The 61,075-nt window shown below is 35.0% G+C and overlaps 4 protein-coding genes across 5 annotated transcripts; 3 read left to right on the top strand and 1 right to left on the bottom strand.

The window, feature by feature from the left end:
- Positions 1–992: 992 nt before the first annotated feature.
- On the bottom strand, positions 993–6,961 carry LOC134855393 (uncharacterized). The gene is made up of 7 exons (XM_063871899.1): positions 5,632–6,961; positions 4,906–5,105; positions 4,027–4,183; positions 3,279–3,406; positions 2,840–2,958; positions 1,556–2,412; positions 993–1,391 (listed from the first exon to the last, which is right to left on the bottom strand). The coding sequence occupies exons 1-7, from the start codon at positions 6,258–6,260 to the stop codon at positions 1,073–1,075; spliced, it is 2,409 nt and encodes an 802-aa protein (XP_063727969.1). The 5' UTR covers positions 6,261–6,961; the 3' UTR covers positions 993–1,072.
- A 69-nt stretch (positions 6,962–7,030) lies between these two features.
- LOC134855394 (protein PF3D7_1417600-like) lies at positions 7,031–11,869 on the top strand. The gene is made up of 2 exons (XM_063871900.1): positions 7,031–7,662; positions 10,743–11,869. Exons 1-2 carry the CDS (start codon positions 7,132–7,134, stop codon positions 11,811–11,813), a joined length of 1,602 nt encoding a protein of 533 aa, XP_063727970.1. The 5' UTR covers positions 7,031–7,131; the 3' UTR covers positions 11,814–11,869.
- A 4,082-nt stretch (positions 11,870–15,951) lies between these two features.
- LOC134855098 (dedicator of cytokinesis protein 7-like) lies at positions 15,952–32,707 on the top strand. 2 transcript variants are annotated; one of them, XM_063871484.1, is made up of 11 exons: positions 15,952–16,214; positions 16,621–16,773; positions 18,678–18,795; positions 19,613–19,690; positions 20,122–20,239; positions 20,992–21,172; positions 23,184–27,400; positions 27,694–28,490; positions 29,027–29,162; positions 29,714–29,845; positions 32,273–32,707. In XM_063871484.1, the coding sequence occupies exons 1-11, from the start codon at positions 15,955–15,957 to the stop codon at positions 32,590–32,592; spliced, it is 6,510 nt and encodes a 2,169-aa protein (XP_063727554.1). In that variant the 5' UTR covers positions 15,952–15,954; the 3' UTR covers positions 32,593–32,707. The 2 variants fall into 2 exon arrangements, with proteins under 2 accessions (XP_063727554.1, XP_063727553.1); XM_063871483.1 differs by having other exon boundaries at positions 16,621–16,779.
- A 14,798-nt stretch (positions 32,708–47,505) lies between these two features.
- LOC134855286 (dehydrogenase/reductase SDR family member 7-like) lies at positions 47,506–58,215 on the top strand. Its single transcript, XM_063871769.1, has 10 exons — positions 47,506–47,598; positions 48,062–48,213; positions 48,462–48,617; positions 49,602–49,699; positions 52,925–53,029; positions 53,421–53,508; positions 53,820–53,866; positions 54,250–54,369; positions 56,089–56,252; positions 57,838–58,215. The coding sequence occupies exons 1-10, from the start codon at positions 47,582–47,584 to the stop codon at positions 57,902–57,904; spliced, it is 1,014 nt and encodes a 337-aa protein (XP_063727839.1). The 5' UTR covers positions 47,506–47,581; the 3' UTR covers positions 57,905–58,215.
- The last annotated feature ends 2,860 nt before the right edge of the window (positions 58,216–61,075 follow it).

Here is a 61,075-nt window from a genome sequence, read left to right as displayed (position 1 = left end):
TTTCATCTACCGCGGGAACCTTTCCAATAATATGAAAGGATCTCTATGAAACTTTTGAAACCAAAATGTTCAAAATATCTCTTTTAAAGATTTTCTTATGGACACAAATTTATCAACCCATAAGATGAAATTCAAATGTAGTTTTGAATTGATAAAATTTCGGCAAAATAAGAGATTACAATCGATTATAATTAACTTTAAGGGTTTTTTGTAAGAACTATATGCAATTATAATCGATTATAGGAAGTCATAAACTCTTGGAAAATATCACGATTATAATTAATTATAAATCCTTTAAACACCTAATTTTGGTAATTTTTTTCAATTATAATCGTCAAAAAATCATCATACTAATCCGTTATAATCGATTACTTACGTCTAAATTTGGATGCGGGAGACTTTGTTTTTTTTCAGATAGGTTACTACAAGATCGTTCAGATAGGTTATGGTGTAAGTTCTAAGTTATTTTACGACAACTATTTCTTATGACTTTTTTGTTTTCAGCTCAATTGGCGACCACCCATTTATTGTCGGCTTTGTGTTCGCTAGGTTAAGTAATTAACGGTCTTTTAGTTCTGGTGGCTGCGTTTTTCTGTTTTGTTTTGAACACTTTCGGCTCGTAGTAATTTTCGTGTCATTTTCTGTTCGCTATTTTCTATTGTATAGCAATTGATGCTAAGCTTCACCTCGCCTGTGTGAAGTACTTGTTGATGCATTTATGTAGCGTTGGACGGACCTATTTTTTTCGACCTTTTTTGTAAGTAATTCGCACTTTGATTAAATTAACTTGATGTTTTGCGTGGGATCCCTTACCTTGAGTTAAATTGGACTTTGAGTATTTAAAACAAGCAAAATAGTTAGTCAAGGTTCATGTTTAAGTACATTATTTCTAATCCCAAGCTATTTTTTGTTCCAAGTCCCCCGTCAAGCGTGTTTGCTACTATTTATCCTGATTTTTCGGGAAAGTTACGCTGAAGTTTTTAATTAACAAATTTTACATTATTAATTCATTGTATATAACCGACATTTGTTTACGTAATATTTAATACTTTCGTTCGAGTATGTTACGATATTACTCCCATACTACAATTTGTTCTTTTATTTTCACCATCGGACCAAAAACCTCCATTTCGTGGAGTGTATCGACCGTATGTTCGACATGATGGCATGTTGACGAACAGTGAATTTTATTCGCGCGAACGATCTTTTCCTGTTTGTCCCAGTTTGCTTGGTTTACTTCTGTGAATACTATTGTTTTACTAGTGTTTGACCTTTCTTTGTCCATCAAAGGTTGCAGCTCGCTGACAATATGGATTAAGGGTAATATTTGCGGCAAGTTTTGTGAGCCCCATTCTTGTGGTTCCGACTCGTTTAGCCACGATGAAAAGAAACTAAAACAAAGTATAAGATTGAGTTAAATCTGATTACGAGCAACAGTGAAGCTTTTGAAATTACAGAATTGCACGTGAATAAAGATTTTGAATATCAGGCCCTATTCTTAATATATATTATTTTCAGTTTTACGAGGGTGGAAGTTGCAGAAATTTGTACTTACTATTCTTGATTACCGGGGCCAATTGTTAAATCTTCCTTTCCAAGACTACCCTCCTGAGTATGGTCTCTCGCCGTTGCAGCTTGAACATCAAAAGATTGCTGCATCGTGGAACACTGATCATCAAGTTGGGATGATGCTTGGAAACTGTCGAAACCTTCGGCTGTGTTGGCGTTGAAAGTTACTTGGTATAAATGAGCATGAGACCTGCTTCTTGAGTACTCGTTGCTAACGGATTCTTCTACCGTTAGAGTATTGAAGCCATGAATACTTGGAACTTCTGGCACGCCGTTTCCTTCCCTTTCTATCAGTTCAATTTCATTGTCACCGACTTGTGATTCGCTTTGCTCGGAGACCATCGATAGTTGATGTTCTTCGGTACGCGATGTTGAGCAACTTGGTGTACATTTTTTCACCACCCGGTTTGACTCAAGTTGTTGAGTTAATTTCTCAAGAGCATGTGTTTGTTGCCTGATACAATATGTCTCTTGTTGAATGAAAAAGTTCTCCTTTTCGACGGCGCTCACCGTTAAACCTCCGCTCATATAAGCGCGATCTTCCTCAGCTGAAGCATTAGTTCCTCCGGTTTTCAAGGTCAGAAACTTTTCACACTTTTGATGAACAATTTCTTTGCACATTTCACATTCTTTTTCACCCTTTTTGCCTGTTATGAATACCATTTTGCGACATACGAGGCAGTTTCGAGGAGTCAGAAGTTTCTCGACATTTGCGTTGACGAATTTCAAATTGTGTCTTTTGGCAATTCGGTCTTCTGTCTGACAAAACATGTATGATTTTTTGACGGGTTCTGGTTGTGTGCTCAGTGTGTTGGATTTCATCAGTTGATGGAAGAAGAATTCCTAAAAATATCAAGTAGATTCTCAACTGATATGCTCAACTGTGTTAATAGGCTATTTTTGCTACGGCGAAATGGATGACATGCCCCCTCCCCTAACGGTTGGTCCTGCATTGAGTAGGACCGGGGGCTAATAAAAAAAGGCTATTTAGTTACCATTATTTACGAAACAGCGGAATTTATAAATTAGAAGGAGCTTAAATCAGTAGATTTTTTGTTTTTTTTTGTGTAAAGTTCGGAATTTGAGATAATATCGAATAGTCAGATTTATTTTTTTTGGATTTCGCTTAAGTTAAAAATTGATTGATAGCCATAGCTGTAAAGTTATAAGTTGGTTGGTAGTTTTCTTGTTCATTACATGAAGTAAGTCTGTAGTAATTATGTAGTAATTCTTTTTCTTATATGAAGAAAAAGAATTAAGTTCAACTAACTTGTGGGTAGTCTCTTCTCAGCTTGTCCAGTCTGAAGTTCTCGCAGTAGGCATGCATCACAATCCCACACTCTAGGCACTGTAGTCCATTGCGTCGAATTAGTCGGAAGCAGAACTCACCTGGAATTTCATAATCACTTTTTCAAAAACAAAATCAAGTGCAAGTGGCAACAATTTCAAACAATTTTACAAGATATAGTTCTAAGTTAATTAGGAAAATAAAAGTTTAATTATCAATGATGTCGAGATTTCGATCCCTCGAGAAAATCCTAGATCCGCCCTTGCCTATCACGTTTGTTATTTGTAACTTGTAACAGGAGGTAACTTGTTCCGAAAAGCATTAATTTTTTATTACCTTTCATTATTTTTTTAACCAAATTGCTGAAAAAGTGCTGAAAATTTTTTTATTTCAATCAAAATATTAAGTTAAAAAGACTCACAGTTTTTGCCATGTGCGTGCTCTGTTTCCTCCATCTGTGTGTGAACTACACTCTCGTTGTCTCCGCACGAGCAGCGGAAGGAAATGTGTTTATTGGGAGAACAACACAAAGCGGTAGGCAGCCACGAACTAAACATGAAATTAGACTTCGAATTATGAAGGTAGTAAGAAAGACAGTATTCGATAGAAATTGTAATTTAGTCATGGAAATTGTATCTTAGTCTTAGTCAAGTAGCATAGGGGCATAAAAATATCAAAAAAAAAATGTTTCTTTTTTCAACATCTCAATGATAGGCTCGCAGATTTTCGCGGCAATCGTAAAGGTGGCAGGTTGTGTGGGGTGCCAGAAAAAATCGAGTCGGGCAGAGTGGTAAAAAATATTTTGTCTAAATGGGAGAAATAAAAGTTTGTTAAAAACAGGGTTCTCTTCAAATATCCCCCCATAGTACCTAGTAGTGAATTGCCACTCCCTATGAAGAACTATTTCAAGAGTTCAGCGTGTATGAATTTTGCGTGGTATATAAACCAGCCGAAGTATAAACCAGCTGATAATATCTTAAGTGTTATATTAACTTTCATTCGTATGATGTATCTTTTCGGCTGGCTGATATACTGTGCGCGTTTTCGGTTGGTTTATACTTCGGTTGGTTTGTTCACTCTTGAGTTTTGTACCTAATAACGAATATTCCCCCTATCCATATGCCAATGAATGGGGGGGGGGTAGTTAAAGACATGCAAAAGTATCTCACCAATCCTTCGTGCATGGGTTCTCCTCGTGTTCCCTCGCCTCTCTCTCCGCCCTCTCTATGGCCACGTCTGGTGCCACATGTAATAACTGCAGCTTCTCAGTGTCAGAGGACACTATGGATCCCACAATGCCACAGCCAGGCACTGCTCCGAAAGCACCTGGAAAAATAATAGATAGATGTTTGATTTCATACCTTAGTTATAATTTCGTGTTTGGCAAATATTAGCAAAAAAAAGGTTTAGGTGACTGCTCCAAACGCTCCTGGAAAAATAATGGGTTGATGTTTGATTTCATACCTTAGTTATAATTTCGTGTTTGGCAAATATTAGCAAAAATATAGGTTTAGGTGACTGCTCCAAACGCTCCTGGAAAAATAATGGGTTGATGTTTGATTTCATACCTTAGTTATAATTTCGTGTTTGGCAAATTTTAGCAAAAATAAAGGTTTAGGTGACTGCTCCAAATTCATTCGTAAGATGATGACCTGGACAAATCATGGGTTGATATGTTTGATTTCATACCTTAATTAGAGTTTAGTATTTGGTAAATCGAAAGTTTTTAGTTGACTTTAGCAAATCATTGCAAAAAAATTCTCTCCCCCCACCTTTTAAATGTTCTATTTTTATAGTTGCTTTTCATGCGATTATTGCTAAACGCGTGATATTACGTTGTGAGGTATGAATAATAAATATGTTCACAATTGTTAATTTGTTCACCATGCCAAGTTTCATTGTCTTATAACAATAATGAAATGGTTTCTCGAAACTAAAATGGGGGGGGGGGGTGTGGAAAAAAGCCAAAAAAACATCTGTGCTGTAAGCTCAAGTTTGTGCAGAATTCGAACTTCATAATTTCGCAATTTTTGTTTTTTTTTGCTTACCTGATAGTCCGATGAAGTCTTTGAGACAAGTGACTCCCCCAAACGGGTAGAGTATCTGCAAGTAGCTGTCCATGTTATGTTTGGGGGTGTTGTTGTTGTGGTTGATGTTCGATTGAGAGTGAGTGTTAGTGTTGTTGTTGTCCTTCACATCTCCGTGGGGCATTCCAGGCCAAATGGAAGCTTGGGGGGAACAGTCTTTCCTAAAAAAAAACATATATAAAAAGTAACATAATGCTTCGAAGAAAAGCATAATATGTCAAAAAATTACATTGAATATTGCTGTCTAATGTTCATTTTTATGCTACAAAAAACATTGAGTATTGTTGCCTAATGTTCATTTTCATATTACGAAAAACATTGAATATTGTTGACTGATGTCAAATTTTATTGTGTACGTGTTAATTGTTTTGTTGATTAAGGTTGACCTGTCTTTAAAAGGTTTGACCTCTTTCAATATCAGTATAACAGGCCAACCTGTAATATTTTTGTAGAGATGAAAAGGTTCCTTACACTTTTTCAGATATTTTTTTTTCTGTCGAATTTCAAATATTCCCTGCAGTACTGATATATTTCCCGTAGCTGCCATTAAGTGCAAAGTGTTAAAAGTGTAAATTTGTGACAACTTAAGTTGCAAATTTTTAAACCAAAGTAGCAGGCAGGGTCCTGTGTTTAAACTTAAGCCATTCAAGTTTAAAAATACCGAAAAGAAATGAGAAAGCGACTTACAAAAGTTCCTCTGAAATGTTGACCAGCTCCGATCTAGCAGCCAAGTACGCATCCACAGTTCTGATGAAATGATGTTTTAACTCCAGGTTACTTGTATTTATTTCCTGCACCGAAAAGACACTTCCTCTGCTCAGAATCTGAGGTATTTTTTGAACTTCTGTGGTCAGTTTTTGGATACAAAATCCCCCATGAACGCTCAAATCGCAATTGGTGCATGTTAAATAAGGTTTGGGCTGATTGCATACGATACATAAATGGTCTTGCTTGATCCAAACTTTGCTCCACTGATGGTTTAAAGTGTCGCCTTTACAAGTAAGGTTCTGCAATACAAAGTATTGTTTTGCTGAAGGGTTAATTTTGGCTAAAAAGTCAGTGTCTTTGTGGTAAACTGCGGTGATGCTTTGACGGTATAACTCGCAGTATCGATGTAATTTCACGCCACACTGCTTGCATTGGAAGTTCAAGTTCAAGGGGTGAATTTTCTGTGAACAACAGATGCAATGACCCTGCAAAGCCCGTTTTGGGCTCCCGAAATCGTGGTAAAAATTTCCGCCTACGCAAACTAAAGAAATAACATCAAGTTTGGAAACGGGAGAATTTTCTGCGACGCTTTTCAAAAGCAGTGACATTTTGAAGACTTAAAAATGTCAAACTCGAAATTAAAGGGATCTTTTGAAAAATGAAATATTGGAACTAAGCCGTTAAAATGACAAGGCTTGTCCAAGTTTGATCGTGAAATAACGTACTCTAGAGAGTAAGAGTCTAAAATATTTATTTTGCTCGTGGTTTAAACTCGAATTATGATAATTCTACGAAGATTGTAATATTACGTAATTTGAGCACCACGACGTTTCAACTATTACGTAACTATGGAGAAGTCAAGCGAAGCACGAGTGACTTTAGCAGAAGAAATTTGACGGAGATTTCTGTTGATCGTAAGTTCAAGTTAGCTTCGATTTATCTTGGCATAAATCAAACAATCAATATCTTTTCCAAATTTAACTCAAAAGCTTTGATAGAACTGTTTAATTAATCGGATTTTGTGGATAATCCGTTAATTCTATAAGGTGAAATGCCTAAACGTCAGAAGAGAGTAAATCTATTTTTTTCCTGAACCAAAAAGCTTCTTGAGTAAAGTTCAATTTTTTAAGTAACTCTATTTTTTTTCAAACGATCGAATTGAGGTAGGTACCGTTTTGTAAAGTCTTAAGAATTCAAATGAACTTGCACTCAAATTGACGAAAATAGTAAGTAGTTCCACTTGATGGTTCTTACTCTTGCGAATCAGTCTTCCAATTATGGGATTTGGTTGTTGTTGTCTTCATTCCGTCAATAAAGATTTTTTAAGTGGTAAGCACGAGACAGCTTTGAACATGACGCAACAGACAAAATCAGAACGTCATTTGGTGAAGAAAAGACTTCTGATTTAAAAGCGTTAATTTAAATGATTAAAGAAGATGATATTGTCTTAAATATGACGCTTTGAATTTCAGGTCAAAAATGGTTGTTGAGGAAATTATACCCGTATGCATTGCAGGGCTACCACTGACAATCGGGGAAAAACAAATACGTAAAGAACTTATTGAACCTCTAGATCTAAATGTCACCGATATTTTTATTGACAAGCGTCGCGACGGGTTCGTAAGTACAACGGAATATAATTACGCTAAATGTTATCTGAATGTGAAGACGAAAACTGCGATTAAAAAGATTTGTGCCATTATCCACAAGAGTGATTTCAGCAGAAAAACGAATCTAAATTCAGTAAAACCAATTGCATTAATTCCTGTTTCTGTTGCCGAGATCTGTAAAAATACAGGTTCAAATGTTATTGAAGACGAAGAAAGCAAAGAAACTGTATCGAATTTGGATGAAAATAATGACCGCAAAAGGAAGTTGAAATCTAAAGATATCCGCGAATTTGACACTGATTTTGAAGAGCGAACGGTGAACAAAAAAGACAAATTGGATCAAAGTGAAGAAACGGAAACAAAAGCAGATGAGCTAATTGCTCCTAAAAAGGAAGAAGAAGTTGGTCTTTTTTAATTTGCTTTGAAATATAAGACATTTGAGATAAGTTCATTTCAGTTATAGAGAATGAGTTCTCTTGAAAGGTTTCCATATAGCTAAAAAATGGGTTTCAGCCCGAGGTGAATTTAGGGGGAGGGGGTTCGGAGGGGCAAGGACGCCCCCTCCCTCAGGGATTCACCCCCCTCACCAACCAAAGGTCCCCCCTTAAGTAATTTTTATAACATCCTCTTTAGGCCGACCAACCCTAAAAAAATTTTAAGGCGCCTTCGGAACCAATATATACTAATTTTGAAGGGGAGCGCACGCCGAAAAAAAAACTATTTTTTGGTCAAAATTTTCAAAATAGTGCCCAAAAACAACTCTTTCCACCTGTTTTCCACCTGTATCTCCGCCCTCGTTAGAATTTTCAAAACAAAAGGCGATCGTTGACTTCCTTTTGATATAATTACCCATGCGATAAGCAAGGGTATTGCAATCGGCTACTAGGTTTTTTTCCCATAAACAACTTTGTTCACAAGACTCATTTCATGGCTCCTGGACTCCTTTATCCTCCGACACTAATTTCTTGAAACTCCAAATAAAACTACTATAGATTAAGTAGTAATAAGGTGAAACCCGTTTCAGGTTCTAATTATTTTCTCAAAAAGTTGGCATTTTTCTGGTTCGTGTTTTTCGTCCTAGTTTGTCGGTTCATTTTCTGTTTTTTTTTAAACACCATTCTTTTTAACTGATAGGGTTTTTATTGGCTTAATTTCTATAGCATGTGTTTTGTCTCTATTCAAACAGTTTTTACTACAACTGAAAGTTCGGTAATTTATAAATTTACCAAGTCTGTTTTTGGCTTTTCTTCATTTCTTTAAATATTTAAACAGTTTTAGTTTATGTTGTGGCGGCTCAGTCAACTTCCAGGGCAAATATAGTCGCATGCCATTATGTGTTTCAAATTATATGTGTCGTAATTTTTTTTAAAACGTAAGAAAGTTTTTCTGATAACAGTTTTGTTTATGATAACAGGTTTCGACATAAAATTTGTTGACGCTTGGTAATTGATTTTCAATTTTTTATTGGCTGTTTTTGAATGTCTTTCTATACAACCACGAAGTTTTTTAGCTGTAGTTTTTTCAACTTTTCAAGTAAATTTTTCAACTTCATTTCAGATTTTTTTTTGCATTGGAAGTGTTGCGAAGCTAGTGTATAGTAGATTGGTAGTAATTTTACCAACTAATTTTTTCCTTTTTTTATTCGGTTTAATAAGTTTCGGCCTATAGTATATCGGCTTAGTTCCCTGAAATGGAGTCGTTTAAGGAGGGAAAAGTTTCAACGTGACTATGTGTATTGAAGGTGATGGGACTTGAAAAACTTTTTAATTAGTTTGTAAAATTTCACAAATTTGTTTTCTTTTTAAATTTCAATTTTTATCTTTTTTTCTAGGTTAAGTCAAATTTGGCCTAAATTATATCGGTTTATGGGCCTCATATTGCGTCGTTTGATGAGCGAAAAGTGTTTTTGTGTGGGTGTGTGTGTTGAAGGGGATGGGGCTTTATCAACTTTTTAATTAGTTTTAGTCTTTGTTAAAGTTTCATTTTTTGTTCTTTTTTTATCTCCGTTTAATAAGTTTGGGTCTATTTTATATCGGCTTATTGGCCTCATACTGCGTCATTTGATGAGCGAAAATACTTTTGTGTGCTGGTGTGTATTGAGGTGGAATCGGCTTTATCATCTTTCAATTAGTCTTTTAATTGAAATGTTTTTGGTTTAAAGAGTTTCTGTTCAGGTATTTTCGGCTTGTTTAAAGCTTGGTTAGTTTTCTTCTGATGCTAATTTCAACTTCTATTGTATTGGTGTTTTTTCTTAAACAGATTTTACTCATTTTGACCGATTTCAGCATTTTTCAATTTTTTTTTTCGATGTTTTTTTGAATTAGCGGCTGTTTTGTGTATCGCATGTGGTGCGAAGCTCGGCTTCGCCTGTGTTGAAAATTGTTTTCATGCTTTGAAAAACCAGTTAATCCTTATAACAGGAAAACCATTACAATTGAAAACTTCGTAAAATGCTTAATTGGTATAAAAAAATTAAAATTTATCCAAAAATATATTAAGAGGGCGAGTTTCTTTGAAAAGTAGGTCACAAAACGTGCTAATTGTTAAGTTTTTTTATCTCGTACTTAATTCAGTATTCATTGTTTTGACCATTGAAAGTGGGAGCAACCGCATATTCGGATGTGTTTTAGTTTTTTGTTTTCCCTATCAAAATCAGGTATCACACAAAAATCATCGGACTGAGTTAAGTGATATCCTATTAAAGCCCTTCAAGTCGTGATTCCAACAACACAAAAAAAATAGTTAAAAATTGGTTTTAGCTCAATTTCGATCAAGTAATGCGAGCGCGCATAAGCTTATTATAGAAAGATAAGCCGTGAAACTTTTATTCAAACCCTGAAAGTTTTGTTTTATTCCATTAAAAATTTTTTGATGGCTTTTTACCGTTTTCTTAGAAACAAAAACTTCAAAATTCCGATCTTATGATTTTTTTCATGTATTTTTTGACAAAAATTTGTCCATTTTACCATTTTTACTATGAAAGTCGAATATTTTAAAGTTTTATGCTTTAGTTCAGATCCGTTTTCAATTTTTTCTCCGCTCAAAGTCTTCTTTGCTACTTCTTCAGAATCATACTGTTTTAATCGTATTGTTGTATCGCTTACTTGTGCTTAGTTGTATCTGTTATAGTTGTATCTCTTAAAGTTGTACACAGATCAGCTTCGCCTCTGTGTGAAAGCAATATTTTGGCTCAACGAGTGTTTGCTGGAAGTTATCGGCTTTTTTTCATTCTGCTTCTATGCAAATGTAACTTTCAATATTTTTCTTTGGGTTTTTGTTTAAGTATGGAAGTTTATTCAAGTCAATGGCAAAAAAAATTGTTGGTAGATCTAGCTTTCCCAACTTAAAAAATTTTGTTTTAGACTTAGCGGTTTTCGTCTAATTTTTTGTCTGCTAGTTTGTCATCCGATGTTTTTGTTGTATCGCAAGTGGGCGAAGCTCTGCCTCGCCTTCGTGTTTAGTATCTCTGTTATATTTCAGGATCTCTCGAACTGTGTTTACTTGGCTTTGACGGGGTTAGAGGAAAAATCGACCCAAGAATCAGTCAAACAATTGTTCTCAGAAACTGGAAACGAAGCCAAAAAAGTTTATTTCGACAACTCGGGAGAAAAACTGAAAGCGTTCGTTCTTTCACCTGTATCTGCAGGTGCTGGTTTGAAACGATTCTGTGCCTTTTTGTGCAAGGAGTTAACAGCTAAAGCTGGCTCGAAAATAAACGTGAAACATGTTGAAACGATACCAAATTATTTGACTAGCAAAAATAGTTTCAGCGAGCATAAAAGTGAAGGTTCTTCCGATTATGATAGAAATAGAAATGATCAATCGAAGCACGAAAAACGTTGGGGTTGGGTTGAAAAATCTGAAAACGGAAATCGAGGGTTCAAATCTGAACACAATGATTTCAATTCTTATGAAAATTCAAACTATAACAATGATTCATACAAAAGAAGTTATGACGACAATTACGAAAACGAATCGAATAAATACTCGCAAGATTTCAGAGAAAAGAGAGGTTATAATAACGGACCTAAAGTATATTCAACGAAACCGTATAAACCGATTATCTATTACGATCCGACTAACCCAGAACATAAATGCTACGAGTTAGATTATGAATCAGATTCCGAGAAAAAAATTGACGATAAAGAAAAATTAGAAAATGGACAGGAAAAAATGAATGAAATTTCTGACATCGAAAGAACCGAAAAGTTGAAATCGGTTTTGACCGAAGCAAAAGCTTCTGGTTTTAGTTTTGGTTTTGACACATCAAACAATACTAGTGAAAATGGTAAAATTGATGATTCAAAAATAGGGGAAGACTTAGAAGCTAAAATTAAAGCGAAGATTCAACAGCCTAAGTTGATGTTTACATTGCCGTCTTTGGACGAGTTGAGAAACGTTAATTTTTACAATCCGAAGAAAAATGAAGAAATTGTTGCTTTGAGTAGAAGTTCCAAAAAGAAAACGGCAAAGAGTTCGGGCTTTAAAAACAGGCCGAAAAATCTGCCTCAAAAGAAAGTCAAAACTGAACCGAAAGATAAAATACCTTGATTTTATAATGTTCCTTGATTGTTTTCTGGCATTAATTAATTAACATTATTCTTGAAGCTTTTTTAAAATGTTTTAAATCTGATTGACTCAACTTTTGAGTCAATCTCTTCTGCTAAAATCATATTTGGCAATTTAATAGCACTTATTTTACCCGATTCCATAAAAGGCAGTCATTGCTCGTTGGTATACTGAAATCTGGCGGTGTATCGTTTAGCATAAAGCTCGACTAGCATAAAAATTTCAAAATTGAAAATAATATCGACTAGCATAATAAACGAAATACAAAATTGAAATCATTACACACAATATATGACCACCTCCCCCCCCCCCCTATTTCGATTTTCAGAAATTCAACTTTGGTTGCCACATTTTCAGTAGCTTAAAACAATTTCAGAAAATATATTTGAAATTTTTTATGTAGGTATTACATAAGTATTATATAAATAGTTAGTAATGCAAATAAGATCGTGCGAAAATGAAAACCCAATCAGTTTTTGACATTTTTGAAATGCATGTTTTTTTACAGCAATAATTGTCAAAAATAATACATACATATGGGAGGGAAGTTCCGGCACCCTATAAAAAATACAGCAGGTAAGCATACGCTAATTTTTGGATCTACTTAACAATCTCCTCCCCCTTCTTGAAAGGGGGGAGATTGTTAGATCCGGTAAAGTTTGTACTTTGTAACGAATTGGCCCCCTGTTGCAATAGGGGGGTGGGGGGGGGGTCAACAAGATCCAATCAATTTTTTCACACATTTCACAATTTGCGCGGCGATCAGTCTTCGGTTCAAGCCATTACTGGTCGTGTTGTAACTAATGATCACGACAATAGGAATTTAATTTGCTTTCTTAATTTCTCAAATGCTCGATTTTCATTTTTCCAGAAATGCATCTTACAATTTGAGCGCATTATTATTGTTTTGTATTTCTGAAAAATAATGCTTTTAAATTATGCTAGTCGAAACATTGTGTTTTCAAACTTTTATGCTAGTCAAGCTTCATGCTAGTCGAGCGGTCACCCAGAATTCTGCAGCAGGGCATTTTGGTGCAGTATTGAAGGCAATTGACTTGAATTCTAGAGCTGTCTATTTTGAATCCCATTGGAGCGTAGTTCTTTTAAAGCTTATTTTTTGTCCATCTTTGTTTTTTATTGCATTTTGAGTTCTTTTTTGACATTTTTTGCCCTTTCTTGCTCAGCGCATTTTCTACCCAGTGTCAATATTTTCTATATTTTTGTCCGTAATGCTGTTAGAGCATTTATCTAAACTGCCAAATTTTTAGTCGCATATTGATTTTGTAGAAACGAAACGGCGGTATTCACTGTAATGCGAATTGAGTTTTCATATGTGTTAAAATTGAACTAAGTTGTAAATAAACTAATTTTGACCGAATATTTTTACGCTTGCGACGGAATATTAGTTTTTTTCTTTCGGATTAACAACTTGCTTAACAGAATCCCCTGTTATCTTGATTCAAATTTCTTATCGTCTTCGGCGCTCTTAGTCTGGAGGTAACAAATACGCCCCTAGGTCGACAAAGGTCCTGATTTGGAATCTGACTAGGATTTTTTTCAAACGGGAAATATTTTCTTTTCGAAAAGAATTGTCGGCCTAGTACTTGTCTTTTCTTGTGTTTTGCCGGCTCAGTTTTTTAGAATTATTATTTATTGCTGTACACGATTTTAGTTAACCTGCTTTTAGTGTTTTGATTTACTTCTACGGTTTGTAATTTAACTTATCTTGACTTCGAATATTTTCCTTTGTTTTTTTTCGTTTTAAATATTTATTCGACCCAAATGATTTCGGTTTTTGTTTTATCGGCTTAGAGACTTGATTTTTGGTCATTTCAAGGGAAAGATAAGTTTTATGGTCTCCTCTGGATCGCACAGTAAAATGTTAAATTTCGATTGTATTTCGCCATCAATAGTTTTTCTTCGTCGAAAGTTGACGCCGTCGATTGTATTTCTGGTCGTATTTTCTGCAGAAGGACACCATTGCAGACAACAATTCAAATTTTTTAAGTTGAAATTTTTTCATCTTTTCGGAATTTTTTGGAGTAGCTCTCTTCTTTTTTCCTGCGTGACAGCTTGCAATGTTTGTTTTTTTGTTTTGCAAGTGGTGCAAATCCTCGCTTTGCCTCTGTGTAATTTTATAAAGAGGCGCGGAACATGAAAACATTTATTATTCTGTTTTTAGTGAAGGTGCAGAGGAACTTTGTCTTCGATTGTGTTTTTTTATAAGTTTTTTTTCCATCCAAAACGAAACCACAAATAGTCATCTGTCCTATTGATTGATATATCATGTCATTTGAACGACATCAAAAAAGTTCAGTGCCGACAAATTGGTTTGAAAATTTTGCTTTTTACTCTAATTTCGAGTGAGTAAAGTCATGAAGGTATAAACATGAAGTAAAGACATAACTTACTTTTACTCCAGGAAAACACGTTTTTTTAGTCAATAATTTTTTTAATGACACTTTTTTTAGGTCGTGCTGATTTTTGTTCTTTAATTGTTTTAGAAAAGTCTTGAAACTTTTTTACGTCAAATTTGATTATTTTTTTGTTTTTTTGAATTTTGTTTTTGATTATTTTGGGTTGTGACCTCAGTTTTTTTTAAGTTCTTCTCAAATTCATTTGCTAAGGCAAGTTGTAAGCTTTCGCCTTTCCCCTAATCACACCACTCGCAAAAAAAGCAGAACAATTTGAAAAACTTTTTTTTTCATGAGTGTGATTGTACTATTTTGTGCTATTCTATTATTGTTGCGACTACTTACTGATAATGAGGAGGAACTTGGTATTCGGGTGTCTTTTCATTTTTGTGTTTTTTGTTTTTCACGCACAATCGAGTCGAGTGATATATCATACTAAAGCGAGCTTTAGTAATAAGTCGAGTGATATATCATACTAAAGCGCCTTCAGTTGTAACTAGAACTACATCAAAAAAGTTGTCCCACTGTCGAGAAAAACTGGTTTAAAATTTTTCCGTTTTGTTCATGTTCGAGTGAGTAAAGTGAGCGAGTAGGCCTTACAAAGTTTTTATATTACTATAAAGACTATAAAAGTTTTCAACTGAGTAGTGAAAAACTCTAGAAAACAGGTTCAACTGAGTAGTCTGACTCCGGAACACAGGTGTTGGACTCCTCTTTTAGTGAGTCCTCGGCGATAAATTTTGTTAATCAAAATAATTGTTCTTTTTGAAAATTAGACTTTCATACTTTTGTGTTCATTTTTCGAAGACAAATGTTATAAATTATTTTTAAATCACCCACGTTCTAGGCTTTAGACCAGTTCTCACACCAAAGCACGCCCAAAAAACTAATAATTTTGCTTAAATCGAGCATATTTGTTTGCTGAATTAGAAATTTTTGACCGGCGTTTGCCCGATGTTCATTGCTGGACTGCACTTCAGGAAATGAGTTTTCAGGTTTTCTCTTCGATTAACTTATTGCCTTAAATCTGAAATTTTATCTGGAAATTTCATTTTTTGAGACGCACACGAAATTTAAGAGCCAAATGATTCAATTCTGGGTTTTTTGAAAAGCTATAATTTTCGATTACATTAGCTATGATTTTTATATCACGGGTATTTTTTCCAGCCAAACTTGTTCAGTTTTTTCTGTTTTTCTATTGAGTGTTTTCCAAGATTTCGTTTTCCAAGATTTATCAGCTGAGTGAAAGCGCTTTTACTGCTGCCGTTTTTTTCGAGTAGAGCTTGGCGGAGTGATTAACGAAGCGACTGGGGGGAAATTTCGTGATCTCCATGCGCTTTTTGAGTGATATGGTTGATCAGCGTTATTAAAAATTGCAATAATAAACGAATTTTTTCGTTGTTTCGAATGAATTTTTGGGCCTGGGCTAAATTTTTTCTATAACCTTTTTGAATCATTGGAGGTTTTTATAGAATAAAGAATGCTGCTTGATTTTGTTTTTTAGTTCAATTTCTGTTGTGGCTTGTCTCCATATCGAGTATGTAGATTGGAAAATCATTTTTTTTAGACGGGAGCAGCAACCCTTTTCACGAGCGGCGGTTTAGTTTGAGTCAATGAAATTGTCTGCCAGTATTAAGTCATGTTTCGGTCAAAATCAGAAAAGTTGACAAGTTTCATTCAAAATGTATGTTTCTTTTTGCAGATGTAATATGTCGGCAGGCAAGTCGCGGGCGTTTGCCCGCAAAATGATGGAATACCAACAACCCAGCAGTTCTTCATCTAACAACAGCAACCCACACCGACCTCTAAGTCAAAGGTCATCAGTCGATATGCCTCAAGGTCAAATGAGGTCAACATCCGTGGCTTCTGTGAATTCATCGAGTACATATAGTGATATGGATAATGTGTTTCAAGCTATAGCTGATCCATATGCGTCACAGAAGGGAAGTTTCAGAAGTTCGTCTTCAAGGTATGCATTCTTAACTAAATTAACTTTACATGGCAAACACCAAGTAGTTAGGCGCTGTGCAATGAGCGTAGTATGTTCCGACCACGCTCATCTTTTTAAATTTGTGAATTATTGAAAACTTCGTGAAGTGTTCGGAACAATTATTAGTCATTGATATCAATTTAACTTAATTGCAAAATAATATCCAATTTAAGATAGAGCATTTGCTATGCGTGTTTAAGGATTTAGTATGCTGATCTTTTGCATCGAAATGGAAAAAAGTTATCTATAATCGGATAAAATCGTATTAGTTTTTGGTATCGGTTTCTAAATATAAATACAAAAATAAAATATGAATTCCTGGATGATGGCACCAAGTAAATAAATTTTATAATATTATAACTTTTATCGAGGATGTGTTTTTTAGGGGAGCAGGAGGGAGTAATGCAGGAAGTGGCTCCTACAACAGTGGACATCTAAACAGACCTCAATTACTGTCACCCCTCACACCATCTGGATCAGGGGTGGGACTGGGAGGGGGGCAACAGATGTTCTTTCCCAAGCCAGTCGAACAACCGATGTCACAGTGATGATCATTTAAAAAAAAAACTTAGCGTTTCATCTTTGCTCATGTCAAAGTTTAATGTGGACTCGGTTTTTAGCTTAGTATAGATTTTTTGGACCAAGCTAACTTTCTCAAGCTAAAAGCAGATAGGGGGGTGGGGGCAGATTGTTAACTTAATTCTAAGAACAGCATTCAGCCAATCAGACTCCAGCTTTTGAGGCAATTACTGACAAAATTATATCAAAGTGAGCGTTTTACATTGCCTAACTAGGGTTAAGAAAAGTTAAATATCAAAAAAAATGCGCAAAACGTTAGAAAAATAGTTTTTAAATAAAAAAAGGTGTTTTATATAGTTTATACAATTTGTATACAATTTTTGCAGTTGGATTTTCTATACAATATGATTTCTATACAATTTTTAGTACCCCTGCAATTTTTTTCCGTAAATAACTTTGTTCATGGAATGGTCTGTATTGTAGTAATGGTAAATTTCAAGACATGATCATTTAGGTAGTAGATAGATTTAAAAAATAAAAAATAAAAAAAATTAAAAAATCATAATAAATTACTTGAAAAAGTGTTGATTTTCTTTCGGCTTCGCGGTTTTCGTCCTAGTTTTCGTCCGTACGTTTTTTTTCTAAAATGGCATTTATTTAACTGGTTTTATTTCTTATCGGCTCTTTTAAGGAAGCATGGATTTTATTTTGATTTTAGAATATTTTAAATTGAAAGTTTTGTAATTTGTCATTTTACCATGTCTGATTTTGAAAGGAATACACGACAAAATGTAAGAATGGGTTTTTGTTTTCATCTCTATTTCATTCGATTAGCTTGTCATTCTATGCTTGTGTTATATCGCAAGCAGTACACTGTTTCGATTTGCGTCTGATAGGTAATTCAGTTTAAAGATTCTGTTTTTTAGTTTTATTGTTTTTGAGAATTTTTTGTTCAGTTTTTGTATAGCAAGTGGAACGAAGCTCTGATTCGCCTCTGTGTGAAATTTATACAGTTTGTTCACTTTCTTCAAACTTTTTTGGTCTACGAAAGTTTCTTCAAACTTTGATATAGCTTCGCCAAAAATTGACTCGGTAGTCTTAGCGTAATTCTTGATGGACTAAAAAGAGTCTAAAATTGATGGACTAAGAAGGATAAAACTTCTCGAAAGCTAAAGGCATTTGGGTAAATAGACCACTGATTTGTTGCGTTGATTTTTCTTATATTTCCTTTGATTTTTTTGTTTGATAAAATATTTATTCGGCTAAAATGTATCGAATAATTTAATATCTGCTTAGTCGCATCGTAATGCGTCGTTTGAATAGCGATAAAACTGTGAAACAGCGATCTGGGCCATGTGATATTGATTCATGATTATTTTGCCAACTTATTGCTGGGAATCGTATTGTTTCGCATGTGTTTCCTCGAACCTAACTTGATTCGAAACACACCTATGAAAGAACTCAACAAATCCTTTGTAAACCTTTGTTTAAATATTTTTCGTTTTTTTTCTTCCAATTTGGCGACTGCTGTCTAATTTTTGACATGCTGCTTTTTTATGTATCACAAGTGGTGCAAATCTCCGCTTCGCTTCTCTTTTTAATTTCATGCTGAAACTGACAATTTTATTGGCACTCCATATTGTTTGAAAGATGCTTGAGCCAATAGCTTTGTAGGCGAAGACACGAAACAAATAGTATCAGTTCAAAGCGTGAAATCTTTCGCGTTTCGTGCTTATACTGGTATCCAAATAAGAAATGTACCTTAGGTGATTTCCTGATTATTAAAACCAATAGTTTTTTTTAACAGAATGACTGTAATGTGTTAATCTATATATTTAATATTTGATGAAAATGTTTTTCGTTTAATATTTCTTATCTATTTATGAAAAGACATTAATGATCATCACTGTGTATCTGCATTAGAGCCCAAATGCACCCTCAGTACCCTTTGACTGAAGGGGTCATTGACCCCTCTGACTTTGAGGTGCTAGTGGTTCAATGTCCGACTGAGATAGCAGATTATCCAGACAATGACCTTCAGGTTAGTTGAAGCTATTGAATAGAATTAATTAATTTTTTTCTCCAAATTCAAAAATTTGCGTATTAATTAACGGAATGGCTGGAGTGACATCATAAAAAAGCACTTTAAGTCGTGAAAGATCGACTTTAAAAAATTGTCAGTGTCGAGAAAAACTGGTTTAAAATTTTGTTTTTTTTTTGTTTTTCTTGCCATTTTTTGACCAGATCTATTGCCCAATTTGCCTACTTTTATGTGACCGTCGGTTTCGCCTAACTAATAGACTTTCTTCAGATCCTTTTATCACGCAACTCACAAAAAACGTCAATAATTTGAGGAAAAAAACGTGTGTATATTTTTAAGAATATGGTCGGAACATTCTGTTGCACAGCAACCGGATATCCTTGTTCTGATATGATAAAAGCACCCGTATTTGACAAAACAACTCAAATCATTGCCTCAACACCATTCCGTTGAAAAATTGGATAGTATATGTCGATTGGATGTAAATAAAAGAAAGTCGATTGAGAGAACATTCCAAGAGGAGCAGCTAAAAAAGTGATCATTATCATTTTGATATTCATTTTCGTTTAAATTAATTTGATTGATTAAGTTTCAGTTTATTTCGGCTAATTTTTTTGGTCGCATTTTCTGGACGATGAGTTTTATTTGATTTTTTCCTCCAAAATCAGTCCCCACATAATTTGTGGATTGATGTTAATACGGTTGAATAAACTTTTTGCATGACAAATTTTAATGTCACCCATAAAATTTGAACATCAAAACAAGAAGTGTCACACTTTCTGATTTTCACAATTTCGATGATCGGTTTGAATTCCAGGTCGAATATCAAAAAGTGCAGCAGAACCAGCGAACGAGCAGTTTGATAGAGGACTCGACACCATCCGAATTCCAAGAGGTAAAAAATGCTGAGAATTTATGACATGTGAGGATGATGATTTTTACGAGGAACTATGATGATAAAATCGAGCCCCATTTGAAAATATCCTTAGAATTAAGAATTTACATTGTATACTGAAGTTTCTGATAGTTTTCTGATAAATTGAGACAAAGAGGGGTTTGAAGTTAACAAATAACACAACTTTTTCATATGGCGAAATTATCATAATTTAAATCCCAATTAATCATAATTAAATTCTTCATAATTCAAAATTATCTTAATTTAAATCCAAGTTTTTGACCATCTCAAAGGAACATTTTTAGGTTTTTTTTACGTGTTGAGATTTTTATGGTTTTCATTAGAGAATCAAAAAAAAATTTTGGCCATCTGAAGGGAAAATTTTTTAGATTATTTTTTGAAATGTCTATCTATCATCCATCATTGTTTAGGTCAATCAACAGGTAGCTGACTGTCTGCATCAGTACAAGAAGAGACTCGCCATAATACACAGAGCATACGCAGCCTACAGTCCCCAGTTTTTCAACCCAAATATACACCTCCACAAAGGTCTGTTTTTTGTGAGTTGGGTTCATTAGGTCATGTTTCTAATTAATTCTACCAGTCAGATCAGAAAATACATTCTAGCTTTTTTTTTGCTCAAGAAATTGAGTTAAAGTTACATTTACAAGTGATGAAGAAGCTTTCGTGGATGCTTTTTTGAAGTTTTTTTTTGAGGAGAATAGACCAGATTTATCTTTTATTTTCAAGCTTTTATTTCATGTAGTTTTTCTAACACTTTTTTGGACCTAATTGTCCCCCCTATGATAGCTAGCAACGAATGTCCGCCCTTTTAACGAATTATGTCAACTAATTTTGAGTATATACGATTATTAGGGGGCGTTCAACGGTGCCGAAAATGAAAAGCTGAAAAAGTTTTCAACAGAGCGAAAATGGATTATTTTCGCCATAGTTGAGCAACATTTTATTTTTTGGTAATGTTGTCTTTTGTGTTATTAATTCCTCGATTATTCAGCCTGGTTATGATTTTCTTCCTTCAGCAATAGGAATGGAAATTGTTGAGTTCTTATGTCAATCTCTAAACTCACCATTCAATTTAAAAAGAAAGAAAGAATTTATTTATCCATAATCGTATCATAACAGAACAGATACAACAGTAAAATTTAAACATTTTTTAAAGTGAAATTCAGATTAATTGTACAAAATACCAGAATGAAGTGGATAGATTAAAGGTACAATACGCATGCACCTATCGAGAGAGTCTACTCGAAAATATAATAATGACAAACTGTTCGATTTAGTTCTGAGAATGCTCTCGATGCTTCCCTACGAGGAGAAGGCAGGCGAGGATACCCTGACTAGACCCACTAGTAGTCTCTTCCTCCAGTCTCAGATGTCGGAGGCGGGGGGAGAAATTAATCAGATTGAGCAGTTGATGAAGTTGATCAAGGAGGATGTAACAGAAACCGTGAATAGTTGCAGGTATGTTTTTATTCGAACTGCTGAGAAAATGAGAGAATTTTTAGATCTGTTCTTATGGCAAAACTTCATATTTAATGGCAAAACATCAAAATTTAGAAGAAAAAAAGAGAAATGAGAAAAAATTTGACTTCAAAAAGAACAGATTTCAGTTTTGATCTGAACGTGTTCTTTTTGTAGAGGAAATGAGAATAATTTCGAAACAGTTTTGATGGCAAAACTAGCCTTTTCTGAAATAACTTGAATTAAAATATTACTTAAAAGCGAAAAAAATGAAACTTTGGTCTGAAGAAGAAGTTCTTTTTTTGAGCAGAAGGTAATCAAATTAAAAGTTTTCAATTCATCAAAAACCACTTCTCAGGCGCCCATAATTTGGTCATGCCTCATAGTTTAGCTTAGCAATAGGATTACTACCTTAATTTAGTAATCACTTTCACCTGAGTTTTTAATTAATCACCCGCAAGCACAGTGCTGATTTAAATTATCCGCAAAAAAAGAAGAAAGCTGGAAAATTCATTGCGTTTTTCTCAAATTGGGTTGAAATTCGACAAAAGGTGATCAGTACAAAATTTGCTTAGAATTTTATCAAAATTATTATGGAGCAATTTATTTCGCAAAATTCGCACGAAAGTTTTCTTCAAAAGAGTTATATTGGCTGCATTCAGTAAATCAAATTTTACGCAAAAACTACGGAGTCAACTGCTAAAAATAGTTTAAAGTGAACCTTTTATGAAGACCGACAAAGTTTAAGATAATCAAAATTTGTTTTTAAATAAGAATTGATATATGAAATACTAAAAATGGAATTTCTGTCTATCAAACGAAAATGAATTCGTTCATGCAAATTCTTAGAGAATACACCTTTCTTCAATTTGTTCGACTATATGAGCTGTTCACTTTGATTATTTTAATAGCAATTGAATCCGTAGTTTTTGCGTAATTACTCATTGACTTCAAATTCAAAAATGATCCGTCTCTATGTGTAAAATTTTTGACCAAAATTTCACATTTGAAAATTGCACCAGTTTAATTTAGCCTAACTTCCATACAAGTTTTCGCCGAGTCGATTTTTCTCTTAGTTCACCCCTATTTGATATAACTGCGTTTTGAGTTTCAAATTTTATTCGTTTTGTCCGGATAATATATGTCAGCACTGTCACCAGCAGTGATGAGTGTAGTGTCATTTTACGAGCGAAATTGCTAGCGTAGTTTTATAAGATCCGTCCCATTTTGATTGCACCAAAGACACATATTTTGGTGCCATCTTTGTGAAATAATCAAGCGTCATGGTTCAGCTATATCCGCCAAGAAGCCAAGTATAAGTCGTAAGGCAAGTGGCTCTTGGTCGGGTAGTTCTAGTTAGAATTCTGTAGTTTCAGAGCTTTTTGTTTTATTGCGTCTTTCGTTTAAGAGTCGATGAACGTAGTTCAGACTCTTATATAGGTCGTGATGATTTGTTTTAAGTTTTTTAGGAAAAGTCTTACCGTTCAGGCTCAAATTTAGCGTTCAGGCTCAGATTACCGTTCAGGCTTAAATTTACTCGTTCGCGGTTTGACTTTTAATTTTTTTATAAGTTCAGTTCAATTCCTTTGTTAAAAGGATAGCAAACTCTACTCTCTAACAGCAAAGGTGTCATGGTCACGAAAAACGTGATCGACTTCTAATTTCGAAAATTGAATTTATTTATTAGATTTCTTTGCAAAATAAAGAAATTTTCTTATTGAACCAGTTTGCTCGATTTGGTTTTATTGTATCAAAAAAGTGTCAATCATAAATTGTTTTAGAAATTCAAAGAGCTTTATTCAATGGCCATCTTTTTTTTTCTCTCTGAAAATCGAAGTTCGAGATTTTTTCAAAAAATAAGTCAGTTTTTTTTTCTGTTTACCTGCGTTCATTGACTCCATTCCAACTGCATGTTGGCTATGTTTTTGTTTGGCGGTTTTAGAGCGCCTTTCTGCTTTTTGGCCTCTTGTTTTTTTTTTTGATTTCAAACAATTTTTAATTATGTTTTCAGGGAAATTCGGCAGCTCAAAAGATTCCCGGAACTGATGAGTTTGTTCATGCTTGACGTCGCCCCGCCAGCCATAGACAGAAGCCTCCGACCAGATTTAGACCAACCAGTGTCCCACATCTCAGTCAAGTGCATAAAACACGATACAAAACTTAACTTCGAACCTTTATTCTTCTCTGTGTTTTTGTACGACTTGAAACACAGACATAAGTTATCAGAGACCTTTCATTTCGACCGACTGGAACCCTGGATGTTCCAGAAGTTGAAGAATCATATCAGAACTAACGATTTAGACGTGACAACAAGAATCCAGGAAGCGATTTTTTCTTTGTCTCAACCTTCAGACGAGCTCTACATTGTAGTGAGAATTGAGAAGATTCTTCAAGCAGGTGATATTCAATCAGCTTGCGAACCATACATGCACGTAGAAAAGAATCTGAAAGCCCTTGAAAAACTGAAAACACAATCTTCGTTTTGGTGCGAAACTCTAGGAGCTTATCGGATGCCGTTTGCTTGGACTGCGACAAATTTAATAGCAGCGATAAAAAGTAGCGAAAGCCAAACTAGCGAGTTATACCATCAATCGTTATCGAGTCCGCCATTACCGAATGATGAATCAAGTTCGGAAATGTCCGGAACCGACTCATATAGAAGTCAGTCTTCTTCTAGTTTGAGTCGTAAAACAGGAGCTTCGTTGTCCAATAAGATTCCAGGAATTACCGACGGATCCGGTTCAAATAATGGCTCATCAAAAAGTAAAATAATGCAAAGAGCCTCGCTATTTATGAAAAATGATGAGAACTTTTCAACCTTTCTGACAAATTTCCACCCTCTAGATTTGCGATTCAAATCGTTTTTCATTCAAGATTTGGATAAACTTTCAGATGAAGACATCGCGACTTGCTTGTCGGAGTTCAAAAAAGACAGAGGAAAGAAATTCAAATCAATTGACATCGAATTATCGCTTGATATTAGACCAGTTTATCTACCCGTTGTCAAATATTTAACACCCGACTTACAAATTATAAATTGCCAACCTGCCGAAGCTCCGAGTTGCAAAATGATCTTAGGTTTCCCTGTTTCACCCGTGGCGAAACCTTATTCGGAGTATATAAATTTAATATTCGTATACCCTAAACATCTGAATTTATCATCAAAAACAGGAACAGCCCGGAATATTTTGATGAAGGTCAAATTAGCCCAAGGTACTCAGCACGGACCGCTAATTTTGACCCGAATTTCCGGACGTTCTACCGATTCGCCCTTGAAAGATGTTGCGCTTTGCCATGTGAATTATCACTCGAAAGTTCCGAAGTTTTACGAGGAAATCAAAATTCAACTACCTGCGACGTTAGGCCAATTGCACCATCTGCTGTTTGAATTCTACCACATAACGTGTAACTCGAATAAACGAGAGATTGGCGAAAATGAAACGTTCGTCGGAGCTACCTGGTTGCCGTTACTTGACGACAATAAACGATTAGTGGTTGGGGATATTAGCCTACCAGTTTCGAGCGAAAGATTACCCTCTGATTACTATAGAGTCCATCCAAGAGTTCAATTGCCGACTATCAAATGGCTAGATGGGCATAAAGATTTATTCTCAGTTAGCTTAAAAGCCCATTCTTCTGTCCATACAATGGACGCACCTTTGGATAACTTCCTGAAGCATTACTCGGCTGTTTTCGGCAAAGCGGCCGTTTCGTCTATAAGCAAACATGAAGCAATCAAAATGTGTTCAGGACTTAACAATGCGATCGAATGTCTGAAAAAAGAAGTTTCAATGGGTTCATTGATTCATTTTTTGCACGTTACTCTTGATAAATTGCTATCGTTGGTTGTTCGGAAACAGACATTATGCGGCGAGCCTTCGAATTTCGCCCATAATGCTTTTGAAGCGTTAGTGGAAATTGTCGATAATTTACACAAGGCGAATATTAATACGTATATCGATGGGTTCAACCGAGTTCAACTTCTGTTGTCATATGTGAAGAAAAATGTAGACGTGAACGATTTTCAGTATGACTCAAAAGGCGAAAAAGTTTTTGATTCGGGACAATTTCAAACCCCAGAAATGATGTCAGGCCTTAGCAGGAAAACTTTGCATACGGAACTTTTGATTCAAATAATGTCAGCGAAAAACGAGCGAGCAAAGTTGATGCAAAGAATTTGGTTTTTCTTCGAAATTGTGATCAAGAGTTTGGCGAACGAAAACGTGCAAAACGTAGAGTTAGGGTTACCAAGATTGCATTCGTTTGATGATTGCTTAAACGGTGACATTGGATCAGTCATATCAAATGTAACCGAATACATTTACCAGCTTTGCAAGGATAGTAAAGACGTTAAAAACGCGAATTATTTGAACTTTTATTTAGCGTTTTTCGTGTCAGATCTGTTTTCAGTTTGCAATCGATTTTGGGTGTTCAGCTATATCAAATCATACATAATGAGAATGAATTCTTTCATCGATTCACAAGTAAGAGGCATGGGAGATCCTGCTACGTTAATTTCGCTCAAACTTGAATTCCTACGAGTTGTATCAACCCACGAGCATTTTGTAATCCTAAATCTCCCATTTTACTCCGAATCAGCTAATATGTTTGACATTCCATCATTTAGAGCATCGGCATTATCGTCAGTATCGCAAATGTCGACTAGCACGTTATCGGCCGATTCTGTTATTGCCGATACTTTATCGGTAGACTTCAAACAAAATCATTTCCTAATGGGACTTCTGCTGCAAGAGTTTAAACTCTTATTACCTTCGGGTTTGCAAACGGGGCAAAAATTGATAGTCTCAATTTTGAGCCAAATCGCCCAGTTCATAGACAAAGATACAAGATATAACCAGCCGTTTATAAAAGCAAAAGTTGTTGCTTTGTTTCTACCGTTGATCAAAATCGTGATTCTAAATAAAGATCTTCTCTGCGAAGGTCCAAAACCATTTTTAGACTCGGCCTTCAGAAGCGCGGAAGCTTCATCAGAGCTAGAAAGCAAGAAAAACAAGATAGCCGGTATCGAAATGAATTCTGGCTCGTCTAACGCACCATCGAGTGTTCTAACCCCGGAACTAACTCGGAACATTCTTTCCCTTTTCTTGTGGGTTTTCAAAAACCTGGACCCTGAACTTCTGTTCAACTGGTGGTCGGAACTTTCGGAGCAAAATTTGGTCAAACTTTTCCAAGTTGTTCACATTTGCGTTCAAACTTTCGAATATCGAGGCCGTGAAGTTTTGAACAAAGAGTCGATCAAAAGCGAAGAAGCGAAGTTGAGCATTGAAGGTTTCTTTTTTGGGAATATCGGAGCTAGAAATGAGATGATGAATCGACGCAGGCCTTACGCTTCTGGAGCGAGTTCACGAGCTCAAAGTGCGACCAGCTCATTAGTTAGGAATCGCTGGGATAAGAATGGTGGCAGCTCCTCGACGTTTGATGGATCTGCCGATGATAACGAACGACTTATTTTCGAGTCGAACGTGTGTTGTGAAACTATTTTAGTTTGCCTCGATTTAACCGACTTCATGTTGGAAATCGTAAGTTTAGGGAATGTTTCTAACTTCATGACAAAGGAGTGTGTTGTGCTTTTGACTGATGTTTTGTCGAGAAATCAAACGCCTGAAGTTTACCTTGCAACTCTAAATTTAGTTCGAATCGCAATCAAGGAACACGCTCAATTTGTACTCCTAGACGACTCGGAATTATGCGCTGAATTATGTCTAAGGTTACTCAGAATTAGTTGCATGAAGGATATTAATGTTCGAGCTCAAGCTACTATTGTTTTATATTTCATAATGAGACTTTGTTTCGACCTGACAAGCGGAAATTCACTTTCGAGGCTCAAAATCCAACTTATAGTTGCCTTATCGTCATTAGTTAACATTTTGGACCAAGATAAAGCGGCGAATTTACAGAAAAGTATTCAGAGTTTGAGTACTTACTCGGTTAAAGATTCGGAGCTTTTACAAACTAGTTTTCCGTCTCAAATTGAGGATTTGGTTTCAAATTTGAAAGGGATTTTACTCAATACGATCAAAATGCACGAGTTTGATAAAGATTTGGAAATGCATATGGATTTGATGTACCAAGTTGCGAAAGGATATCAGAGCTCGATTCAACTGCGACTTACGTGGCTCGATAATATGAGACTGAAACACAAGGAACATCAGAACTTCGCTGAAGCAGCCATGTGTGCTCTTCATTCGGCTGCTTTCGTTTGTGAAGGTAGTGTGATTGACGATGGATTACAGTAATGGGTGCCTGTGATCATGGGTCGTATGAACATGATTGTAATGATAGTTTACCAAAAAAATTTTAAATCAAAATTTTACAAAGTGTTTTCCCTTGTGGATAAAACATATACTGTTTTCGAGTTTTGATATTATAATAAGAAATTTTTTGAGAGTTCAATTTGCTCTTGGGTTAAATAAGTTTTTTTTATAGTGGCATATGCATATATATTGTATAACATATATATTGTAAAACAAAATAGCTTCTGTAATCCATCGCGTTTGAAGGTCTGTACTCAATCGAACAAGATGAAACCTTACCAATCGGAGCCACTGACTTCGAAGACATCTCCCAGAATGTTCTAGAAGAGTGCATTTTCGACTACACTCCTCAAAGTTGGTCCTCATTCAATAATTGTTTGTCGAAAGAAAAAGTTGTCACGCATCTTGAAGAAGCTGCAAAATATTTCCACAAAGCTCAGTTATTCGAGTTTTCGATCAAGTGTTTCGAACGGTTAATTGAAATGCACGGAAAAAATCCAAGGGATTATCGAATTCTAAGCGACTACAACATGAAAATCAAAGAAAATTGTGACAAAATTCTAAATCTCGAAGAAACTGGAAAAAGGTCTTTCAGTACTTATTTCAGAGTCGGATTTTACGGAAAGCTTTTTGAAGACCTTGACGGCAAAGAGTTTGTCTATAAAGAAGCCCCGTATGCGCAACTTTCAGTCATTTCCAACAGATTAGAAGCGTTTTATCAAGAACGTTTTGGTCAGCCAAATGTGGTCGAAATCTTGAAAAGTTCGAATCTAGTTGAGCGAAATAACTTTGATGACAATAAAGCGTATATTCAAGTTACTTACGTTGAGCCTTATTTTGACTATTATCGAGATATTGAAATGTCGAATAATTTCGAGAGGAATAAAAATATTAATGAGTTTGTATATAATATTCCGTTTACGAAAAGCGGCCGACCGCATGGTGGTTTGAAAGAGCAGTATAAAAAGAGAGTTGTGTTGAAAACGGAACAGGTATTTCCGTATTTGAAGACAAGACTTGAAGTGATTGGCAGAAGTGAAGAGGTTAGTCTCGGTTTTTATGCGAATTTCGTATTGGAAAATTTATTCAACCGACAATTTTTTTTACTAGGGCTGAAAATAAACGTTGGCTTCCAAAAAAGTGAAACATTTGACTAGTTAAATACAACTGAAAACTTTTTCATAGGGCTGAAAATAAACGTTTGATTTCAAAAAACGGAAAAAATTAAGCCCTTTACAAAAACGCAACTGTTGTCCCTAATCTTCTAAAAATTTTACTCGAGTTATATGTCTGGAATCGCTTGTCACGAAGCTCGTTGCAAAAATCCAAATTCATAGGGGTCAAACACCATGTGTTATATAATAGACTGTAGAACATACTTTTTACCAAGTTTTCCGTATCTGAATAGGTTTACAAATTCAATTTTTCCAGGTTTTTTAATGTGTTCAGAGTTCTCCTAGTATCAAAACAATTATCCAACATTTTTTGGAATGTTGGAAGTTTGCAAGCTTTATTTATATAAATTGAATCGGTTTTGAATAATTTTTTCCTCAACTTCATTAATTTTTTTCGTGTGTAGATTTTGACCCCTATCCAAGTTGCGAAGGAAGATCTGACTAAGAAACTGCAGCAGTTCGAGGCAGTGCTGCACATCCCACCCGAAGAACGAGTCATGTTTGACCCCTTGACCTCCAGCGGAAAGGTCATCAATCCAGGTACATTGCTTGACACAATGCAGGGGCGGATCTAGGGTTTTCTCGGGAGGAGAGGGGCGGATTTTCATAAAAATTTCGGAAATCTTGTCGATCTTTTTTCAAGTCGAATCAAATTTTGAAAAAACAAGCCAAAAGAGTCGTTTTCGGAAGTTTTTGGAAAAGTTTGGCCAAAAATTCGCCTTTAGAAAAACTTTAGGCGTCCGCCCCCCCCCCCCAAATCCGCCCCTGACACAATGCTTTTTTAAAATTTAGTCCATTCAAATTATCATAAGGAAAAGCGGATGCAGTTCATTGACATTAATTTTGAGGTTTTTTTTAATAAAAAAAAAACAACTCGAAACAATGGAAAAATGTAAACTGTTAAGAAATGTCACATGGGTACATGCAAATTGAGTAGAAAAGATTACATTCAAACATTTGTATGCAGTTATTGAAAAAATGTACATGCAAACATTCGAACAACTCGAAAAACATCCCACCCACATGCCGTAAACGCAAATGTAATAAAAGCGTCGAAATAAGTTTCATCTGCCAAGTTGCTTTTACAACAGGTGGTCCCCGGCCTGTAGACGGGAAGAGACTTCAACTGATACTGCAGGGGTGCATTGGGACTACTGTCAATCAAGGACCCACTGAGATAGCACTCACATTCCTTAATGTGGATGACATTGATGCAGATGGAGGTAAGACTATTTCTCAATTCGATAAATAAGATGAAAATAACCAAAAATATTAAAGCCGGACCGTTTGTAATTTGGTCTTTTAAATCACGCATTAATGCTCTGAAATGGCAAATCGGTCATCTTTATTTTGAATTTGGTTTAAAGTTATGCTAATATATAATTTTCTCAGCTGATTGTTTGCAGCTACTGTTTTAAAATTTGTATTTCAAAGTTTAAGTGTATATAATTTTTGAATGCGGAGTGGACTCAATGTATTCTAATTCTGTGTTTCGATCATTTCAGACAAAAAATATCCAGGTCGATTCTTTTTCAAAATATAGTTGTTCGATCCTAGTTTTTGGTGTTAAAAAATTACCTTCGGTGTTAATTAATGCACGAACTGTTGTTCTCAATCTTTTTTTTCTGTTGCAAGTGAGGCATAATTTTATCTACAATTACCATATCCTAATTCCTTAATATTCATTATCCTTGCGATAAACAAGGGTGTTGCAACCGGGTACTTACCTTTTTCCTGTAAATTGTTCACAGGATATCCAATTTTTGTTGATCTTCGAATCTGTTTTTTTTGTCAATAAGCTTGCATAATATTTTGAGCATGTCTGCATTCTAAATACCCGTTACACTCGAAAGTTGCTTTTTATGTTGGTTGCAAGTTTACCAAATCGGATTTATTGAAATTTTATTTATTTTCTTCTTGTGCTTAATCTGTTTTAAAGATATCAGCTTATATTGTATCATCTTTGTTTTTTTGTGATCAATTTTTTTTCGGTTCAACGTATGTCTGCTCAAGTATTGTCGGCTTTGTGACGGCTTCGTAAAACTTTGTTGCGATGCTTATTTAACATTCAAATGTATTTTTTGGCATGTTTTTCTCAAAAATAACTTTTTTTCATGAAATATACGAGAAACATGAAAATTATGGTAGATCTTTTTTTCCCTTTTTTCCCCTTGCGATAGCGGTTTTATTTCATTTTCTGCCCATCAATTTGTCGTGCTTTGTTTGTATTGTATCACAAGTGATGCGAACTTATGTTTCGAATCTGTGTAATTAGTCAGAAAAGTCTTCTCATCGATGTTGAAAAATGTTCTGGTTTCTTTTTGAATGCACGTCGGAAACCATTTAAATGTTAAGATTTTCTATGGAAAGAATTGCCCTGTTTTATGAATAAAATGATGTTAAAAAGAACTATTTGCTGGGTATAATTTTTCCCAATTTTGACTGCCAAAAGTTATCACGTAGGATTCAACTGTGGCATCATCTGAAGCCTTCGGGTATTTAAGAATGAAAAGCGTTGTCTCAAAGCCGTGAAATACTGGACTGAAAAATTTAATTTTAGACTTAATTAAATGAAGTGTGATTAGAGATATGTTACAGCTTACGTCTACAATTTTTTTTTATATCATTCTCTTTTTTGCATTAGTCAATCAGTCATGCTTTTTTTAGAAACGAACAAGAAAGTTTTTCTATATTTTTGCCAGTTTTAGATTGTTTTAAAGGCTTTTTTCGGGTTACCACTTTGCTTAACAGAAGCTTCTGGTATCTTGCTTCATTATGAATTCGAATTTCTAATTGTTACCGGCCACTTAGTCTGGAGGCAACGAATATGCCCGGGATGGCAAAGGTCCTGGTTTCGAATCTGACCATGACCTGTTTTTTTTTTCAATAAGGAAATTCTCCATTTCAAAAAACTTGTCGGCTTCTGATTTGCCTCCTCATGTTTTGTAGGTGTACTTGCCACATCTTAATTTTTTTTGCTGCATGCAGTTTTCGTTGTAGTTGCTTTTTATGTTTTCGTTTGCACCTGTAATTCTACTAGCCTTGACTTCGTATGTTTTCATTATTTTGATTTTTTCGCTTTGAAAAGTTTTAGGCTTTAATGTTTTCGGCTTATATTTGATCGGCTTACTCATTTAATTCTATGTCGTTTGAGGGAACCATAATTTGCATGCTTTCGTCCGTGTTGCACAAAACGTTAAAAATCTGAGAATAGAATTTATAGTTCTTCATGGCAACAATTTTATTTTCGCTCAAAAATTGATTTTGAATTTTCATTAAACGCCGTTGAATGTGTTTCTGGAGGTGTTTTAGCAAATCGAACGGCCTTCCAGACAACATACTGAAGTGTTTTAGCTGTCGTTTCTTTGACAATTTTGCAGTTTTTTGGACTTAGTGGCTCTCTTTCTGTCTCCTAGCAATGCCTTTTTTTGTGGTATCGCAAGTGATGCAAAGCTCCGCTTTGCCTCTGTGTTAAGTTTGTTTCAATTAATTGTGGTCGGAACCTTCTAATATCTGTGCAGAATCAGCTCTCTAGTTACCGCATTAAATTTCTATTTCCTGCATGGTGAGAAATTTGAATATCATTCGGTGGTTATCCTTGTTAGGATCGAAGAATTCATTGAGATAGATTAAAACCTGTTTATGTTCAGATGGCGAGTGGACTTTGGAACACGACGATCTCCGTTTACTCTTCAAAAAGTTCATCAGGCTCTGCAAAAAAGGTCTGACCGAGAATCGAAAAGTAATCAAACCCGACCAAGTCGACTATGAAGCACAGCTGCAAAAAGATTTCGAGAAGTTAAAAGCAACTGTGAATCCGTTATTACATAACAGAGGGCCTGGGTGGATTAGCGGGCAGTTTGATGACCTTGATTTGACCCCAGATGGAAGTGATCCGCGTCCGTTGACCTCTATAACGGGAGGTCAAGCTCTGTTTAGCGGATACATTCAGCAAGGCAGTTATGACTAATCTAAGTCATGACAAGTTTATGACGAGTTAAGATAGTCATATGTAGTTTATAAAACTGATCTTTTAGACGAAACGGTTTGGATATTATTGTAGAAAATAGATACTAGTTATAAATCTCCCAAAATTAATAAAATTTATTTTCCTTGACGTTTTTTTTGCGTGATTTTGAAAAACCATACATTTTCTCATATTGTCAAGAACAGTAAAATCAGACAAATGATTTTCCTTGATCATGTATTTTTTAAACATACTTAACTAATCCAACTTCCGAAGAACATGTTGGAATATTAGATCAGGGTTGTTTTTTTTGAGAAGACTCGGATTTTTTGGCCAGCCATTTTTGAGCGTTTTTATATCATTTTAGAGCTATTGATATCGTAAGCTGAAAGTTTAAAACATATTTCACACGCGCCCCAGATTTTTTAAATTTTTTTCTCACAGATATGGGGATTTGAAAATTGCCAATTTGAGATAACTAACCCGCGAGTTATTTCTTTTAATTAAAGCGAAAGGCAAATGAAAACTGAGACACGCAATTTTCTCTAGGTAAAACGTTACCTGACCGTGGAGAATAATATTTAGAAAATCAAACTGCGAAAGATTAAAAATGTAACTACTGGTTTACTTATCGTACATTGGGTTATTTTTTAAACTAGACTTTTTTTGGTAAGCAATTTTTGGAAATCTGAAAGAAGTTGGGACTTGCTTTATGATGGAACCTCAACAACTGATTTTATTTTGTCGACTTAATTTTAAAGCATTGAATTTTATCTGAATTATACAATTGTTATATAGTTACACTTGCGATAAGCATGGGTATTGCGACCGGGTACTAGACTTTTTTCAGTAATTAACTTTGTTCACAGAATAGTCAAATGGTAAATTTTATAACAGCTGAATGAAGCTGAAGTCTTTTTGATTGTTTTTCGGCTTAATGGGTTTCTGCTAGGGTACTTTCGGTTTTCTTACCTTTTGGCAAATTTTCATTCGATTGATGCTAATTGCACATGCTTTCACCTTTGCATTTTTTCTTTTCAAAGCTAGCCTTTTTTATTTTGATCGTTTCGAGTGTTTTTCAATGTTTTTTCTTTTTAGCGGCCTTATTGTTTTGAATCGCAAGCGGCGCGAAGCTTAGTTTCGCCTCTGTCTTGAAAGTCGTTCTCCAATTTGTAAATTGACCAAGTTTAGTTGTGATGAAGTTGCTCTTTTCAGTTTTGTTTTTCGTATTGTTTCTGCTTATTGTTCCGACCATTGTTCGAGCAAATAGGACAAGCGAGCAGGCTTCAAACAGCCTATTTATGCCGAAATCAAGTTTTCTGCAAAATATTTTTTTGTACAATTTCCTTTTCGTTTTTCTATTCATTTTGTTACAAAAACTGTTTTTCTATTTGCCTAATTTATCATGACTCTCGATTATGCCTAAGTTCTAGAAAAACTTTTATTTTTATTTTTTAAGACTACGTGTTCTGTGGTACTTGCACACACCGGCTATCCTTGTTTTTTTTGTTCAAGTCGTTTAATTTTGATCGCTGTTTATATTGGTCGTTCAAACAGCTAAAATAAAATTTTATGGTTTTGCTTCTGAATACTTGCTTAACACTGTTGATAGTGCTTATCGACTGTGTCTTAAGTTTTTGGAACATCAGTCGAGACAAATTGTTATGAAGTTTTTGTAGACGTAGTTAGCTAACATTATTTTTATAATTTTTTTTGTTAGTTTCGGTCCTAATTTCTGTTCAAATAATGAAGCGCAGTGTCTTAACACGAAGTGCTTTTCAATTCCGAACCTAAGTCGCAAATCTTGTGCTATTTTTGGCGGCATACTGTTTTCACAAATTTGGTTGAAAGACCGATGAAAAGAACGGCTACTCCCTTGTGTGCAGAGTCTCATCTGCATAAACTGCTACGCCCTTGTTTTTGTAGAAAATAGTTATGGCCCTGGAAAATGCCCAAATTTTGAACTGTTGATCGTTTCCTCGAAAATATTTTCTTCTCGAAAACTATCCTCTTTAAATCCGAGATCAAGAGTTCAATCTGAAAATATGGTGTCAGGACTCCTCCACGCTTGAAAGTGGCTAGGTCCTTATTTTTTGTTCTGCATAAGCCGCTTTGCACGTACTGTTTGGAGAAAACTTGTTGATTTAAGAGAATCCTTTTATAATTTTTGCCATTTCTCAAAAATTTCGTTGGAAACTACACTGCCAAATCTGTGAGTTAAGGTTTAATTAAAAGGACAACTAACTGAATTTTTTCTGCTCTTCTTTTTGCTCGCTTAAAATTTTCTTTAGAAAATCTATTTATTTTAGAAAGTCTTCGTTTTGAAATAGTGAGCCAAATCTGAGGGTAAGGTTGCAATTGGAGAACAAGTTTTAGGGATATCCCCTGCATCAACGGAATTTACCAATCACCTATGGAATTAAAACATCCAATATTTGTCTTTTTAATTTTCTTTTTTCAATATTTTTGCTTTTTAAGAGGCCATGATTTTTTGCCTTTTAAGCTCTCAGGGCTTATATTCTATAGGAAGCAATTTTGGACCTAAAACATTTCGTTTTTCGTAATAGTGACAGTTTTGATATTCTTTAAAACTATCGTGACAATTTTGCAATGGAGGTTTCAATGGAACGAACAAGAATTAGGAGTCCAGTGCAAAGACTGATTCTACCAATTCTGACGAGGAATTCGCTATGGATCTTGTTAACAGGGAATAAATGACATTTTGTCCCCCTTTGTGGACTTCGCTCAATTATCCAAACCACCATGCCAGTTCAGAGGTTAAGAAATTAATCAAAAGGGGATGTTCTACTGATCTCCCTCGAAAAAACTTTTTCTCAGTTAATTTGATAAATAATTAGCCGAGAACTTTTCAATTTTTGGAGTTTTGAAATTTATGCATAAGCGTCAGCTCATTTGAAATTATAAAACATTTACCTCCAGCTGTGACTGACCCCTAGTCTGGTTTATTTTTGCTGCATTAACATTTTATTTTTGTATATGGTTTTTTGGTGTATAGTGTTTGAGAATTTTCAAGTGCGCATGGAGTAGAAGCTAGGACGGATGATTATTAATCTCGAGATTGGTGGTTAGATTCTGGAAAATCTACAGTTGTAGCGAGTTTTTCTTTTCATAGTTTTTGTTTTGTTTCATTTTTTTAGTGTTTGATTTTGGAAGAGCTACTCTTTGTCGCTTTTTCGCTTGTGTATGCGAAGTCCAGCTTTGCTTTTGTGTCGATAAGCTGTAATGCTATGCTTTAGTTTCATTGAAGTTTTAGCCAAGTTACGCTTCGTATCTGTGTAATTAGCGTATTAAAGTGTCAAGTGTTGAAGATTTTAGAAGTTGAAAGAGCTATGAGGTGGCATATTCTTTGCCCTGATTTTTTCCCTGTTACGTCAACACTTTTTACTGTATGTTGCCCATGTTTTGAGCATGAGTTTAAAATAACTCTCCTGAAATACTCGACAAAGAAAGTTTCCATTTTTCGAAAATGGTTTGATTTTTTACTACTTGTATTAATAACAGATTAGAACATTCTTTTCGATTTTGTATTAATGATTGGTGAGTGATAATGGCGATAACAGTCAGATAACTTGTGTTTTAACTGTTGCTGCATCCACCTATTCCATAATATAAGCTGAAATTGCTGTCAAATTTTCCACCTCCTTCAGATGCCTCAAGTAAGTTCGCAAGGAATCGATGGTATCAGATCAGTTTTGAGCTTTTCAGTCGCAAGTCAGTTGAAGTTTTAAAGAAAACTACTCCGTTGCGAGAAAAGCAGGTGAGAGTTTTTAGTATATTTCGGGATTAAGTATATGGCAAAAAGATGTCCAAAATTGGTTTAGCATCGTTCTTTTTATTTTTATCTGCGCTGCTAAACTAATTCTTGGAACGGAAATTGATCTTCACTCGCAATTTAACAAAACCAAAATTTTAAATTTTGTTTTCGTAAGAGTGGTTCTTTTTGGTTTGAATATTTATCTCGTTTAATCTTATTTTTTGGCAGTGGCTTTTTGTCATTGGTTTTCTAATAATTTCTGCTAGCTAATCTGAGAAGTATCGCTTTCTGGGGAAGAAACTGAAATAAGAGCAAAAATTGCACGTTTTCAAAGTTAAAATCAAATGTTCAGATGAAAACAAGTTTGGATTGATCCGGATTTTTGAATTCGAGAGTTTTTGACTTAAAGAGTTTTCCGTTAAGCAATTTGTCACAGGTTGACTGAAAATTGTCGTGCTAAGGCAAGATGGTTGTTTTTTATCATGCAAATGCATTTTTTAATGTTTCTTAACTAATCTGATTTGTTTGTCGGTTGTTTGGGTTTTGTCTGAATATTTGTTCGCGTACCTTCTGTGTTTTATTCCAATAAGTCTTTCAGTATTTAAAAAATTCAATTTTGAGCACTAAATATAACTTCATACATTTGGTTTTTCTGGCCTCGAAAAATTAGCAACAAAAAAGATTTTGAAATAGATGTCAGTTTTTTGCGGCTGAATGGCTGGGGTCAAGATTTTTTTTGTTTTAGTTCTTAGAGGTAGTTTTTTAGAAACTTGCATAATTCTCGTTGAATATAAGTAATGGTGGCTCTTGCTATGGACAAAGGACTCATGGCGGAGTACCGAAAACAAAAACAGTCAAGAGGAATTAAATGAAGCAGTGTTTTGCTTATTTTATAACAAAACCCTTGAAACATAAAATTTGTTCCAACTTGCGGGCGGTCTGACAATTTGAAAGTTTTGCATAATTCTGCCGTTTTTATATTCGGCGAATATTAATATTAGGGGCGGATCTAGGTTTTTTTCAAGGGGGGCGGATTTTCAAAAAATTGAAAATTTTGTCGACCTTTTTTAAGGTCGACCACTTTTTTAGGTCGACCAATTTGATTTTCTGAGCTCTCCTAAATCACTATAAAGACCCCATTTTGACCAAATTTTCATGCCGCAGCTAAAATTTTGAAAAAAACTGGTCAAAAGGCGTGTTAAGGCAATTTTTGAAAAATTTCGACCAAAAAATTTCTTTTTTTTCGGCGCTCGCTCCGCTCAAAATTAGCATTTAGAAAAATTTTTGGGTCCATCACCAAAAATGGATTTTTCCAAATCATACAAAGGGGCGACCCTTTGTGTCGGCAGGGGGTGGAGTTCCTGAGGGTGGGGTGGGCGTCCGCCCCCTTCCCAATCCGCTGGTGATTAATGTATTAAGTCCCTGGAAATGTTTACTTTCTTTGAGATTTTCACGCTTTCTTTCCAAATTGTGGAATACTGAAATCTGAATGGCTGATGGTTTTGCCATTCAGTCCTTCGCCTATGAGGGATTCCATCAAAAGTAATATCTTTGTTAATCTTGAAATGCTTTGTTATGGTAATTGTATGGAACTTTCTAGTACAGTTTTACTAGTGTATTTTTAAGACTACGTGTTCTGTGGTACTTGCACAGTAACCGGCTATCCTTGTTTTTGTTTTTTCCAGTCGTTTTATATTGGTCGTTCAAACAGCTAAAATAAATTTTTATGCTTTTGTTTTTGAATACTTGCTGAACACTGTTGCTAGTGCTTATCGACTGTGTCTTACATTTTTGAAACATCAATCGAGACAAACTGTTATGAAGCTTTTGCAGATGTAGTTTTCTAGCATGATTTTTATAAATTTTGTTAGTTTCGTTCCTAATTTCTGTTTAAATTATGAAGCGCAGTGTCTTAACACGAAGCGCTTTTCAATTCCGAACCTAAGTCGCAAATATTGTGCTAATTTTGGTGGCACACTGTTTTCACAAATTTGGTTGAAAGACCGATGAAAAGAACGGCTACTCCCTTGTGTGCAGAATCCCATATGCATAAACTGCTATGCCCTTGTCTTTGTATAAAATAGTTATGGCCCTGGAAAATGCCCAAATTTTTAACTGTTGATCGTTTCTTCGAAAATATTTTCTTTTTCTCGAAAACTATCCTCTTTGAATCCGAGATCAAGAGTTCAATCTGAAAAATTGGTGTCAGGACTCCTCCACGCTTGAAAGTGGCTAGGTCCTTATTTTTGTAGAATAAAGTTATACAAATATAAATTGACTGAGTTTTGATAATTGTTTCGAAGTACTCTGCCAAATTTCAAATTGAGAGTTCATTAAAAAAAAGGTAGCAGAATTTTGTTCTGCATAAGCCGCTTTGCACGTAATATTTGGAGAAAACTTGTTGATTTAAGAGAATCCTTTTATAATTTTTACCATTTCTCGAAAACTTTTGTGGGAAACTACCCTGCCAAATCTGCTCTTCTATTTGCTGGCTTATACTTTTCTGTATAAAATCTATTTGTTTTAGAAAGTCTTCGTTTTGAAATGGTGAGCCAAATCTGAGATTGAAGTTGCAATTGCAGAACAAGTTTTAGGGATATCCCCTGCATCAACGGAATTTACCAATCAGCTATGGAATTAAAACATCCATTATTTGACCTTTTCATTCATTTTTGAATTAACGGCCACATTAAATTCCATTTTTATACAAATTCCACTTTTTGCCCGTTTTTTTGGAAACCTCGGAAATTAAATAGTTGTATCTCAAATTAGGAGTTAAATTAAACGAAGAGAGGCCATGATTTTTGGACCTAAAACATTTCGTAATAGTGATAGTTTTGATTTTCTCGAAAACTATCGTGACAATTTTGCCATTGAGGTTTCAATGGAACGAACAAGAATTAGGAGTCCAGTGCAAAGACTGATTCTACTAATTCTGACGAGGAATTCGCTATGGATCTGGTAAACATCGAATAAATAACGTTTTGTCTCATTTTGTGGACTTCGCTCAATTTATCCAAAACCACCATGCCAGTTTAGAGGTTAAGAAATAATCAAAATGGGATATTCTACTGATCTCCCTCGAAAAAACTTTTTCTTAGTAAATTTGATAAATAATCAGCCAAGAACTTTTTTGGCATTTTGAAATTTACTTATAAGCGTCAGCTCATTTAAAGTTATAAAACATTTACCTCCAGCTGTGTTTGGACCCCTAGTCTGGTTTTTATTTGCTGCAATAACATTTGATTTTTGCATATGGTTTTTTGGTGTATAGTGTTTGAGAATTTTCAAGTGCGCATGGAGTAGAAGCTAGGACGGATGATTATTAATCTCGAGATTGGTGGTTAGATTCTGGAAAATCTACAGTTGTAGCGAGTTTTTCTTTTCATAGTTTTTGTTTTGTTTCATTTTTTTAGTGTTTGATTTTGGAAGAGCTACTCTTTGTCGCTTTTTCGCTTGTGTATGCGAAGTCCAGCTTTGCTTTTGTGTCGATAAGCTGTAATGCTATGCTTTAGTTTCATTGAAGTTTTAGCCAAGTTACGCTTCGTATCTGTGTAATTAGCGTATTAAAGTGTCAAGTGTTGAAGATTTTAGAAGTTGAAAGAGCTATGAGGTGGCATATTCTTTGCCCTGATTTTTTCCCTGTTACGTCAACACTTTTTACTGTATGTTGCCCATGTTTTGAGCATGAGTTTAAAATAACTCTCCTGAAATACTCGACAAAGAAAGTTTCCATTTTTCGAAAATGGTTTGATTTTTTACTACTTGTATTAATAACAGATTAGAACATTCTTTTCGATTTTGTATTAATGATTGGTGAGTGATAATGGCGATAACAGTCAGATAACTTGTGTTTTAACTGTTGCTGCATCCACCTATTCCATAATATAAGCTGAAATTGCTGTCAAATTTTCCACCTCCTTCAGATGCCTCAAGTAAGTTCGCAAGGAATCGATGGTATCAGATCAGTTTTGAGCTTTTCAGTCGCAAGTCAGTTGAAGTTTTAAAGAAAACTACTCCGTTGCGAGAAAAGCAGGTGAGAGTTTTTAGTATATTTCGGGATTAAGTATATGGCAAAAAGATGTCCAAAATTGGTTTAGCATCGTTCTTTTTATTTTTATCTGCGCTGGTAAACTAATTCTTGGAACGGAAATTGATCTTCACTCGCAATTTAACAAAACCAAAATTTTAAATTTTGTTTTCGTAAGAGTGGTTCTTTTTGGTTTGAATATTTATCTCGTTTAATCTTTTTTTTTGGCAGTGGCTTTTTGTCATTGGTTTTCTAATAATTTCTGCTAGCTAATCTGAGAAGTATCGCTTTCTGGGGAAGAAACTGAAATAAGAGCAAAAATTGCACGTTTTCAAAGTTAAAATCAAATGTTCAGATGAAAACAAGTTTGGATTGATCCGGATTTTTGAATTCGAGAGTTTTTGACTTAAAGAGTTTTCCGTTAAGCAATTTGTCACAGGTTGACTGAAAATTGTCGTGCTAAGGCAAGATGGTTGTTTTTTATCATGCAAATGCATTTTTTAATGTTTCTTAACTAATCTGATTTGTTTGTCGGTTGTTTGGGTTTTGTCTGAATATTTGTTCGCGTACCTTCTGTGTTTTATTTCAATAAGTCTTTCAGTATTTAAAAAATTCAATTTTGAGCACTAAATATAACTTCATACATTTGGTTTTTCTGGCCTCGAAAAATTAGCAACAAAAAAGATTTTGAAATAGATGTCAGTTTTTTGCGGCTGAATGGCTGGGGTCAAGATTTTTTTTGTTTTAGTTCTTAAAGGTAGTTTTTTAGAAACTTGCATAATTCTCATTGGATATAAGTAATGGTGGCTCTTGCTATGGACAAAGGACTCATGGCGGAGTACCGAAAACAAAAACAGTCAAGAGGAAATAAATGAAGCAGTGTTTTGCTTATTTTATAACAAAACCCTTGAAACATAAAATTTGTTCCAACTTGCGGGCGGTCTGACAATTTGAAAGTTTTGCATAATTCTGCCGTTTTTATATTCGGCGAATATTAATATTAGGGGCGGATCTAGGTTTTTTTCAAGGGGGCGGATTTTCAAAAAATTGAAAATTTTGTCGTCCTTTTTTAAGGTCGACCACTTTTTTAGGTCGACCAATTTGATTTTCTGAGCTCTCCTAAATCACTATAAAGACCCCATTTTGACCAAATTTTCATGCCGCAGCTAAAATTTTGAAAAAAACTGGTCAAAAGGCGTGTTAAGGCAATTTTTGAAAAATTTCGACCAAAAAATTTCTTTTTTTTCGGCGCTCGCTCCGCTCAAAATTAGCATTTAGAAAAATTTTTGGGTCCATCACCAAAAATGGATTTTTCCAAATCATACAAAGGGGCGACCCTTTGTGTCGGCAGGGGGTGGAGTTCCTGAGGGTGGGGTGGGCGTCCGCCCCCTTCCCAATCCGCTGGTGATTAATGTATTAAGTCCCTGGAAATGTTTACTTTCTTTGAGATTTTCACGCTTTCTTTCCAAATTGTGGAATACTGAAATCTGAATGGCTGATGGTTTTGCCATTCAGTCCTTCGCCTATGAGGGATTCCATCATAAGTAATATCTTTGTTAATCTTGAAATGCTTTGTTATGGTAATTGTATGGAACTTTCTAGTACAGTTTTACTAGTGTATTTTTAAGACTACGTGTTCTGTGGTACTTGCACAGTAACCGGCTATCCTTGTTTTTGTTTTTTCCAGTCGTTTTATATTGGTCGTTCAAACAGCTAAAATAAATTTTTATGCTTTTGTTTTTGAATACTTGCTGAACACTGTTGCTAGTGCTTATCGACTGTGTCTTACATTTTTGAAACATCAATCGAGACAAACTGTTATGAAGCTTTTGCAGATGTAGTTTTCTAGCATGATTTTTATAAATTTTGTTAGTTTCGTTCCTAATTTCTGTTTAAATTATGAAGCGCAGTGTCTTAACACGAAGCGCTTTTCAATTCCGAACCTAAGTCGCAAATATTGTGCTAATTTTGGTGGCACACTGTTTTCACAAATTTGGTTGAAAGACCGATGAAAAGAACGGCTACTCCCTTGTGTGCAGAATCCCATATGCATAAACTGCTATGCCCTTGTCTTTGTATAAAATAGTTATGGCCTTGGAAAATGCCCAAATTTTTAACTGTTGATCGTTTCTTCGAAAATATTTTCTTTTTCTCGAAAACTATCCTCTTTAAATCCGAGATCAAGAGTTCAATCTGAAAAATTGGTGTCAGGACTCCTCCACGCTTGAAAGTGGCTAGGTCCTTATTTTTGTAGAATAAAGTTATACAAATATAAATTGACTGAGTTTTGATAATTGTTTCGAAGTACTCTGCCAAATTTCAAATTGAGAGTTCATTAAAAAAAGGTAGCAGAATTTTGTTCTGCATAAGCCGCTTTGCACGTAATATTTGGAGAAAACTTGTTGATTTAAGAGAATCCTTTTATAATTTTTACCATTTCTCGAAAACTTTTGTGGGAAACTACCCTGCCAAATCTGCTCTTCTATTTGCTGGCTTATACTTTTCTGTATAAAATCTATTTGTTTTAGAAAGTCTTCGTTTTGAAATGGTGAGCCAAATCTGAGATTGAAGTTGCAATTGCAGAACAAGTTTTAGGGATATCCCCTGCATCAACGGAATTTACCAATCAGCTATGGAATTAAAACATCCATTATTTGACCTTTTCATTCATTTTTGAATTAACGGCCACATTAAATTCCATTTTTATACAAATTCCACTTTTTGCCCGTTTTTTTGGAAACCTCGGAAATTAAATAGTTGTATCTCAAATTAGGAGTTAAATTAAACGAACAGAGGCCATGATTTTTGGACCTAAAACATTTCGTTTTTCGTAATAGTGATAGTTTTGATTTTCTCGAAAACTATCGTGACAATTTTGCCATTGAGGTTTCAATGGAACGAACAAGAATTAGGAGTCCAGTGCAAAGACTGATTCTACTAATTCTGACGAGGAATTCGCTATGGATCTGGTAAACATCGAATAAATAACGTTTTGTCTCATTTTGTGGACTTCGCTCAATTTATCCAAAACCACCATGCCAGTTTAGAGGTTAAGAAATAATCAAAATGGGATATTCTACTGATCTCCCTCGAAAAAACTTTTTCTTAGTAAATTTGATAAATAATCAGCCAAGAACTTTTTTGGCATTTTGAAATTTACTTATAAGCGTCAGCTCATTTAAAGTTATAAAACATTTACCTCCAGCTGTGTTTGGACCCCTAGTCTGGTTTTTATTTGCTGCAATAACATTTGATTTTTGCATATGGTTTTTTGGTGTATAGTGTTTGAGAATTTTCAAGTGCGCATGGAGTAGAAGCTAGGACGGATGATTATTAATCTCGAGATTGGTGGTTAGATTCTGGAATATCTACAGTTGTAGCGAGTTTTTCTTTTCATAGTTTTTGTTTTGTTTCATTTTTTAGTGTTTGATTTTGGAAGAGCTACTCTTTGTCGCTTTTTCGCTTGTGTATGCGAAGTCCATCTTTGCTTTTGTGTCGATAAGCTGTAATGCTATACTTTAGTTTCATTGAAGTTTTAGCCAAGTTACGCTTCGTATCTGTGTAATTAGCGTATTAAAGTGTCAAGTGTTGAAGATTTTAGAAGTTGAAAGAGCTATGAGGTGGCATATTCTTTGCCCTGATTTTTTCCCTGTTACGTCAACACTTTTTACTGTGTGTTGCCCATGTTTTGAGCATGAGTTTAAAATAACTCTCCTGAAATACTCGACGAAGAAAGTTTCCATTTTTCGAAAATAGTTTGATTTTTTACTACTTGTATTAATAACAGATTAGAACATTCTTTTCGATTTTGTATTAATGATTGGTGAGTGATAATGGCGATAACAGTCAGATAACTTGTGTTTTAACTGTTGTTGCATCCACCTATTCCATAATATAAGCTGAAATTGCGGTCAAATTTTCCACCTCCTTCAGATGCCTCAAGTAAGTTCGCAAGGAATCGATGGTATCAGATCAGTTTTGAGCTTTTCAGTCGCAAATTAGTTGAAGTTTTAAAGAAAACTACTCCGTTGCGAGAAAAGCAGGTGAGAGTTTTTAGTATATTTCGGGATGAAGTATATGGCAAAAAGATGTCCAAAATTGGTTTAGCATCGTTCTTTTTTTTTTTAATCTGCGCTAGTAAACTAATTCTTGGAACGGAAATTGATCTTCACTCGCAATTTAACAAAACCAAAATTTTAAATTTTGTTTTCGTAAGAGTGGTTCTTTTTGGTGTGAATATTTATCTCGTTTAATCCTATTTTTTGGCAGTCGCTTTTTGTCATTGGTTTTCAAATAATTTCTGCTAGCTAATCTGAGAAGTATCGCTTTCTGGGGAAGAAACTAAAATTAGAGCAAAAATTGCACGTTTTCAAAGTTACTTTCAAATGTTCAGATGAAAACAAGTTTGGATTGATCCGGATTTTTGAATTCAAGTGTTCCGTTAAGCAATTTGTCACAGGTTGACTGAAAATTGTCGTGATAAGGTAAGATGGTTGTTTTTTCTCATGCAAATGCTTTTTCTAATGTTTCTTGACTAATCGGATTTGTTTGTCGGTTGTTTGGGTTTGGTCTGAATGTTTTTTCGCGTACCTTCTGTGTTTTATTCCAATAAGTCTTTCAGTATTTAAAAAATTCAATTTTGAGCACCAAATATAACTTCATACATTTGGTTTTATGACCTCGAACAATAAGCATCAAAAATTTTTTTGATCTAGATGTCAGTTTTTTGCGGCTGAATGGCTGGATTCAATATTTTTTTTCGTCTTAGTTCTTAGAGGTAGTTTTTAGAAACTTGCATCATAATTCTAATTAGATATCAGTAATGGTGGCTATTGTCATGGACAAAGGACCGAATTGGCGGAGTACCGAAAACAAAACAGTCGAAAGTCAATTAAAAGGAATTAAATGAAGCAGTTTTTTGCTTATTTTATAACAAAACCCTCGAAACATAAAATTTATTCCAACTTGCGGGCGGTCTGACAATTTGAAAGTTTTGCATAGTTTTGCCGTTTTTATATTCGGCCAATATTAATATTAGGGGCAGATCTAGGTTTTTCTTAAGGGGGGCGGATTTTCAAAAAGTTGAAAATTTTGTCGACATTTTTTTAGGTCGACCAATTTGATTTTTTGAGCTCTCTTAAATCATTATAAAGACCCCATTTTGACCAAATTTTCTGCGCCGCAGCCAAAATTTTGAAAAAAAAACTGTTCAAAAGGCGTTCAAAGCAATTTTTGAAAAATTCTGACCAAAAAATTCCTTTTTTTCGGCGCGCGCTTCCCTCAAAATTGGCATTTAGAAAAATTTTTGGGTCCATCACCAAAAATGAACTTTTCAAAATAATACTTTGAGTCAGCAGGGGGTCGAGTTCCCGAGGGTGGGGTGGGCGTCCGCCTCCTTCCCAATCCGCTGGTGATTAATGTAATAAGTAAACCTGGAAATGTTTACTTTCTTTGAGATTTTCACGCTTTTTTTCCAAATTGTGGAATACTGAAATCTGATTGGCTGATGGTTTCGTCCATTCGGTCCTTCGCCTATGAGGGATTCCACCATAAGTAATATCTTTGTCAATCTTCAAATGCTTTGTTATGGTAATTGTATGGAACTTTCTAGTTAATTTTGTTCCAAGTGTAGCAATGGTTTTTTGGTATATTTGAGAATTTTCAGACCACTTTTTTGAAGGAATTTTTATTTTCTCTCATATTTTAATCTTTTAGTCATGCGAGGGGACGTTTTGTGGCTGGCCAAATGCTTGTAATATTTTGAGAAAATTGCTTTCATTTACCAAGATAACTGCCGAATTTGTTGTGAAACTGCCTAGAGTTGGGAAAATTCTTGTTTAGTCATTAAAATTTTCCATGCAGACGAAAATTTCAGCTAATTTTTTCAAATAAGTTGATTTTTTTCTTGTAAAAACGCGATGAATGCAGTTTCTGTTCTAAATGAATCAAAACATTGGTTTGTCTGATATCAAGTTTTACCAGAGGAATCTAACAAACTGCCTGTATCTTGAATAATTGGCCTGAATTGAAATACTTCTTAAGAGTAATGAACATAGTGAAGACTCTTATATAGGTCTCGGTGATTTTTTTTTTCAATGATAAAGTCTTAAAATGCTCTAATAAATACAGATGTGCATTCAAATATATTAATGCATTTATGAATGCACTTAGGTATAAATCACTTTTTGAGATCAACTGAAATTCATCTGCTGAAAAATGCGTAAATAGCACTCTCCTAATACGAATGTCGAAATAGCGCAAAAAAACGTGAAAAATTTCTTGTTTCGAAAGTGGAATTTAATTTGTAGATTTCCAGCGCAATAAAAGTTTTACCTATTGATCCAGTTTTTTCAAGTTGTTATCAAAAAAGCGCCAATCATAAATTGATCTAAGAGCTTAAAGGGCATCTATTTTTTCTTTGAATACCGAAAATTGAGATTTTTTTCAACAAAGTCAGTGTTTTTTTCGATGTACTTGCGTTCTTTACTCATTTCCAACTTTTAGTTGGCTAGTGTGAGAACTGCTTTTTATAAGCTTTTCTTATAAGTTTTTTGTTGTTCAGTTTTTGAGAAGTTGCTTTGTATCGCACTGGGTGCAAACTACCGTTTACCCTCCGTGTAGTAAAATAAGGCTGGTGTTATTTCAACACAGTAGTTTTAAAGATGAAACGTAGCTGATTCATTTTTCGTTATTTCTTGAGTTTTGCTTATGCTAGTATAGTGACGGTGCCATGGTTTCCTGTTAGAATGATCGCTGTCAAAAATTACTTTGGCGGCCTTGAGTGTTGATAGAAAACGATGTCTTCACTTTTTCTTGGAACAGCCCTGATAATGGACTGCGAATGGTTCAAATGCGTTTTTCATTTTTGGTGTTCAAAACAATTTTAATCAGTTTGTTTACATGGACATTTTTTCGTGATTTTATTTAGTTAGTTGTGAAGAAGTGTTTTACGTTTAACGTATCCATCTTCCCCAAAAATTTTCATTAATTTTTTTTTCGATTTTTGCTTCCAAAATTGTAATTGTGCTCAGAACCTTCCGAGCCGTTTGCATGGCATGTGATTACTCATACTGCTATTGAAGTATGTTTTTATCATTGAAACAAAATTCATTACGAGTCTCTTTCAGATTAATTTCAATGTTCTGATCGATCTGGACTGGACTAGGATATTTTGCTGGATCTACAAAATGACCCTTTCGTACAGGTTATTTTATTTAACTTTATCAGTGGCATAAGCAAGGCGTCTGCTTAACTTTTGAGCAAAACTATCATTGTTGAGTTTTCAAAAACTACTGGTCTGTTCTAAATTTTTCACATAATTTTAAGCGTAATGCGCGATTTATGAAAAATTATATATGGGGTTTGGGAGAGTTGTTTCTTAAAAGTTCCATTAAAGTTCTATTAACGGTTCTATTAAAAGTTCTTAAAAGGTCTTCTCATTGCTTTCTGTGCTCTCAAATACGGGAGGCTGTTTCGGTGCGATTTTCTGCGACTTTCGTCGCGCGTCTGGTCCACCACAGGAAGGGGGACTTATTGATCCCCTGCTAATAGCAACAACGACATCATAACCCACCGTTGTATGAAGAGATCCACAAGAAACAAAAACAACAACAGCAACTATAACAACAACAAAAACATAGCAACAACAACATCATTGTTTCTTTCAGGACTCTGCAAGTGGCGAGTGTGCCCCTCCTGTTCTTCCTTCTCTTCTGCTCCCCTCTCCTGTCTATGTTCCTATTCGCCTGTTTTCTCACTCTCTTGTTCATAGACTGCGACATATCCACAAAGCTTCTCGAGATTTTCGGCACCAAACCAGGCAAGGAAACTATTGCTCCGTTTTTACAGTTAAGCTACGTTTTTTTACTGATAAGAAAAGCATAGCCACAAGTCTCAATTCTGGTTGCCAAATTTTCAAAAGGGTCAAAAATTTCAATTTCAGCCTGTTTTTTTTTTTCAAAAACCACCCCTCTCCCCGCTAGAAAAAAAATTTAGTGCACGCTACTGGCCTTTCTGAAGAAACCAAGGCTAAATTTTTCCAAGCTATTCCAAAATGTATGTTTGCAGAGAGCAGTGATCTGCGCAACTGTGTGGTGTGGATCACTGGAGCGTCAGGTGGGATTGGGGAGAAGTTGGCCTACGAGATGAGCAAGTGTGGCTCCACTGTTGTGTTGTCTTCTAGAAATAAAGAACAGCTGGAGAAAGTGGCCGAGAAGTGTAGAGGTACGAATTAGAAATATTTATACGGCTTAAAATGGTATTCACACATTTTGCCCCAAATGAAATTATTGGCACATTTCGCCCTAAATGAAACTATTGGCATATTTCGCCCCAAATGAAATTATTGGCCAATTTCGCCCCACACACATTTCACCCCTCAAATTGTACATTAAGAAAGCGGCGGTTAATCAACTGTGTAATAAGTTGGGGACGAAACGTGCGCGTACGAAATGTGTGATAGTATTAGGGGTGAAATGTGTGAGAGGTGAAATGAGCCACTAAATTTGAGAGAGGCCAAATATGTGCCGGGCGAAACGTGGGACATTCGATTAAAATATTTTAAATGCGGCGTTTTTCTCGTCCTTTATTTTTGGTGCGACTGAAAGCTGCAATTCTCGTAAATTGTTGCCCCGCAAGACCCCAAAGTCAAATCTTAAGAATACACTAAGAACCATCGTTTTTTGAAACATCTTTCTTCGCGATAAAAAACCATTTTACGCCAACGTGAGAAACGTGATTGTAAAATGCGACTTAAAATATTTTTCTCGGCTCTGCTCTTCTTTTTGTAATCACAAATTTCGATTCATTTTCTCTCCTCTCGGCCCTTTCGATTTTAAAGGCTTATTTTACGAGAAGAAGAGGGTTATTTCTTTATTGTATGATTTAATGATTTTACCAGCTGGTGATAGTAAGATTTTATTGATAGGAAATTTCTTTAAAAACAACGATTTTATAGTGTTGCTAGATTTGGCTTTGGGGTCTCGTAGAGCAAAATTTGTCAAAATTCACAGGAGAACAAAATGAGCACTTTTTAAATCAATGGGAAAAATAGAAGCTTGTTGAATGGACCTGGTAGTTTTTTGAGATGCTCAAATACGAATATGATTATACGGATAGCTCAACTTAAGAACAGAAAAAATTGCGTCAATTCATACATTCATCGACTTCATTCTTGCCAGTTTGGCTAAATTATCCGATTTTGTTTAGAGCTCCAGTGCAGCGACTGTCTTGTTCTGCCTCTAGACGTAACAAACACTGACCAGCATCAGAGTTCTTTCCAGGAAATTGTGGAAAAGTTTGGAAAGGTCAGTGAATTGACAAATTGGTATCATCTAAAGCCCTGTTTATTTTTCAAGGAAACAGACATGCAAGCCCATTTTTTTCTAATGCAACTCGCATTTTACGCAAGCAACCTTTTGTATCATAATACGAGTTCACTTTTTTCCAACTTGAATTTTTTTCTACTTGAATTTCTATATATTTCTATTAAACCACAGTCAGTGCTTCCTGATATACATTTAAAGAGCATACGTAAATTAATCAAAACTTGATGCGCCAGCAGGGAAGACAACGTATGCAAAGTTTGGAGGTCTTTCGGTCAAATCACGCAGTCGGCATTTCTCTCTGAGCTCGTTTTCTTCTTGTTTGTTCCTGCACTTTAAGCCTCCTTTTGCAGTTTTTGCTTGTATTTGCGAAGTTCAACTTGGCCTCCTCCTTTTGCATTTTTTTCTTGTATTTGAGAAGTTCAACTTGGCCTCCTCCTTCTGCAGTTTTTGCTTGTATCTGAGACGTTCAACTTGGCCTCCTCCTTTTGCAGTTTTGCTTGTATTTGCGAAGTTCAACTTGGCCTCCTCCTTTTGCATTTTTTTCTTGTATTTGAAAAGTTCAACTTGGCCTCCTCCTTCTGCAGTTTTTGCTTGTATCTGAGACGTTCAATTTGGCCTCCTCCTTTTGCAGTTTTGCTTGTATTTGAGAAGTTCAACTTGGCCTCCTCCTTTTGCAGTTTTTGCTTGTATTTGAGAAGTTCAACTTGGCCTCCTCCTTTTGCAGTTTTTGCTTGTATTTGAGAAGTTCAACTTGGCCTCCTCCTTTTGCAGTTTTTGCTTGTATTTGAGAAGTTCAACTTGACCTCCTCCTTTTGCAATTTTTGCTTGCATTTGAGAAGTTCAACTTGGCCTCCTCCTTTTGCAGTTTTTGCTTGTATTTGAGAACAACAATTTACATATTGATCCAGTTTACATATTGATCCAGTTTTCTCAAATAGGATTATTTTTATCAAAAAAGTGGCCATCACAAATTGTTCTCGAAATTCAAAGAGATCTAAGGCGATTAATTTTTTCTGTGATATTCGAACGTTTAAGTATTTTCAAAAATCAAGTCAGTATTTTTTTGTGTCTTTGCGTTCATTGGCGCTTTTCGTTGGCTATGTTTATGCGTACAATAATTTGGAATTAATTCGTTAGCTTGAGCTACTTTTGCTAAATTTATCCGCGCATTTATTGCTTCCCTTGTGCTTCTGTGTTAAGGCGGCATCGAGCTACTGGTGAAAAGTGAAGCATACGTTAGGCTTTAATTAAATCTTAACTTCACTATCTAAATTTAGGTTAAGACAAGCGTTTTAGCGATTTAAGCACAAGTTTATATGCTGGCTTCTATTGCTTCAGTAGAGCTACGTTGATACTTGCACTTGCTATGTTGCCGTTTCTGCTCCCTAGAAAAGTTGGGTTTGGTAGAACGATGGATCGGTTTCCCTTGGCATTTTCATATTTCTGGATTGGGGTAGTTGTATTTATTTCATATAGAATTTATCTGACGGATCGGAGTTGTTGTATATATTTAAAGTTAAGACTATTGATATAATTCCAATATGTAATATCGAACGAACTTCTTTTCAAAGTATTTAGTTCATGTGGTTTTTTTCGTGTTTTTTAAAAGAAAGATTCAAAGTTTATTCACCCTCAGTCGTTTTTCGATATCTTTTAAAGTTTTGTTGCAATCTTTTTTTTTCATCAAAAATTGGAAGTGGCTCAAAAATACGTGATTGACTTGAGATTCAAATGTAGATTATAATTATCATAGTTTCACATGTAGATTATAATCAGGCCCCGAATTTCAGTTAAATAACTATTTTTTGTCGTCAACTAACTATTTCTGAGAAAATGAAGGAATTGAATTAGTCACAGAGGGGTGCCGGACATCAAGCCGACGGGACTTGAAGCCGAATTGTAAAATTAGGGACTTCAAGCCGCAAATTTTCTTATTGAGTCATGAAATATGATTAATTTGAAAAGTTTTTTTTTGAAAAATTTATCAATTTCATGATCTTTCTCCAGTAGTTATTGGCGTTTTCAAAAATTTAAGCCTCCGAATGATGTTAAGGAAAATTGAAAAATAAAACATGGCTGAAGGCAATTTTCTTGTTTATAAGCTATGCAATTTAGAAAACGGATATTATTAACGGATGCCCATCCCAAGTGATTCATTGTCATGAACAAAGCTTACGGACTAAACTTGCCTACAATTTTGAAAAGCAACGTTTTACAGATGAAAAAATAGTGATTTGAGGTCCTTGTAAAGTTTAAATTTCGGCCTGAAGTCTCATCGGTTTGAAGTCTCGCTGGCTTGTTGTCCTGGACCCGTCACAGAGATGCGCTTTTTTTAAAATTATTTCATTAAAATTCTCACGAAAACCGACAGTATTTTTAAAATTGAACGCCAACATTTGACATTTTCACCAAGGCTTTTGATCACGTTGTGGGGGATTTGGTTAGAAGCTATATGTTAGAAAAATTAAAAATTTGAAAACTTTCCGGTTAATGTTACCACAAAAGAGCTATTCCGGTTTCTCTCAAAGTTGCTACATTTCCTAAAAGAGATTTCATGGAAAATGCGAGTTTTAATTAACTTTTGTTCAACTAATTTGATGGTGTGTAAGGAACTATTTAGTTAACTAAAGTGGTTTTTTCATTTAGCAGAAAGCCGGGGGCTGATTAGAATTATCACTATTCTTAAAGAAGTTAGCATCCGATTTAATTTTCTCAAAATTAGTTATATCAAAGACATACTTACCAATTATAAAGGCTTCTTTCGCTTGCAATTACCAAGCGTTATCACATCGGAACATACTTTTTCCAGGTAAACAACATGTATAAGAGAATCACCAAATCATTTTCTCAAATCTTTACTTTTGTCAACCAACGGATATATTTTGAGCCTGTCTGCTGTAGTGTATAATTTCGTCAGTTTCATATTTGTTTTTCTGTTTTTTTTTTCAACTTATTAGCTTAAAAGGTCTAGGCTATGATCTATCTCTCTTTTTTTTTTTGGACCCATATATCGTCGTTCGATGAGCGTAACAAATTTCTTCACATTTGTTTGTTGTAAGGGAAATTTTTTCTACTGTTTCTGGCTCCTTCATGATATTTTATGCTTTCGAGCGAATTATTTTTGTGCCCTTGATTAAGACAAATGTTTTTTTTGTGTGTGTTTTCAGAGGCAGTTTTTTCATCATAAGCTTAATTGTTTTTCAGGTGGACATCTTGGTCAACAATGCAGGTCGCACACAGCGGGGATCTTTCCTTGATGGAAATCTGTCAGTTGATAGGGAGCTTTTCGAACTCGATTATTTCTCGCAGGTTAGTCTGTTTAACTCCAGATATGGAATTAAAAAGATCTGATTGATTGTTGGCTAATATGTTGACTGTTTCGCAGTATATATTATGAAAATGAAAGTTGATCAGCTCAAGTTTGCAATTAGATGCGCGGCTCTTCGATATTGTTTTGAATATGCTCAAGTTTTAGGCTTTCGTCCCCTCTTTTTATCAAACCGCGCACAAAAAAAAACGTCATTCAATTGAACAAAATAAATGTTTTAGTTTTTTCTCGAAGAGTATGGTCGCAAAATTCTGTGCTACTTGCACAGCAAACCGCTATCCTTGTTTTTAAGTGTTTTTTTTTGGCAGTGTTTTTTGGTTATGATTTGGCATCACTGACGAAGTATGACTTTGAAAATTGTGTTTATTTCAGGTGGCTCTTACTCGAGTGGTAGCGAAGGATATGGTTCACAGAGGGGTCAAGGGTCAAATTGTCCTGGTTACCAGTGTCGCCAAATATGGTAGTTACCTATTACTTCATGTTCTTTATAGCGCTTTTTTTCGTTGCTATCTGACCATTATCGTATCGTTACTATGATTTCAAAATTGGCTATTTATATATTAGTTCTCCTGGAAGTCGTTTTTGAATCCAATATGTCTAGTTAGAACACCAATAATTCTCCAGATTGGTAATCAGACTAAAGTTTTGTGAAAAGAAATCATTCAAGTTGTTTGATTCATTTTTCTTGATATCTTTTTTTGGTATTTTGGTTAGATACTTTTTTTGTTACTATGGTTATATAATTAGATCAAGTTTGTCATTTTGTTTTAGGTGCACCATTTCAAATTGGATATTGCGCAGCCAAGGCGGCTCTGCACGTAAGTAACAGTTTCCAGTTAATTAAAAACTAGCCTAAATTGGTTCAACTCTGCACTGCAAATTTGTGAAGCGAGTATATCAGATAATAGCGTATTCATCTCATATGTATTCCATGAATTGCCACTGGGAAATTTTTTAATTTTGAAAGGTTTTCTAGAATTGACATTTGAACCCGTTATTCAAGCTTTTATTTTTAATTTTCAAAATTTATCTGTCTATTTTGGAATTAGCGTTCTCGTTTACGGTTTTCCTCTATCAAATAACTGAGAAAAAGTCTCTATTACAGCAGTTTAAAGCAGTTAAATAACGCAGCTTCGACAATTTTACCAAGTTAGTAGTAATCACATCTGTGCTATTCAGACATAAGAAGTTTTATATTTAGGGTGCATTTGAGGGTGTGCGTGTTGAGCTAAACAGTCATGACATCAATGTGCTGTTTGCTGTGCCTGGTCCAGTGGAATCAGCCATCTCTGAAAACGCATTTACAAATACTCCAGGCCAGGTGAGATTACATACACAATTTTTCGTCATTTTGAATAGTTTTTGTAATTAACTATTTTTCAAAAGTGGAAGCAGACCAAGTTACGATCTTCCATCCGCTACAGTGCTGATTTAAACGCATAAAATTTGAAATTTAAAATGCTTCTTTTTCAAATTGGTTTGAAAAAGTTGAAAAATGATGAAGACAAAAGTATTTTAGATTTTTAACAAATAATATGGTGCAATTTGTTTTGCAAAATTTAGGACTTAAATTCTGCCCCAAAAAGGGATCAGTTTTGGCTTCTTTTAAGTCAATCAAGACTTACGCCAAAACTAGTAAGTCAAATACTGACAACTTTGTCTCAAAGTGAGCTTCTTATGTAGCTCCACAAAGATTGAGAAGGGTATAATTTTCAAAAATTTGAGCAAATAGTTTAAAAACTGTTTTTTCTTTAACTTAGAGGCGTTTTCTCCTTAAAAGAACATCGTTTCATGAAAATTGTTTAATTGTGTTTTTTTTCTTTTTTTTTTGAAGATAGCAACCGGGTATCAGACTTTTTTCCCGTAATTTACTTTGTTCACAGAACAAAATTGTTGGCTTATTATTTTTCTCCTTGTGTTTTGTCGGCCTAATTGCCAGATTCTAGATTTTTTGCTGTATGCAGATTTCTATGTGTCATTTACTCCTGCCATTTGTAATTCTACCCATTTGTAGCCTTGGCTTTGTAGAACTTCCTTTTTTGATTTTTTTTTTCGGCCTAAATAATTTCGGCTTATACTTTATCGGCGTACTAGCCTAACTTTGGGTCGTTTGGGGAAACTTAATTTGTATGTTTTCCTCCGGATCGCACAAAACTTTATAAATCTCAGAATAGAATTTATAGTTCGAAGTTTTTCATGACAACATTTTTTTGCTCGAAAATTAGTTATGAATTTTCATTAAACGCCGTTGAATGTGTTTCTGGACGTGTTTTCCTCTGATAGAACATCATTCCATATAAAATTTTGAAGTTTTTTTAGTTGTGGTTTCTTCAAAAAATGTTCCGTTTTCTTTGGATTTAGTGGCTCTTCTTATCTTCCCTGTCTGCTAGCTTGCAATACAATTTTTGTGGAGTCGCAAGTGATGCGAAGCTCCGCTTCACTTCTGTGCTTAAAATCATTTTTAAAACTATTTGCTGCAATTTTTGAAAATTATATCCTTCTTAAGCTTTTGAGCTACATAAGAGGCTCACTTTGGTATAAATTTGTCAGTATTTGACTTGGTAGTAGCGGCGTAAGTTTTGAGTGACTAAACAGCCGAAACTGATTCGTTTTTGGAGCAAAATTTAAGTCCCTAATTTTGCAAAACAAATTGCCCCATATTATTTCTGCTCTAAGTAAGTTTTATCTTCTGCGTTTTTCGTCAACCTTATTTGAGAAAAACGCCTATCAAGTTTGAAGTTGTGTTCTTTTTTCCTGGACAGCTTAAATCATCACTGTATACGGAAACAGCCTTTACATCCTGTGTAAATGTAGCTTTTTTGGTTCTGTGGAACAAAAACGATCTTGAAAAAAAAACTTACATTCCAAATTGGAGTCGAAAACAATGTAATGCATCAGTTTTTTAGAGACGAGAGATGCGTTGTTGTGAAAATCGATTTCAGTGAAGATGTTTTTGATGTATTATAAGTCGTTCGTTGTCGTTCGGTTACTGCAAAAATGAAATAAAATCTAGTTTTTCAAGTTTTTGTCGGTGTTGTAGAGTGCGGGAGGTGGGAAAGTGATTGACAAGCGGATGACGGCGGAGAGGACAGCCAGACTGATGAGTGTCTCTCTGGCCAACAGGAGTCCGGAGGTGTGGATATTCGAGAGACCTGTCTCCTTCTTCATATACTTGGCACAGTACATGCCCACAATGAGCAAACTGTAAGTTGGTTTATAAAAGTTAAAATTTTTAAAATTAATTCACTCTTCTATATTTTTATCATTATTTTCAATGTTTTGTACACTTGCGAGCGTTAGTATATTAGTACGAACCTTATTTTTTCAACCTAACTCGCAAATAAAATGTTCATTAAAAGTGTTCGTCTCTTTTACAGCCCCCCTTTTGATTTTTTTCTGAATTTCATTTTATGGAAGTCTATTTAAAATAACTTTTCATGTTATAAACTGTATCAAAACGTGTCCGCGTATACAGGTGAACAAATTTTCGCCACATTTTTTAACATGCCAAATACCGTGTAAACAATTTTTGAACAGCTTAGTTTTGTATTTTTACGAGGGGGTTGGGAAACTGGAAAAGAGCCGAGTGTTCACTTATTTGGGGGAACTTTTGGTGTAATCACGATCTGTAGCGTTGGAAACTTCATAGCATCTGTTCTCTGCTTTATTTGTAGCCAGTGTTTCTGATTAAATAAGCATCCGTGGCGGAGTGGTCGTTAGTGTATGAGACTCAAAATATCTAGATTGCAGATCGAATCCGAGACGTCGCCGAATTTTTCTAATTCGAGGTTTTTTTCCATTTTTTCTTATTGCACGTTATAGAGGTGCGATTTGTCACGTTCTGGCTAGTGTATTCGAAGCGAAGCTTCGCCTCTGTTTTAATTCTTGTTATTTCCTACATTAGAACTTACGCTCCATTAGCGCTCTATTTGTAATTTTACGAGGGGGGTCTTTTCCACTTCCCCCACCTTTCAAAAAATCGATTTCTATGTTCGTTTTTGCGTTAATTTTGCTAAATGCGTAGTTTTAAGATGTGATGTATGAAGAACAAATATGTTAACAGTTGTCAGTTTGTTCACCATGCCAAACTTCATTGCATTATGACTACGTTAAATAAGCTTTTCCAAATTGAATTGTGAAGGGACTTGAAAAGAGGCGAGTTCACGTTTGAAATCAAGTTGGCTATATGAAATGAACACCTGTGCACAGGGGCGGATCTATAATTTTCTCGGGGCGGTTTTTAAGATCAGATCGACAAATTTGATTTTGTGAGTTCTCACAAATCACTATAAAGAGCCTATTTAACCAAATTTTTCCTGACGCAGTCAATTTTTTGAGAAAACAGGTCACAAAAAGGCTCTTTTAGACATTTTGTGGAAAAATTTGAAATTGCGTTTTTTTTGGCGCGCGCTCACCCCTGAATTTTAGTATGTATTGGTGCCCAAGGAGCTTTTAAAAAGTTTTAGGGTCAGTCAGCCAAAAATGGATATCACAAAGTAGCACAAAGGGGGACCCTTTAGATCGGCAGGGGGCCAAATCCCTGAGGGGGAGTCCCCCTTAATTTGCAACTGCTTATGCTACCATTTCATCATAAAGTCACGGTATATGGAAACTAAAGGAAACAAGATTTAAAAATCTGATGCGAAGTCGATTTTGTAGGTTTCTTCTACTAAAGAACTGTATTTTGACTTCGAGTGTTTATATTTGAGCATTTTTTTCGAATTGTTTGTGATTGGTAATGATAAAATCTGTAAACTGTATTTTGCAGAACCAGCATTCTTCGTTTCAGGTTGTCTGTTCCCGTGTTGGAGAAACGATTCAAGGAGTACCAGCGAGTGTTCACCAAATCCGAGTGACTGTATTCGGATTGGAAAATGATAATTGTTGACTCGATAACGCGCATGTAGCTTCATGTTTTTGAATACCAATGGCAGTGCGATATATAACAACAGTAGACTCCTGTGAGCATTGTGTTTGGGAAATTTTAGACCTTTACTAAACTGGTAGTAGTAATGAGGTCTCGAGTTCGAATCCCGCAAGCGCAACAGAATTTTTTGCAAGGTGATTTTGCTACTTACTATACTCTGCTGCCATTTCTCACCAGTAAATGTTGTTGAAACTGGTATAAAACTCTAGTGATGTATTTTCTATTAGTGCCCGCCCACTCGTCGTTATAAAACTGAAAAAAATGTTTTAAACAGATTCAAATATTAAAGGAAGCAATTTACACAATGAGCTGTATGAGCTCATTTTTGCGGGCCACTGATGGAAAATATCTCTCGACTATAACTGAAACTTCCATGCAGCTAGATGTTCTGCTTTAGACTAGGTGCTGTAAATATTCGTGGTTATTTTGAAATAAATATTCGTTGGACTGAATCATTTATCTTATACTAGCAATACTTGCTCGAGGCTTTATTATGGAAACTTAATTTCGAGTTTGTAAATATCAAAATAGTAATTCGTCATACACATTTAATGCGGTAAAATGCTTACTATATGAAAAAAAGAATTGTATTAAAACACCTCTATCTATATTTCTGATTTAGAAAGTTTTCTGAAGCCAAAATTGAACATTTAGAAGAATTGAACATTTCGAAGAATTGAACATTTCGAAGAATTGAACATTTCGAAGAATTGAACATTTATAGAAGCATGTAGTAGAGGCAGGGGCGGAACTATGTGTGTCGCATGGGGAGGTGCAAGTTTGTGAAATTTTTGTCAAACGTTGTTTTAGGTCTGCTCTTATGTTTTTCCGAACTCCCAAGAAACAGTGAAAATACCCTAATTTTGCGGCAATTGTACCGAAAATGCCGTTTTGGTTTGGCTATTTCAAGGAATAAAATTGCTTATTGAGCTATTGCGTATTGACGTTATCTGTACATCAAAACATCTGTATTTTCTTCCATATCTATTATCTACTGCGTTGTTGAAAGTTGCACCGAGCTGTTAGTGAACAGTTTTGAGCAGATTAGTGCGAAGTAGATGCACTGGTAGCGACTTCGGACAATTCTCTAGTTCGTAATTACCACGACGTACACGTAACTAATTACTCAAATATGAAACTACGAACGTTACGATGCTAATTAACCAGATTCAAAATGTGGTCAAGTTTCAGCGAACCTCCACAGGGTGTTTTCAAAACACGTTTTTTATGAATCCTCACTGGTTTCACCATTTTGTTTGGCGATTAAACCCCTTCTTTTTGTAATAGGCAGCAAAATTTGCAAATTGCGATGATCTATTTTCATTAAGTTGGAATGTTTGTTGATCACGCATGTTGTTGACGTTCATTGAATTTTAACTATGTTTTGTGCTGAAAAAGCTTGTTTTGCTGATGTAAAATGCTGTGAAATTTCGCTGAATTGCGACAACATGCAGGTACAAAAAAAATTCAACTTAATTACCATTGCGATTGGCAAGGGTTTTGCAGCCGGGTACTAGGCTTTTTCCTCGTAAACATTTTTTTTCCGTAAACGAATTTGAATTTCTTAGCTTCTCCGTAATACTTGGAGGCAGGGTGACCACTTGGTCACTATTTTAGTGACCAGTCACTATTGGTCACTAATTGGTCACTATTTTTTCAATGGTCACTATTCACAACGGCTTTGGTGACGGACCCTAAAATTTTTCTAAAGGCGCCTTTGGCGCCAATATATACTAATATTGAAGGGGGAGCGCGCGCCGAAAAAACGCAATTTTTTTTTCAAAATTTTTCAAAAAGTGCCTAAAACTGACTTTTTCAGCCTGTTTATTCAAAATTATGCCTGCGGCATAGAAATTTTGGCCAAAACAGGGACTTTTTAGTGCTTTGGCAGAGCTAAAAAAAAGGTCACAATTTTTCTCTCAAAAAAGTGGTCACCCTGCTTGGAGGTAACTAATACGCCTGGGATGGCAAATGCCCTGGGTTCGATCTGACCAAGAATTGTTTTTTTAAAGGGAAACAATCTGATTCGATTCAAGCCGTCGGTCTATTATTTGTCTGCTCGTTTTATTTTGGCTTTGTTCTCCTATTTTAGAAAAAAAATTCGTTTTACGCAAATGTTGTTGGATTAAAATAGGTAATATGAAAATGTATGGGATTTGGTTTTTGATTTTTTTGAGACGCGGTGTATTGTTTTTTCTTTTTTCTCTAATTTTTTCTTAAAAACTCTTTTACCGATTTTCAAAATAGTGGTACGATTGGCAGGATTGCCCACTTTCTAGTGTTTGTAAATATTCTCTAGTTTTTTTTCGCTTTTCTCATTTTCTACAGCCTTCAACAAAAGCCCATATTTTTGGGTTTTGTAAGTTTTCTCAAAAGCACCCTGCTAAATTGGACATTTTGCGTTCAATAAAAAGAAAGAGTTGCGAAACGCTCCCCTGAATCAGCTGCAAAGCTCAAATTCATTACTCAAACAAATGGCTCTCCGAAAAGTCAATTTTTTGTTTGACCGGTTTTTGATTTTTGGAAATTTGTTCTCAAAAACTGCCCTGCCAAATCTGATATCAAGGGTTTATGCGAAAGGATAGATTCCGAGAAATTTCATTCAATAAGCGTCTCAGTCCTAATTTCCCTAGAAAAAAATGGTCTTGGGAAAAGTCAATTGAACATTTTACCGTATTTGGACACTTTTGTTTCGAAAACTACCCTGCCAGTTCTCGGGTTAATGGTTGATTCGAAATAAAACAGATTGTGGGCTTCCTCGCTGCACAAAGGAGTTAGCTTTAAAAAAAAAATTAGCCTTACGAAAAGTCGCAATTTTTTTGTGACCGATTTTGGAAACTAATGACATTTCTCAAAAACTACTCTTACCAAGGGAACAGGTTGCAAGAAATTTTACCACAGAATCGACAACTTTTAAAGTTTTGTAAGAAAATAAATATTTCATTGGGATAATTTAAAACTCTGTTTTGCAAACTTTTCCACTACACTGCCAAATCCGAGATTTAGATATCAATTAAAAAAAACAATGTATGGGAATTCTTTCAAAATGCAGTCCTAAAACTTTGGATTCTTTCGAAAAAAATGTTCTGATAGTTTTTCC

Source organism: Symsagittifera roscoffensis, chromosome 10, assembly GCF_963678635.1.
Source record: "Symsagittifera roscoffensis chromosome 10, txSymRosc1.1, whole genome shotgun sequence".
NCBI classification, from domain to species: domain Eukaryota; kingdom Metazoa; phylum Xenacoelomorpha; order Acoela; family Convolutidae; genus Symsagittifera; species Symsagittifera roscoffensis.
Note: the sequence above shows the minus strand (reverse complement) of the source record. Positions and strands in the feature narration are given on the sequence as shown.

Bases quoted from the DNA above. Each gene is read 5' to 3' on its own strand.
- LOC134855394 (XM_063871900.1), top strand. From the start codon at position 7,132: ATGGTTGTTGAGGAAATTATACCCGTATGCATTGCAGGGCTACCACTG. The intron at 7,663-10,742 runs GTTGGTCTTTTT...GTTATATTTCAG, and splicing joins CTCCTAAAAAGGAAGAAGAA to GATCTCTCGAACTGTGTTTA.
- LOC134855393 (XM_063871899.1), bottom strand. From the start codon at position 6,260: ATGTCACTGCTTTTGAAAAGCGTCGCAGAAAATTCTCCCGTTTCCAAA. The intron at 5,106-5,631 runs GTAAGTCGCTTT...GTTTTTTTTTAG, and splicing joins AACATTTCAGAGGAACTTTT to GAAAGACTGTTCCCCCCAAG. The intron at 4,184-4,905 runs GTAAGCAAAAAA...TTATTTTTCCAG, and splicing joins AGACTTCATCGGACTATCAG to GTGCTTTCGGAGCAGTGCCT.
- LOC134855286 (XM_063871769.1), top strand. The intron at 49,700-52,924 runs GTCAGTGAATTG...ATTGTTTTTCAG, and splicing joins TTGTGGAAAAGTTTGGAAAG to GTGGACATCTTGGTCAACAA. The intron at 53,509-53,819 runs GTAGTTACCTAT...ATTTTGTTTTAG, and splicing joins TACCAGTGTCGCCAAATATG to GTGCACCATTTCAAATTGGA.
- LOC134855098 (XM_063871483.1), top strand. From the start codon at position 15,955: ATGTCGGCAGGCAAGTCGCGGGCGTTTGCCCGCAAAATGATGGAATAC. The intron at 16,215-16,620 runs GTATGCATTCTT...TGTGTTTTTTAG, and splicing joins TTCAGAAGTTCGTCTTCAAG to GGGAGCAGGAGGGAGTAATG. The intron at 18,796-19,612 runs GTTAGTTGAAGC...TTTGAATTCCAG, and splicing joins ATCCAGACAATGACCTTCAG to GTCGAATATCAAAAAGTGCA.